This window comes from Rhopalosiphum maidis, chromosome 1 (assembly GCF_003676215.2).
Source record: "Rhopalosiphum maidis isolate BTI-1 chromosome 1, ASM367621v3, whole genome shotgun sequence".
NCBI lineage: Eukaryota > Metazoa > Arthropoda > Insecta > Hemiptera > Aphididae > Rhopalosiphum > Rhopalosiphum maidis.
In genome coordinates this window covers 68,032,595-68,104,683 of record NC_040877.1, presented here as the reverse complement: position 1 = coordinate 68,104,683, position 72,089 = coordinate 68,032,595, and the positions used below count along the sequence as shown (strand labels likewise).

Sequence of the window (72,089 nt, the reverse complement as noted above, 5' to 3'; positions counted from 1 at the left end):
ATGTTCAATTGTTTCTTTGTTGAAGGGATTAGAGATGATGAGTTTTATTTTATTTATACAAGCGTATAATATGCAAAAATATTATAAAAAAATGTATTTTTTGCCACACCTGTCTTGAAAGTTTAATTTGTAGAAAATAACCTTTTTTTACCTAGCGGGTTGAAAAGTCACTGTCAACCCGGATAAATTTTATACAAATTATCTATTCTAAGCCGATTAAAAATCAGGTAAATGACATCTACCAAAATTAAGAACCGTTATTAAATGTGTTATTATTAATAAGCTTTAAAATCGTTTTATAAATAATTAAATTGATCTAATTGATTTCTACCACTTATATCTTTTGTATTTTCGATGTTCTAATCATTTGTTTTAAAATATGATGTATACTCCAGATAAAAAGATATAAAAACTTTATATCTTAGGAGTATGTGTGAAATGTACATGATGGATATTTTAAGAATAATGTTTATATATTTTAAAATTCATTATTATCAATAATTTTTAAGCTATACGAAATAGTTCGATTATTTTTATCTGATTCCTAGCAAGCCAATAATAATATTCAATAAACTGGCCTTTATAATCACTAACACAGTAAATCACAAATATAATTTTGTGGATCCTATAAGTGTAACTCACACAGAGAATGCTAAGAAGATGTTGTAAAGTGTTAAATAAGGTAATAAAAAACGAAGAGGAACTAAGAGAAATTTTCTCGATTTTTATTTGGCAGTTTATGTGATGAGTAAATTAAACGGACGCGATCTGTTTAATATAATACGGTAGGATATATCAAAATTTTGGCCACCTGCATATTTCATCTATTTTATTTTAAAATACCTATGTATTTTTTGTATAATTTTTTTTTTACCTCTTACGATTTATTTATTGATATATAATTTATCTATTTTTATTTTGATCACCTACATTATCTATTTATTATTTTAATTTTAAATGTACAATTATTCATAAATACAATGTGATACATGCGGTGTATAAAATTTAATAATAAAATATTACAACGTCGAAAATACGAAAGATTTAAGTGGTGGGCGTCAACTAGGTTAGTATCAAACATATTTTATTAAATATAAATTTCATAAGTGAATACAATTTGTAATAAATGTTCAACTCTAAATACGTATATAATATATATTATAAATAATACTATAAATACTTTTTATTATAAAAATCTAACTTTAATAATATATTAAGACGGATTTCGAGGGAATATTTTTATCTTGATAAAAAACTGTAATTTGGAAGACAGGAAATAAACTAAGTCATTTTATTAGTTTCATAAACAGCAGTTATCATAATTTTAAATAATGTCTGAATTGAAATTCTTTTGATAATAACAAGTTAAATTATATATTTGACATTAATGTTGTTATTAAATATAAAAGCAGAGCTAAAGCTTACAGATTTAAAATAAAAATAGACAATTGTAAAAATATACTATATGTAAGCTATTCTGTTTAATTAAATTAAATTGAATATGATAAAAATTATGTATAAAACAAAATAATATTATTTAACTTGGGTATGCTTTGGATGATATGTTTGTATATTATGTTATGATGAAAGTCCCAATTAAAAATTACTTATTACAGTATCTATATAAATAAAAATTATTTACTTCATAATAATTCTAGTTATAAAATTAAAAGCAAACGTATTAATACAGGAGTTTAACAACCAAGCGTATCGCCTCTCCTTTTAATTTTTAATTTTTTTCTATTAAAAATTTAAAAATAGAATATGTAAAATTTGTTATCTTTTTTTATAAAAAACAAAATCAGTTAATATCTTCTTCTTTTTTAAACAATTATTTTAATTTTACAGAACATTTTATAGTATTATACAATAAAAAAAAAAAAACTTGAAAATCATGCCTCCCATTTAATGAACCTTTATTATATTATAAATATATTAGTTTAACTTTAATAATACTAAATAATTTAAAATAGAAACGAATTTAAAGTTTGTTTATTTTCATACTATGACAATGTTAAATGTTGTTAATCACGATATTTGAAAACATTAAATTTTATAATTTATTTAGATAAAAAAATTAAATTTTGTACGGTAAATTATGCATTAAATTTATTATTAAAGTTTAAGTTTTAGTTTAATTCATTAGTTATTATATACTATAAAGTAATAAATATTGTACGTCTGTATAATGTAAAAATAAGTCATAAACATTATTAAAATTGTTTAAAAATTAAAACTAGTACAAAAGTTTAGTTGTGTATTTCAATTAATTTAATGTTTCAATTTAAACTTTAAATAACTTATTTTATAAACGCAAAGTTGTTAAAAAGACTGTATGTTTTTCAGAAAACTTTCAGTAGGTAGGTAATAATAATTTAAATTAGATAACTGAGAGATTTCACAAATTATGTAATAATATGACGATTTATTAAAGTAATTTAAATTTCTGTCTTAATATTTTTATAATTTAATACTATTTTTAATCTTCATTTTACGTAATAGAATTTATCAATGCAATGTTTGATTTTTAATGATAATACATTATATATTTATTTAATAAAACAATACTTAAGAGATGTTATTTTGTATTATTAACACCAATATATATCACAGTAGGTGCGTAGGTCTATGTATCAAAAAAAAAAAAAAAATAAAAAAAAAATAAAATGGTTTTTATAATTTTGATGAGTGTATTGCTAACAAAATAAGTTTTAATAAATGTTTTCCACTATTAAATATTAACAAATTGTACAGTATGCGTATTATTTAAAATTAATCTAAACTAGTATTATTTTTAATCAAATGCAAAGGCTTACATATACTTCACTAATGTAGGCCACAAGTTACAATAGTATTCAAATTACTTACAATGTATGGAAATTAACCTTCCTCTCGTGTATGCGAATATATTTAGTATTAAATACTTAGAACGGCGACAAAGACCATACAGGTGGTAACATAAATCGTTGTAAACGTTCCTTTTTTACTTCTAAACAATGCTAAAAATGTAATTGCCAAAGTATATCCATTCAAATTAATCACCAAAGTAATTAGCGTTTCTGTTAATAGATTCGTATGGCATTTTGACTTACACAAAGCAGTTCCATATCGTGCGTTTAATTATTATTCAATTTACACTTCATTAGACAATACATTAAAAAAGAAAAAAAAAAGAACATTCTAATATAACAATAATAATTCGTTTATTGTGTGCGTTTTAATTATCTCACATGAGAGGGAGGGCAATGATATGTTGTCAGGTCGGTACCCTTTTGATTTTGATTGCGTATTGAGTTTATTCGTGAGAATGGACGGCGAGAAAAAAAACGCCCCTTTTATGTGTTTTTGGTCAAGGTTAATTCAATTATTGCAAGGTGATGAAATTTTAAGGGATATTATAACAATCAAATTAGATACGGTATTTTATATTTTCTTATTAAAAATATGATTTAACCTAAAAACAGAATAAGAAAAATTTAATACTAACTATCGAAATTGTCTAAAATTGTTGTATTATGGCTATTTCTAGTAATTAGTCTAAAGGATATAAAACTTTAACTATAATTTATAGACTTTTTTTATCAACATTAAAGGTTTCGTGATCTTAAGTAATAAACATGATTTATTGTTATTTTAAACCAATGCCCAATGCAATCAACAATTTTAAAAATGTTCTCAACCCTTCAGATATCAGCCTCCATGTTCAAAATTATATTTATAATCTTCAAAATATCAACTTCAAAATCAAATTATTCTAGGTCTTCAGTGACCATTTCAGCATCATAGGAAATGAACAAGCCGATTAATCAGCCAAAACTAGATTATTATCTACACAATCGTTACTTTCTACAATCGTCTCGCATAATTATCAATAAACCTAAATTAAAATCAATTGTACTCTACCGACGATAATCGTTTCAATCCACCAAACTGCATAATATATATTACTGACCTTTCCCTCTATAATTGCTCATGCTCAAAAAATTCAAAGTCATTATCACTAGACTAAGAATCGATTACCACAAAAATCTATCATAGTTTCTTAATAGTCATAGAACGCATTAGTATGCACGATGCATTAGTATGAGATTAATATAAAACATACCTATATTTTCCTATATTTTCATCGATTAATGACGTATTAATGCCCAAAACAGGGAAAATGATATATTTTTGTAATTACTGGCTTTATCAATTAATTTATATCCCAACTATATTTCTGCCTCATTCGAATTTATTATCGCTGCCAATTTACTCAAAAATATGACTATAATTCCCCATTCGTTGGGGAATGGGCCCAGCGTATTATCTAATATTCAAGTAATATTTTTTAATAATTTGTGCATCGTTACCGCTTAGATATCATACTTATTATATTGTAATTAAACTTTATTAATATCACCCTATGGCCAAGTTACGATGGGTATATTATTAAAAAAAAAAAAAAAAAATATTAATAATAATAAATAAACAAATCTTATCTTTGTTAAATCTATATATTCGTTGCTCTGTTTAAAATCCAGAATCAGTTTAATTGATTGCTTATTAATTATTCGCTATAAAAATAATTCAATTTACGTTTAATGTAACCTTTAAATTCTATTTTTAATACATTTTTGCGAATGACAAAATTTAGTTTCATCAATAAAATGTCAATAAAAGTGGTTTATGTCAATCATCTAACTATTCATGTATACTTTTATTCAAGAAACTTACGTCATGATAATATGGTAAATATCAAACATAATAATCAATAATAAATAAATGTTATTTATTGTGATATACAACTTATAATAGAAAACTTGTTTTTAAATTTAACAATTTATTGTACTAATTTACTATATGTGTGTACGTCATAACTGTGCAAGCATAATAATAATAAATTTATGTTTAATTCATAAAACGATTTAAAAAGCTATTGTCATGATAGTTGTATAATTTTACTATCATTATAAATTCAATTTCTATTTTTTTTTTATCACATAATATATATATATTTAAACAAATATATTCATAAGAACAACTTTTATAAAATTCACAAAAAACATTAATATTATCGTGAGATATTTCATGTTTCAATAAAAATAATTGATTTTACACTTTAATGCAAAAGCCTATGTTTTTATTAACGTATTTTGCTCAATGGAAAAACTGATAGTTGTTCTAATTGATTCAAAAGTATAAAGTTTATGCCTATTAGAAAATCAAAAATGTACTGACATTATATTAAATAACAATTAAACCAATTATTATATTAAGCAAAAATAGGATTAAAAACAATTAAAACTTAAATAAATGTAAGATGGGAAAATTAACTAAATTAATAATTAGCTATTAATTTATTCAAAATTATTTTGAAGTCTGTGAGATTTTTTTTAATTAACTTATTCGCTCGCTTTATACAAAATAATAATATTATGAGAAGATGTTTTCACACCTAACATTTTACTTTTATATTCGTATGTCATTCATGAAATATTTGAAGTCTTAAATTCTACTAAAGATGTACTGACCATTTGGTCTTTGTCAAAAAAATATTGTCATAATATTTAAATACTTAAGGTACTCAAAAAATAATAGCCAAATTTTACCAAGTACTTAAATTTTAAATTTAATGAAATTTAGCTGCAATTTAACGGATTTCATAGTAAACCAACGTAAACTTCAAATAATCTATCCATACCTGGTTATAATAAATTTTACCTATATAATATAGATATTCATATTAAATGTACGACAAAGTAAATATTATTTTAATGATTTGGAATAACAAGTGTTTTTAGTTTTCGATAATTAATACTTCTACTCCCTCGCTTAATAATAAACTAAACAGGAACAAATCACTCAAAATAGACTTGACTGAGAATATTTAAGTATTTTTGAAAATTTTAAACACAAAATGACACAATCGAATTGTTTTGTAAATAAAAATAAAAAATAAGCTATTGTTTAATAATATTAATTGGTAAAAACATAGATGCATGTTATTTTTAATTTAGTTTTCATTCATAGATGATCGATCACCTATACGACGAATGGAGTGTTTTTCTATAAATATCAACCTGCTGCATTGTATATTGTATAATAAACAGCTTTAATATTAAATAATAATAATAAAATTATGATTTAACGATAGGTATAAAGTAATATTAGTATTGTATTTCAATATATAAACAAGAGAAACAGATTTGACGATCGCGCTTCCTGGTTTCTATGCATATAATTTACGAGTTTGAAATGAAATATAATGTAATATTGCCACAACCAAATTTAATATAGGAATTCATATTTCATTGTACTTAAACGAGCTATAGTAAACAGTGCTTACCAACACATGATACATCCTGGCTGCGATTATGTACAGTATTCGTGTATATACGCGTGGAAATCGGTTACTAAATTATTAGGAAAGCTAACAACTTAAAATATCTAATTCTAAATACTTAAGTCTTAAATACCTAAATACTTTTAAAAAAAAATCTTTCACCTCACTTAAAATAACATTATTACAATTTCACTACGGATAATACTAAAATACATGTAAGAAATAATAAAATAATATTGTAAAAGATTAGGTAAATAATAATAATACAAAACTGTATTGATTAAAACAAAAGTACGCGGATAAAATCGTTACGAATAAAAAAAATAAAATAAAAAAATATTGTAATCATGAACATGACAAATTCAATATAAAGTATTCTTATACGACTTGGCTAAAAAAGAACATTTTCGTTAGTTGAACAAAATTTTTAATTTTTAAATCTAATAAAAATTTCATAATTCATAATTCATGCGATTATATAAAAATAATAAACATGGAATTTTAGTTAGCTGTAAATAAATCATAATTTGGGACTATTCACTATAGGTATAGTGGCCATTTGCCATTTCTATACTGATACATTGTTATTGCATTATATTAAATAATTCAGTTACCGTGAAAGGTAAGACAGCATGTGTTATTACAGCATTTTTATTTTGCAGTTTAAATATATAAACATATTTAACTTAGTAAATATTGACGATTGAAATTGAAATTTTTAATTAATTAAATACATATGTGATTAGAATTTCAATAAGCCGCCATTATAGATTACAATTACAATAATAATAATATATTGATATATTATTGTGATTACATGGTTGTAATATTTCGGTAAAAATGTATCGCAAAAAAGATTAAAACAGTGTTATTCCATAATTTTTTTGCATAGTCACTATAACGTTACGATTTTGCAAATCGAATGACACTCATCTACACACTGTTAATTTTAAATAAATTAAATGTTTTTTACCCTTCCAATGATTTTTGTGATCGGTTATGCTCATTTTCAAACATTTTTTTTTTTTGCTCATTTTTGTGATTTAACACGTTTTGAGAATTTTAACCGTCTTCAAATATACTGTACACGAAGAAAAATGTATTGTAAAATCAATTTTTTTCTATTATTTCCAGTTTAGAATTTAAAATAATGAAATTAAATTCGTATAAACTTGAAGTTGCCGTATGACTTAAGAATTTTATATTTTCTTGTAATTTAAAAATGATGTTACATTGGCAACATCTCAATAACAGTTTGAATCGCGTCCAGCTAACTGAGGAAAATGAAATATTATATTAGCATACTGGAAACAGTAATAAAAAACGTTACAATGCCATCATGACGATTATACAGTTCAATAGTTTATTATATATACTTATATTATACTACGAGTTGATACATTCAATATAAATAGACCTACGACTCTAAGGAATATTATTGTTTATCATGTAACACATAGATGTGGCAATTATTATAAAATGTGTTTTTTATTGGATAAACATACAGTTGCTAATAGCACGACCTCTGACTAAACTCGTGTGCAACGATCTTCTTCTATTTTTGTCGCTTGGTGTTAGTTAATCATTTAACACTTTTAATTTCTTAGAGTTTTGAGCGCTGACGTTATAAGACACTCGTCTACGCATTCTTAACGCAAAAAAATAATCCGGACGAGGATATACTGTTGAAATTGGAACCGGTTTTCCACACAGAGATTATCTAATCATCGGAAACAACGGTGCATATTATAGCGCGTGTGTTATCTGTAAACGATTCGGAAATCGAATCGTGCTCATCTTGAAACATACAATAACAAAATAAAACGCCGAATGGACGTCCTTTGAATGCCATGCGTTCGAGGTCGGATCTGATCTGAAACGATTATGTATCTCCGCTCGTTTAGTGTGTATTTGTGTGTGATGTGTGTGTGTGTGTGTGTTTATTTTATTTATCTGTATAGACACTATATTATGTACTATCATTTTGGAAGCTATTTCAAGGTTACACTATTTAAAAAGGGAAAAAAATTAAAATAATCTAATGAAATAGAAAATATCTAACCACACACCCAGATTACATCATAACTGGTCCAGATGGTCCGCGTGATGATTAAGTTTCGAGAAGATTTCCGATTTTTTACGGCACCGGCGCATGACCTCACTGTGTTTACACATAGTCGTCATCTTACACGGTCTCCATATCGTGATTGTTCCCCGTGCTCCATCTTCTGTGCTTAGTGTATAAGTGTGGCACTGACACTGTTTCTCATAATAAAGATTGTCGTCCATGGGTATATAGTCATACATGGGTCCATGGTAGAAATGGTCGTGATGTATCATAGGTTCTGTATACAATATATTATACATAAGTACACTTTTTTTTTTACTTAATCGTGCCAAAAAAAATTTTTTGGAGTCTGAAAAGCTATTATGATTGACCTGAACTTGAAAATATTTTTACGTTACGCTTGAAATATGTTATGCACTTAACAGTCTAAGTACGGTTTATGAACGAAAGAGTTATCATTATTTTTATTGTTATTGAAATTAGTTAACGTTTTGACTTAAATTAATTTGGATTTATCGAATTAATTGTTTTAAATATATTTTTTAATTTTGATGTTTTTTTTAATTATTTAATTACACAGGTATTTTTAAAGTTATTTCAAGATATTTTACAATACATCTAAAATATAGCTAAAATAAAGTTTAACATAACAGTTTAAGCCTTGAAGGATAATATGATGGTACATAATATATATTAAGCAAAGATTGTCAACTGCATACTATTGTTTATGTTCTATTAATTTGTAAAGTTTAAATTTAATTTTGAAAGTACAATTTAATTAGTCGAGTATAATGCAAATTATACACTTAATGTTTATATATTACTTTAGATCACACTGTTGATATTAAATTGTATTTTATTATTTCAATATTACTTTGTTTTGTTGATTTAATAATAATAATTATAACATATTAAGTGACATAATATAATATTTTGAAATGTTCTGAAACATATTATTTAGCCAAAAGGAATTCATATAAGAGCCAGAGTATGGTCGTTGTGCCGTCGTGTTTATAACCGAGAAGCAATTAAAAGTTTTTTTGGTTAATGGAACACACGTTATATTTATTTATGTCCTTATAACAATCAATAAGTTTACGCATTAATAAACTCTGCCTTATTGTATTTATCTGTGAACGGTTTTTACATATTTATTATTGAACAGGAAACTTTTGCACAAAGTACTTCAACACTTTTGTGTTTCAATCATTAAACATTATTCTAAATGAATCTCGCGCGTTTTATAATAATGTCTTATCGTGAAAACTGAATTATGTAACAACCGATAGAACGCTATGATCTTATTATAGTCCCACGCCAAGACTACATTATAATAATATCGTTATTTCAAAGAGCGAAAAACGAAATCAGGTATTACAAGCTGTTATTATTTTATTGGCACCTGCGTATTATAGCTGTATTGGTTTGATTTAATATTTTTACAGAAATAAAAAGGAGAATTATTTTCTGAAGTACGTTAAATGAATAACATTATAGTAATATTTAGTATTTAAATGATAAGGATATCAATATTTATGAAAATATTGATTTTTTCACACAATATTTAATTATTGGCTAAATAGAGTCAATATCTAGTTATCAATTATGGAATTATGGGAAATGTATAACCTTATTGAATTATTTATAAACCAGAAAAATGAAAGATCTTAAGATATTTCATATTATATTTTGTTAAAATATTATCTCTGTAACAGAAAGTTTGTAAAATATTATACAACCTAACACCTATAGTATTTAAATTATCATAAGCTGTATGCATAATCGTCATAAATATTTGAATAATAATAATACATTTATTCCGTACTTATCGATTTTTAGACGAAAACAATCTAATACTAATATATTATTATAGTTATTTTGGTAATCCAGTAAAATTTTTAAAAACAACTAAGTCAATAGGATGTAAGTGCAAATAAACAATATGTTTCAACTTGGCTGTTAAATTAATTATTTAGTGTTTTTAGTTGGTAAATTTTTTAATTTCTGATAGTTGCATTTGATACAAGTAAACCTAATATCTCATTCGTAATAAATTCAAAGTTTGTTAAGAAAATGTAAATCTTTTTACATTTTATTGTTGGTTTTTTTAATTACATACAAACGATGGAAATCTATAATCGTCTACTAGAAAGACCTGTTTGTGTTTGATTTAACCTACACAGTGCGTTTAATATATTTATTTTTAATTTGGTAATCAATAAACTTATTAAGAATCATTAATATTCAGCTAATTTTTGAAAACGTTAATTTGTTAAGCTATTATCATTCAGACAATGTAAAGTTCTAAATGTACTACGCAATTTTATTTTTGGCTAAATCAATAATGCTCAATTAATTATTAAAATGAATCGTTTTCCCATTTTGACACTTTAATAAACCTACATCATAATATATAATAGTAGGTACATTATAATTTAATTTTTAAAAGTCAATTATGTGTATAAATAGATTGATTTGGTATGGTCAGTAATTTATTGCGAATGATTGTTTCAATATTGCAACAGTTGCGATGTTATTAAAATCGAATGTTGTCGTGAAAATAAATTTCAGCTTGAATAGAAATGAAATGATACAAACTAAATAATATGCCATGTTCAATGTTCTACTTGAGAGAAAATTGCGTCCTGAGATATGAAATATACAGATGAGTTTGTAGAAATATTCATAATATGTTTATAACATTTCACTATTTTCGCTATCCTTCCAGTGCACTATAGAAGTCTATACTTGGAAACATTTTAAACCTTCTCTGTTTCTTTATTAGAACAATTTCATTGTGTGAATAAAGTATATTACTCGAAAATTTTCTGATTAATATAAATATTATTATTTGTATGCTAGGTCAATATTGTTTAGATTTATTTTATTTGTTTATTTAAAATAATAACTATTTGAATATTTTTAAATATAATGATTTGATAAAAACAACCTCTGTTTGTCTTGATATATTATTTTAAGAATATTTGTATTTGATATGTCTAGTTATGCAATTATGTAACAAACAGTTGTAAATATGGTAAAAAAAGTGAACTTACAAAAAGTACGACACAAAAGATATCGTTTGATTTGAATTTGTTTTTATTACCTACAAATATTTAATTACCTTATTTATTTTTCTAATACCTACATAATATTTAGAAATAATACTTGGCTAGTAAAAAAAAAAAAAATATTTAAAAATGAAAAAATGTTAAATGGAGAAAGAAATGTATTGATTTTATGATAATAAGTGTAGTAATTTTATTATTATTTATTTTAGCTCATTATGTTTTGGAGTAAACTACTTGTTTCAATATTATTGTCAACATTATGGAACAATTTTAGTAGAATATTTGATTTATAGAATGTAGGAAATTTGTTGTATTTTAATAAATAATTAAGAAAAAATATTAAAACCAGCGAAAATTCGAGAATATTTATATGAAACAATTTTTTTATATATTTTATTCAGTATACATATTTTTTTAAATCATAAAAATTAAATCTTTCATAATATTCTATGTGTTTACTAAATGTGTATTAAATATCCATATATATCAATAATGAGAGCCCATAAATTATTCGCTTAAAACTTGATTTGTATATATCAAAGTACTCTGAAAATATGTTTTACTTGGGAATAAGGAATTAAAAATGTATATTGATATTGAAAAAAAATAAACTTTTTGAAATAATAAGTATTGTTTGATAATATTATACGAACCACTCAGATGTTCAATACCTACATATAATGTATAAATAAAAATCTTATGCTATTTATAGTAGTTAGCTTTTTTTGTTTTTTTGCCTAATGAAGTTATTATCAGACGTATTTATCAATTAGTGTGTTTTCTGTTAAAACTAAATGTATTAAGTATTTTCAATTAAATAAAAATCCATGTTTAGAATATCAAATAAAAAGTGTTATGGAGACAAGGTTATGACTTTTAAGATGAATCAGTACTAAAACGTTTAAAAAGAAAGTCTTAAATTCACTGAATAGATGAATCATTAAGAGTAGACATAAGATATACTTGCCTAAAGCACTCGTGAGCCTTGGATTTGATTGATTTTAGAAATGTTAATAATTCATATCATATTTATTTTATAGTACGCCAACTAATATATGGCATAATAGATAATATGATATAATATGGTAGCTTTTTAATAAATTACATTTGTTCACTTAAAATTAAATATATATTATGGTTTATAAACTATGATTAGTTAACCTTTTAAAATCTAAAATATGCTTTGATTTAATTTATATTTGTTATTTGTAATATATAGATTAAGCATTATCAAGATAAATTTACTGGAATAGAACTGGAATAGACTGATTAAAATAAACAAATTTATTCAATTATATTTATACAATGATTGGTTGCTATAATATTGCAGACGAAAATTGAGTTCGTACAATGAAAAACTTGAAATGCCAATGTAGAAAATGTCTAAATGAGATTATGTGTAATATATTACAATATATGTTGTGGGTTATTTTGGAGACAATATTATATATACCTAATAATAATAATAATATATTCTAATAAAGAATACTATTGAAAAACGTTGACTTAACCTTTACAATTATGTTTTATATAACTACATACAATAAATTTAAAATTTAAATTATTATTTAATAATTATAGAAAATAAATAGGTATACTGGTTACATTGAAAATATAAAATATTTAAGATAAATATAAATGATTATTAAAGAAAACTTACTTATCCCTATTACCAAATTACCTTAGTATTTTTAAATGAGTGAGTGATATGTATGCGATTTAATCAATATTTACATTTTGAATATATTTTAATCACATCTGACATCATTACTATTTAAAATTATATTCAATTAAGCATATAATCGTTTTTCAAATATTATCATAATCCATAGTTTTTACATTTATTAAGCATAATAATAGTGCTTTAATTGTGGTTTTATATTTAGCTGTGTTATAAATTATTTTTAAGTGTATTTTAATTACCTAATCTTTATGAAATTTCATGTATAATATTGCATAGTCGAATAATTAATTTTATTCATTAATCATTAGTCACGTGAATAAAATTAATACACTCTTGAATGAGAAATAAAGAAGTCGGAAAAGGCCAAAATATTCATTAATATGTCTGCCTGTCTGTTTCTCATTATTGAACTCTTATAATCTTTATTATCTTTATAATAAGCAGAGGATTAATAAAAATTCGCAATATGTTATATAGTTTCATTTGATTAAAATTTTTAATTTTAATTTAAAATAAATTATTATAGATCTATAGTAAAAATCAAGTTTGGAATGATTTTGTTTCACCTTCAAAAACATTATCAATCATAACAACTATCAATACAATTTATCAACGATTGTCGATCTTACCGATTCATATGCGAATAGTGAAGGTATATAGTATATTATTTTAATGAGTATAATAATACAACAATAAAATAATGTTATAGTGAATGTGAAAGACAGACACAATAAGAAATACACTCAAACTGCTTACATAAAACTATATCCAAATGTTAAACTCTTATAGAGAAAGGTATATTATTTCGAGGGTATTTAAAAAGGTAGGCACTGTAATAGTTCACTGTTGAATCATACATTTTTATCGGGATATGGTTACTTGTGTAATATAGATATTGAACAGTAAATCTGCACGATATGTCATTTGGAGTACAATTTTATTAACAAACACACATCACACGGTATACTAACTTCCTTTACATTGTCCAAATAGATTACGACAATTTATTTTAACTGATAACACATAATTTTATGTTCAGTAACGATTCGAAGATTGATATGTATTTCGAAATTTAAATTGGAGATCAAAAAATATAGTATGGATGTATGGTTTTAAGATAAAATATTTGTCTTTCTTGTATTTCTTTTTTAAAAGTGTCATAAAGTTTCATATGACGATCGAAATGGGACACATGTGGTACTTTAAGTTTGTCAGAATTAAAAATTCACAATAACTTGTGTGTTGTAGCCTTGCAGGCAACTGACAAGCTATACAAAATATCGGTTGGTTAAATAATGCATTTTTATGTTTGAATATTTTTAAGGTGATTCAATTTAACTTTAAAATTAGCATATTATTCTATATCGCTGGGTTGGAAATTGTTTCCAAATAATCTATTCTTCAAAAAATATTATATTTATTTTACAAATACGACGACAAATGTATCATAGGTTTCATAAATTATTTATTATATAACAATTATTTTTACATAGGTATCTAAAATAATTTCTAATATTAAAACTGTAAACGTTAATAATTAAAAAATTGATATTTTCTAACAAAGTAGTATACAACTTTTTTTATTTTTATTATATTTCCTAAGTATTATAAAGATAACTAATTTTATTTATTCCAGAATCATTTCAATGAATATTATTGATAATAATTATTTACAAATCTAATATGATGCTACACGTTTCTGTATTTTAGCTAAGTAGTGGATTGTGTAACTGTACAATGTTATATGCTCAGTTCCAATGTCAAGTACGCTTGTATTGTATATTTTATTTAATTAAAAAAATATTTTCCTAATAATGTAAGTTTTTAAATTTAAGCAATAAATTTTATTGAAAAATTATAAATTGAATAAATAACCAAAACTTACAAAATACGTATAAAATATTTATTTGAAAAAAATAAATTATTTTCATAAAAATAATGAATACAATATAGATATATAGACTGTTAACTGAAATCAAAATAAAAAAGAGCTTGGTGGTGTACAAACAATTTAAAAAAATGTGGGAATTAATTAATATATTAAATTTAAAATCAACGATATCTGTCATAACATATTTTAAAGGAAACTTTACTATTTATTTATACAACCAATAATAATTATTGGAAATTTAGTATTAATATTAATAATTTTCCTATTGTTTAGACATAATAGCGTAAGTTGAATGAATTATTATCAAAAATATGAGATATAAGTTTTAATTATTCATTATGATATTATATGATATAATAGCATGGAACAATATGCAAAGTTTTTTGGTTAAAACTATAAAATAAATATAAATTAAAATATGTATAAATATTTTGATAATTCATTATTTGTAAAAAGTTAATAAAATTAAATAAATATAATAAAATGAAAAACTAATAATAAGACTATAAAAGACAAAAATTGAAAAACCCAAAAAATCTCAAATGAGTAGAAATATTTTGAAGTTTCTACCACAACGTATAGAAAATGCTAATTTAAACATTTCGGTGAAAATTCCAAAAACCTACGTCCTGTGATTATACTTATTTTTTAATTACAACAAAATAGATTACATCAAGAGTTGGTGTCACGTAAATAGGTATTTCGGGTTTTCCCGACTCTAAGAAGTACTGGGATGTTTTTACTTTTGACCTCCTAAAGTACCAACTCGATCCAATTAACCACATTCGAAATTAAGGATTTTATCTACCATGATAAGTTTAAAAGATTCGCTATTGTCTACATAAAAAAAAGAAAATGATGATAAGACCAATATATTCTATTTTCTGTTAAGAACAAAAAAAAATATACATATAAATACCATAAAATATCCAATTAAAAATAAATTTATAATTTAAACTTCAGAAAAAAAAATGTTTAAATTACTACATATCATTTGGTCACCGTAATAATACATCTTTAATTATTCAACTGTGCGAGGTAAAATTATGTATAATACTGCAGGACTTGTGGGTAGATTATTATTAGTTATTACAATATATAATATCATTATAAATTCTTAATCTATAATGCATTACATATTGCTAAATATGATCTTAGTACAATAGTGTCTAATGTATGATAATTAAAATTATATTAGTATTTTTTTTTTTCATAATTTAGATCAAATATATTTTTATTCTCGGTTACGATTGTCAATTAATTAAAAAGTCAAAATTATGAATTTCGACAATTTTTAGTTAAAAACTCTTATTATTTTTAATATTCAATTTATTAAAAATGTATTGCATTGTCCTGTCATTAGTTGTTAATGCTAAAATCAAAAATTGAGCATAATTCTACAAATGTTTTTTATAAGCGTCTGAAATTTAAATTATGACGAAATTGGATATTCATGCATAAAATAATTTCTCTTTAAACTTTTTTCTTATTTTATTATAATTTAAAAATAAATAACCGCATTCGAAATTTTCGCCAAAAGCTCTGTGTTCTTGTATTAAAAAAAAAAAAAAATTTAATTACAAAATAAAAAAATATATTTCCACGCAAATAAGAGTTAATACAAGGGACAACTGTCTTCAATAGAGTAATTATGTGAAACTTTTGGCTTAAAATCTAAAAGCATTTTATTGTCAATGCAATTAATTTTATAGTTTTACCATATTACTTGTTTGATTAAAAATTATAACTCATCAATAGACAAAAAATTCGATATTCTAACATAAGTTAATAATTTAAAATTGTGAAATCTACGATTCTTTTAAAAATTATTTGATTACTGATTAGATTGTAACGTGTAAAGTAGTTTTGTATTTTTAATTATTGAAGTTGATTTTTTTATCGAATTCTATGTAAGTGGTTCTAAGTGATTATTTATGGGATATGAATTTAATTACGAATATTAAATAATATAATAACGCATTTTACTCAACATAATAGTATACATTTATTACACAATTTCTGATTGGTCTAAATGTTCACGTGAGAAATATAACTTTTAAAATACTTTAATCGTGATCAAAATGGTGTTAACTATAAATTATTAAATCACATATTATTATTTTCATAGAATCCAAATCAATGTTTCAAATAATTATTGTTTTAATACATAATTATTTATAGTTAGTTATAAAATAGTAGTTTAATATTATTTTCATACATTTTTGATAGAACCTTCAACGTAAATTAGGTTAAAATTGATTTGGATATATTGTATTAGTATTTTTAATGACATAGTAATTATATCATATAAATAATGTTGACTTGTTGGTAGATAGATAAGCATAATTATAGCCTTTTTAGATCATAATTTACTATACCTAGGTACATAATAATATGAAGTATGGATTTAATATCATGAATTTTATATATTTTATAAAAAATAATACTTGTATAATTCATTATAAGTAAATTAAATCTAAAAAGGTATAAGGTATTTATCACTATACGAATTACATTGACTAATCTCATCTGCTTTAAATGTCAATGCCATACGAATTGTCTGTTTTAATCTATCTATTTATTACCAAGTGATTATCATATAACACTACACACGTTATATCCTAAATTGCTTTATTAATCAATAATATCATACATTAGGTACCTACTATATAATATATTATAAACCACACAGTTAGGTTTTATTTTTGTATGCACATACATTAATTTTATTGAGTTATTACTAATTTGTCATTTCAACACATGCTTTTATTAACAAAACCTTTTCATTTTCATTGAAAAAAAATTATTATTTCAAATTCAATAGTTAGGGATAAATGTACAAGCTGTTGTCCTACTGTCAATATAAAGAATAGAGAGAAGAATGATTAAAAAATGTTGTTACGAGTATCTCCGATTACAATAAAATTTATATTTACATATTAAATATATGTTGTTTACTATTGTTATTTGAATCCTAAAACATTATCCAGCTCTAAAACGTAAATACTCGTAAATAAATTGTTCATGAACTTCTCGATATGGAAATATATAGGACAATTCACAGTTCACTGATTTTTACTATTTAACTATTTACTTCTTTTTACTATTTTAACCTTATCTTGTGGTAGTGATATACGCTTTATTTTATTAAATTAGAATTACCCTCTTCTATTACAGTAAGCTATTAAGCAGATGATTTATTTAAAAATATTGATGTATTTAACTCAAGCTAATAGTTTTTGACTTATTAAAATATAGCTACTTGCTAAAAACACTATTCTTTAATTATTTTCATACAAATAATAATAAAATATAAAAAGTTTATTAATGATATATAATTTAGTCCTTACTATAAAAATATAAATTATAAAATGTCAATCAATACATATTTATTTACTATAAATTTACTATCATAACAATTAATAATATACAAAATAAAGTTATTTAATAATAATTACTCATTTGAAGTTTAATTTAGATATTTTAATACTTTGAATAGAGCCTTCTCATTATTAATATAAAACAATTAAAGTTCTCATTTGAAAAAAAGTAGTTGAAGTCGTCACTGGTTACGTTTAGTTTAGAACATCTAATTATTTGATAAATTTAATAATTTATACTTACAAATTTTAAATCAGAATTAGAATAAATAAATTATATAATAAATGTATTTATTTATTATTGAATAAAAAAAAAATAGAAAAAAATAAATATGTAATAAAGAAAAAAATGATGCATACCTATTGAATCACTCTGTATATTCTGGAAAAATGATTTTAAAATTAATTATTATATAGCACAAAAATTTTAAGTTATTTTCAAATAGTTGTTAATTTTGGAATGACATGTACATCAAGAATATATTTGATAAAAGTCTTAGGCTGAATAACGGGTAATGATGATTTATTGAGTTGAGTTGTAAATACATCAATTTGTATTATACTACGTTTATGACAACAATGCATTTAATTGACAAAAGTATCTAGTGTAGCACAATTCATTATACTTATAAGTAGTCAGTTTTAATCAATGAGTAATCACTCTTAAAGTTGTTACCTTACATTATATAGAAATTAGAAAGGTTTATTATTAAAATCTCGATTTCAAATATTGGTTGTTATTTTATGAATTATAAAAGAAATTAAATATAATATTCTCAAGAGTTGTAGTTGTAATAAATTGTATACACCTTTTATTATAGGTTTTAAAACATAATATACCTAACATTAATCTATTTGTCTACAAATAAATGCAATGAAAACTATCATAATTCACGGAATAATTTTTTATTTATTATTATTTTTTTTATGGAATAATAACAATTTATATATTATATATATTAGGTTTTACTATGAACGTCAAAATATCGTCGTAATTAACGTCGTAAATATTATACATGTTTAAAAAACTATAAATGTACCCAGGAGTGCCATCCTACAATTAAATATTAAAAATCTTATTTCTATGTATTTATTTAAAATGTAATTTTTAATTTGATCCCCACTATACACATTGTTATAACATTCAATAAAAAAAACAAGATCTCATTTTAATTTCAATTATTTTAAACGAGAATTAATTTATTTTCTGTAGGTTGTTAAGCAGAATTTTTTTTCCAAAAGGTTGATGCGTCTTTATTTTAAGTCGATCTTCGAATAATATTTAAACACTATTGCTATGTTTTTAAATAATTGTATAACATAAACTATATAAGATATATGAAATATTTATAGTGTGATACGTAAAAAATTGATTAATAAAATTTAATGGACTACTAGATAATAAGCATTATTTAGGAACCATTAGCACATTATTGATATTTTTTCAATGGTTGTTTATGTAATACGGCAATAGTCTTTCAAATAATTGTAGATGAGCAGAAATTTGTGAACTGGTATATTATCTGGTTTCGATTGGGCGATAATGAAAATAAATTATTATTATGAATATTAAAAAGTTTATTGTATAAGTATTTTAGTTTTAATTTATATTAATATAATGTTATGCAAGTTAAAAGTTGTTTAGTAAATCATAATATGTCGATTCTTTATAGTATGTGATTACTTTTTGAAGTCATAAATGTTCAAAAACGATAATTTGTAATTTACTTGAAAAATTAAATTAAAAACTAATTAAATTCTATTTGAAAACTAATTTTTAAATTTAACAGTATTTTCCGGAAAACTGAATATTAGCTACCATACAAATACAAAATTTTCCTGGTTTCGTTTTCCACCGGGGAGAAACACTTTTCCATTATCTTAAATTGTTTAAAATTCTCAAAATTTAGTTTATATTATGTTTTATTATTTATTTACTACTTCTTTTAGATAATATATTATTGTAAATTTTAACAAAATATGCAAACACCATTTAATGAAACAGACAGAATCTACAATTATTCACCTTTATGATTAACATAATGTTTATTATTAGCGTTGCTAATTTGAGTCATCCTATAATTTAACTACAAACCAGTGTTAATTATATAACCTACACTTAAATATTATTCATTGAATTCGTACGAAACGAACATTCACATTAACATCGTTACAACTATCATAAATAATTATTATGGTATTTTTAATTAATAATATTTATTTTAATGCGAAATAAGCAGTGATTTTTGTGTCTTTTTTGAATATTTTTATGTTTATATTTGTGATAATGAATTGTATGATGACAGTTCTAGTAAACAAAAATTACTCAACAAACGTTTTCAGTAGAATCGAAAAAATTAAAAAATAAAAACGAATATTAAATTAGTATACATTGTCACCGTTATACATTTATATTTTATGTGATTATACTATCACAATATTATGCATCTATGTAAGTGTAAAATATAACATATTGTATGCTAAATAATGTAATTTAATTAATTATTAAATTTAACGTACAACGGTGTTACCTAATTAGTTTAATATCAATGCCTATTGTTATGAAACATTTTTAAACTATCGTGCTATTATTATCCTAATTGAATTTATAATACCAGTTCAAATTAATAATTTAGTACCTGAAACTTTGATTTTTCTAATAAAATATTGTGATTTATGCTAGTAAAATATCAATATTGTCATATATATATATTTGAATAGTAATATCAGACAAATGTTTGAAATGAGCTTAAAATATCGGAGTTAATAAAAAATTAATCCCTATTAGGAACATTGTGTATACAAATCATTTATTATTTATTGTTTGTTTTTTATATTTACATATAAATGTATGTACAATATATACAAAAAATAATAAAAGATTATAGTAGCTTACTATATAATTATGTTCTTCTGTACAAGTAGTAAAAATGATTCACATATTAAAATAATTTAATTTTAATTTTACATATTACCTCAATGCTATAAAATAGTGTTGGGCTTATTCAAAGTTTAAGATTATCACTAAAATAATTTCAATTAAATAGTTCTAAACAAACTTTTTTCCAAAGACATTATCTATCCTTAATTTATTATTAAAAGCATATAATTTATAGTTAAAATCTAAATTATGACTATATTATATGCTGATTTTATTAAATTATCATTCAACAATTTTATAATTTTAGTATCAAATTATAACCATGACTATACTTCAATATGCACCTATCATTTATCACTGTTAATACGGTACTACTTAACACGGTAACTATCGATCCGTTATTAACTGTTGTAGTAAGAAATTAATATTTTAAAAATAATAAGTATACAACTAACTTGAAATCTTGAATATATACAACCCGAGTAAAAAAACATGATACAATTATAGTCAAAATTAAAAATTATAATTTATTGACCAATGTCCAAAGTAATTGGTTTTGTAAGTTAAAAATATAAACCATATTATGTGTACATGTTTTATACATTTTTATTAAATGTTTATTTGTATTAGGAATTTTGTGCTCTATGAAAAAAAGCAGCTCTGTTTCAAAATATTATTTATATAATTAATTCATTATTCAATAGTTCACGAAAAATTTAAAATATGAATTCCTTAAACACAGAGTAGTTTAGAGATATCTATTATGTTTATGCTAATCTATTGTTGGCTAATTTTATAATGTGTAATCGTGACCATAAGTCATTAAAAATGGCATAATATATTCAGGGGGAACGATAATAAAAGATGATAGCTATTATAATAATAATATTGTGAGATAAATTAATGATGTTTTTCTTTGCATTTTTATGTATTTAATTTAATTATTATACTTAAATATTATTTAAAATTTCAAATTGTAAAAATATTAAATATTCTAGTGTAAAATATAAAATAGAATAATATTAGGTTATACATCAATTTTAAGATAAGTATTGGAATGTAATTTATTTTTTAGCTAGAATGATTTTTTTTAAATAAGTTTAAATTTCTTAATTAATTGATTGTAAGTTTATAAATAATAAATTCAATAATTTATTATTACAGCAGGAATGCTTTATAATTTTTTTTTATTTTTATGGTGCTAAATATTGATTTTCAAATATTTTGTAAAAAATAAAAAATAATAATAACGATAGTCAAGTGTCTGTAGATTAGGTGTCTAGTGCATCATTATTGTAAGTAAGTTAAATATAAATTCAATAATATATCATTATACCTAAACAAAAAAAAAAAAATATAGTTTTATAATAAGTGTTTTATATATATATATATATATATATATAGTTATATATAGCTATTAAAGTAATATAATATGTTATAAGTATTTAATTATTATAATAATAATACCTATAACAGTTTGTCAACCTAAATAACTACAACATTTAATAACATTTTTCTGTAAAACAAAATCGCATATTTATATTATTGAGTATTTTGTCACTATAAGAATAACTTACAGAAAATCTTGTATTTAATTTTTAAGCCTTAATTATGAAAATTGTGTAAATTTTAAACTATAAAATATGTTATATTTCGCAACTATAACAAAAACTAATATACCGACTATTATAAGAACAAATCATCTGCAATCATTTGTTAAATTTTCAAAAGTTTTTTTTGAGCATAAAAATATAAGATATTGTATAGAAAAAAAACTAAATTAATTCAAAATTTTAAAATGTCTACTTTTAATAAAATATTTTGAAAATCACGTTGTTTATAGATTAATTTAATTTAAGAAATTATATAAGCAACATTAAAACTTAAATTTTGTTGATTTTTAGATTTCAAATCATAACAATATCATAAACATTGATTAAGGATAAATTTTATCTGTAATCTCCAATTTCCCCAAAACTTTAAATTAAATCTTCTATGGATAATATTTATGGAATGAATTATGCCCATTACCCATAGTATTTTTTTTTTCATAATTTTTGTAACCAAAATGTATATCGAACCTTGCATTAAATTTCAGATTATTTTTAAAGCACTGGAAATTATAACTATTGTTTTATTCTCCGTCCTCCTCCTACAAAAAAAATTATCAACTAGATCAAATTTAAAACTAAAAACTATCATAAACACCTTTTTTACTGCTTCAAAGTACGACGACAGACATACACAAAAAACCACATATCAATGTGATCTGTCAATTTTGTATCGCTCCGCTCAGAATCTAAAATCGATAATAAAATATGGTCCATAGACTCTATGACATTGAGTCTATAGAGACTATATTTTTATTGTTATTCTTACAGCCAAGAATACACTCCACTATAGTTTATAGGTCGTTAAAATAAAACAATATGATTGATTAAAAATATTTAGTACATATAATATATTAAAAAAAAAAAAAAAAAAAAAAAAAAAATTGAATACAACTCGTATTTACAGTATTTTGACATAAAATAAAGCATTTTATTATGAAATAATTGTGTGGTGTTCTAATTTTATGTTTTAAAAATACGTCATTAAATCTTAAAATGAAAGCGCCATTTTCAATTCTACAATTAAGGAGTGGAAGAAAATTTTCTATATGAAGATTATTAACGACGCGATGTCTGTTTACAATTAAACTTCTGTTCTATGTAAGCTTGTTAATGATTACACATCAATTGATAATGTACCAATACATTATTAAACTTCTTGTGAAGTACCTAGTGTAAGCATTAAATTTAGATATCTTACAGTTATTAAGACCGATTGTATAATTTTGTTATCCATATAAGAAGTATTTATTCGTCATCATTATATTTTGAAGGGGCGTATTTTTCTTCAAAGAAAATGATTTTGTTTTATGATTTTTTGTGATTTATAAGTAATTAAAAAACCACAGAAGTCGCTCTGGTGTGTAGTAGGTGTCGAGGTTACTTCGTCATTGAGCGGGTAACTTTAATGGATGTGTTCAATTTAAACTCAATGATAAATCATTGTGTACGAAAAACGATTCACTAAGTGGAGACGGCCTGTCGCCTATACATATATTTCTAAGGATATTTTATTTAATATTAGTATTGCTATTAATAATTTATTAGTCATACGGTAGGTTGGAATAATATTTGTAAATAATAATTACATATACTAAATAATAATTATTATAGTATTGTTTTATATAATATTACTAGCTAATATTAACTAATAAGGCAATGCAGTTGAAATATGTGGATAGGTTCATTTTAAATACCTTAAAACTTAGTATTTGTATTTAGAAAAATTTTACAATATGCACAAATTATTAGTAATAAGCGATAATAAATATACACTTACAGAGGTTAGTTTGTAAAGGCGAGGGAAGAATCATCTAGTGATGGTACTTCGATAGCTTAAAACAAATCTAATTATTTTGAAATGTAACATCATGTTTAATAAATATTGTCATACATAATAGTAAAAAGTTTCAGATTTAAAAAATAATATTTTTTAAATTGGAACAAAACATTTTAAATATTTATTCTTTATTTAAATACCCACTTCCATAAAAATGTAAACAAAAAATGATTTAAAAAAAATAAACGTGGTATTTACTATACGAACAACTTATGAAGAATCTTTATTTTTAAATTGGCAAACTGATAAAAATCAATAAAAATAACTAGTTCTTATTTGTTATTTATACTTATATATTTTCTTTATAATAGTTTATACTAAATTACCTTTTTTTATTTGAAATTTTCAAATTTAGTAGATAAAAAGGGACATGATAGGTACATGTACTCGAGATAAAACTATATTTGAAATTTAAATAGAATAACAGAATAGTCTTCAATTTTTTATTTATATATATTATGGCTACAACAACTAAGGTGTTTATCCTACATTTTTTATGTACCTACAATTTATTCAACATAAACAAATAATATTAATTATTCACAATTTAAGAGTGATTATATATTGTTTACAATGTTACAGTTAATTAGTCTTATTTAAACTATGAAGACGTTACATATGTATATAGTAATTATGAAAAACATTGTAATAATAATAAAAAATAATATTTGAATAATTTAACAATGAAGTAACAACTTTAGTAAGATGGGATTTATGGGTTCTAACTCACTGGGAATATTATATAGATTCGAATTCAGCATATATGAATAAAAAAAATACTATTGTCTCAGTTATTAGTAAAATTATTAAAAAAAAAGACAAATGTTATTTAAGACTTACGATTAATTACAATAGGTTGTTTTGTTCACGCGCACATATTTTAGATTTAGGTACATCAATGATAAAACATCAAATTTAAATAGGCTATAATATTTCTGTATAGACACAATAAGTAATTCATAAATGATAAAGTAAATAAATTGATTTTGTTTATTTAAATTAATAAAACGAGTTAATTTCTATATTCGATATATAATTAATTAAAGTTTATAGAACTTTTTGACCAATACTCTTGGCTCAAAACAACATTGTTGGGTTTTCGTAAATAGTTTAAAACAATTAACTGTTTCTTCTACTGAAGTATCTATGTATAAGAGCTTAGATAATATATACCTATTGACTATCATGATATTTTAGAGAAACTCAGCACATCTTTAATTATCAATTACTAATTATTATGGTCCACTGCCACGATTAGAAATTAATTTTATTTAAAGTAATGAGAATTGCTAGTCATTTTGAAGGCAAAGTACAAATATATCTTTTGTTTAATTTTTTTATGGTATATTATTTTAATACATATTATAATTTTGTGATATTATAATATTACAAATTAACTAAATTACCAAGTTACTTATAAAAATATTTATATTAGATTCTGAACGAAGTGAGTAATATATTGATTTAACAATGATATATGTTTTTTTTTTTTTTTATTATTATTTTTGTTTCTGTCATAACGTTTTGGGGTAGAAATAATGTTTTGATTTTTGACTTCAGCCTCTCTTTGAAAAGTAAAATTCATCTAGTTGGTACTTTTGGGGGGGGGGGTCAAAAGTGATTTTCAAAAGCGTTAGGAAAAACCCTAAAAAAGTAACTGAAAAACGGGAATTTTTATGTATAATCAGTTTTTGACAAAATCGAGTTTTTTATTTTACTGTAACTCAAAAACGAACCATTGTAAATACTTGAAATTTTTACCAAATGTTTATATTAGCGTTATCTATTTACGATAAAATTTTTAAAATATTTTGACTTTTTTAAAGTTATTTATAGACAATTGAAATTTTCGATTTTTCTATGTTTTATTTTTGAAATGCCTACAAAAAAAATATTTGACAATTCAAAAATCTTTAAAATTTAATATAAAGTTTATTTTAAGTTGTTATTATTGTAGTAAAAAAAATTCAAAAATTGTTTGTCACGATGTTTGTTTATAAGCATTTAAAGTTCAAATGTTTACGAAATATATATTAAAATCGCGAAAATGTGCAAGGAATTTTGAAGTTGAAAATTCGTAAAATATTTGTGATTCATACCTAAAGTTAAAAAACCCAATACAAAGTTATTCATAAATTTTCCTTCAAGTATTTGTAAAAAAAAAATCTAGCGTCAATATAAAAAAACTTTTATGAGCGTATGAAATTTAATTTTTTACGAAATCACGTAAAATAACGATATATTACAACTTAAATATATGTAATAATATAATATATCCTACTAATTATCCTAGACTGATAAATCATCTCCGTTCAGAATCGTTTTTCGTATACTTGACATTGCATTCACACATCCATTATAGTGACCTACTCTTCATATCTACTATACAGCAGAGCGATACTCACTTGTCCACCCTTGTTGTTAAGTAAAAAAATATTTGTTTATTTATATTTAAATTTAAAAAATTGTTAAAGCCATTGAAATTACTGTGAAAATATATCTAGATTCCGTAAAAATAATATTATAACAATTATTCGATGCGTACACAATCACCGCCACGTTCTGTTTCACGAAATAGATGAAATATTAAATGTACATATTATATTGTGTATTATATAATCATATTTATCATACATATGTTTGATATACAAGTATAGAGTTTCGCTAAAAATATAAATACAATAATAATAAACTGATCTCCCTGTTTCATCAATACAATTTTAATCATACTTTATAATATACACAAACATATACCTCTAAATTTCCAAAATAACAGAAATAACCACAAAACTGTATTTCAAAATTTTGAAACTTCCTTCAAAACCACAGTAATCCCTTCTTTCATGACCTCTTAACAATCTTTATTCGCCTTATCCCTCCCACTGTACCCAAAAAGCTCAAGAGACAATAGTCTCAAGACCTAATAATAAACACTATATAAGCACGTCATAATTCCACACTAAAATGCTGTCATTGAATGGTTCTTCCTTCTCGTCTTAAATCTTCTTAATGTAAATAAATAAATGTTTTTATTTATACGTATTAAACCATATTTATTAATATTTTAGAATTTTTGAAATTAAAAAAAAAAAAAATTATAGTGAATTATATCAAAACTATAGTAAGTAGATATTATGACATTTAATTTATGTAAAATGTTTTATGAATATCACACAAATTATAAACAAAAACATAATTTTGGATTTGAATCAAAGTTAATGTTTTATATTAAATCTCTTGTTGTATACATTACAACAAACAAAATGCAATAAAATAACACACATTTTTATTTTTCAAAGATGTCTATTATTAAATAAAAAAAACATTTTTTACAAAAAATTATTACCATATGCGTGATAACAATTAAAAAGTTTAATAAGCTATGGTCCAGGTCAGTTTCAATGTTGAATAAAAGAGAAAATAAATTAACTGAGTTTTGATCTAGAGCCAAACAATAAAAAATGTATTGTAAGTCATATATATTTGATAACTAGCGGTGAATACAAATGGGGAGGAATTCAAACCTAAGTGGTACACTATGATATGCACTGTGCAGTTAAGTCTGAGCTTAAGATTTGCAATAAAATACCATTATAAACTTAACCTTAATTGAACATACAGCTTAGGAAATAAACAATATCATTTTAATTAAATCTTATTGTTAAAAAAAAAATAAAAGTTATTTGATAAAAATAAGTATATAACCTATTGCTATGTCAACTCTATTCTTAGGATTTCTTGAAACTCAGCAAATACTCCAATACTCTATTACGAGTATATTGCATTTTCAATGGCAAATATAACTTTAGTAGAAAATAAAGTCATTTAAACTGTATAGTTATAGTGATATTCCAGCAATGAGTCAAAATAACTTTTGCTACCTATTATAATATTTATAATCAATAATCTGAAATCTTATGATATTTTATTATCGACAATAATCGTCCTAAATTTCAAATAGACGAATATACACTATTTTGTCTATGTTTTACTCTGAATTGCGTAATAATTTTCATCGCACTATTGGAACTTTACTAAAGAAAAAAATAGCTTTTGACTGTGTATAAACTCGAAAGTCTTCAGACTAATTCTTCTTAGACTAATCGAAAACAGTTCTAATGTCGATAAATGTCACAGTCAACGAATTCTCAGAACATTTATAAAATAATTGTTCGGAAAACGATTGTATTATTTATTTAGTTTTACTGTGATACGTCATGTGGCTTTTATAATATTAATGTATATTTATCTAATTTTTATGTCATTATTGTTGTAGTGCTGTTGGCTACATTCTGCTTTTAAAAAGTTTGCCAAATTCTAAAACATATAATTGATTATGGTCTATAATACTCTATCAAATATCAATGTAACCATTGTGTTAGTTATCTACAAACATTCTATATAATGTGAATAAAAGTGTTATCGTACAGTTGTTTTTAGATACAGTGCAGATTCATAGATTTGTTGTCACAAAGATTTTCAATCATCATAATACCACTAAAATCAATGAATTGTTAAAATAGTAAAATTTGTTTTTATAAATGGCATTGTAATTGACTATGAATCTAATTATTTTTTTTTTTTTTTAATATCAGATAACTAAACATATCTGAAATGCTGTCCAATCTATAAAGTTGAACTGACTAATAACCAAAGAATTTCCAAAACAACCTTAAAATATTTTATTTAAAATGTTAGTAAGAAGAAAAAAAAACGTGCACAAAAAATGAGCGTATTAAAACCATACATCGTCGACCTCGTCTAAGACTATATATATTATACATATATTATTATTATGTCATGATATTATATTGATATGGTGTAACACAATGACTGTGTAATAAAGGTTCGCGACAACGGCACATAAATGACGATTTGCCCGGCGGAAAAAAATTGTCACACAAAACAAAACTGGTTATTGACGCACAATAATAATAATAATAATAATAATAATAATATTGTCGTGTATGGCCGAGTAGATGCATTTAGATAGAATTTATCGGAATATTTTATGGAGCTCAATATGATCGCCGAAATACAACGCGATGATGACGACCAGCGGAATTCTAAAAGTCTCACAATATGATATTCTATACGCAAAACCTTTTATCATAACGACTGCCATTAGCCGCCGAATTTCTGTTGTGGTGAAATGCAGTATGTGGTCTTTTCGTCCTTCTTGATAACTGTGCGATGTACGCTTTTATTGGATACATATATTGTTGCATTTAGATTTATATAAAATATATTTTTGAAATAATCATTATTCGATCGGAAAAATTTGAAATATTTTCACGCATGACTGAAACTCAGAAAACATTTTTCGCTTAGTTTAAAACACAATAATTTCAGCCCACGATCGATGGTCACGGCGTTATAAAAGATCGGAAGTATCACAGCAGTTTAAAATTGTATTCAAACATTGTAATATTGTAATGTAAAAAAATTAAGTAACTATATTAACTTCGACGCGATTAATTAAACGACAATAATAAGAAAAACAATTTTATTCGAGTACCATTGGGCTTGACGCCGGCACAGTGGTCTTATAAATTGTAATCCCTGTCAAGCAATGCATACACACTGTGGTATTATAATGTGTTTTTGACTCGGCTGCGGTGTTGTCCAAGCAGTGATAAACGGTACAACTGTACAGGTGTAATGAGAAACCATTCCTCGTACGTACGTAACAACCTATGTGTCAAATGTCCGCGCTGGCTCGAGAATATATTACAATTTCGAATTACGAAACTCATTTCGAAAAACAACAATTCTATCATAACGCACGGAGATGTATCGAAGAGGTCACAACCCACGGTTCTTATAATATTGTATGATTCTACGTTTACGGAGAAAAAAAAATGAATTTTAAAAGTCAAAACGATATTATCTAATAGATTATGCGAATGTACGAGAAATAATAGAATGGCAGCAATAACTTAAATTATTATTCGATTGATCAGATTTTTTCTGTACCGTTAGACGAGTAGTAAATTTAGTATATATTATGCAGCAAATTCAATTTATTTCAATACTAATAAAAATAATTATAAATGTATTTATTCATTTATTTGATTACATAATAAAAATAAAATGTTATTTGTGAAGACACAGTAAAATATTTTATTGTTTCATTTTTTTATATACGGCCACGGACCATTTTTAAATTAAAAATAAAAGTATATAATTTAAAAAGATAAAATTGGTCGTAATACCATCATTTTTTATACCATTTTTAAAATATATTTATAAACTAATATTTATATTGGTTTTATATTTATATTATTCACGTATAATAGAAGATAAATCTTTTTTTTATTATTATTTAAATTGTTTTCTATGAATTGTGAAACTAAATTACATTATTATGTGGATGATCGTTGAAACTACAACTACCTACATTTTTAAAGCTGTACCTTAAATATTAGTGTTGTTTACTATTGAAGACTAATTTTTACAGATATTAACTCACTAATAATTATTATTATACGTTACGATAATATTAGTTCTGGTATATAGTTTTTACAAATACATCAATGCGTCTTTTCTAAATGTACCAAGTAAATAATAGGTAATGTTACAGTTCAAATTTTATTTCAATACAATCCCTTTTTATATTATAGTATATTACTATATTTAGAATAGTATTTACGACTTTTTTAAAAATTTAATTTAAATTTTGAGATTGAATAAAAAATAAAATATTCTTGATTACGTAATTGTATTAGTATCGCGAATAAAAGTATATTATAATATACAATACATAATAATACATTTACATAATTTCTTTTAGTTCCCCTTTTTTTCGTTCAATTGTGTAAATAAATCATGTTTTATATCTAACTGAAGTATTTTCATATCATTAAACAATTTGTTATTATTATTTTTGTAATATATAAAAGTAATATTATATTATCTGTATGAATTACGTTTATAATAATAATAACTAATAATAATAATAATAATACATAATACAGTAATTCTTATTAACATAAGTGATAATATTATAATAATATATAAATATTACTAAATTTAAATCTGACAAAGACTTGGTTAGATCACAGTTCTGAATTCTAAACTATGATTAATAATATACTAAAATAGAAACTTAATTGTCTCGATTCACGATTGCAAATTAATAATATTGATATTTGGTTTTAGATCATGGATTATACCACACGTCTTTAAATTATAACAATTTTCAATTGTTAACAAAATATTAACATTATTATTGAATTAATTATCCGTTACTCGTTAGGCACTTATATTTAATATTTGTTGCGGTGTTGAATACTTAATATAGCATATAAATATATTATTTATCTAAGTAGAAATAAATGCGAATGCACATAATTTGTATAGGGTATATTTTTCAATATAACAATTAATAAGTTAAATATTATTATGCGTATATTTTCATACGTATAATGTCATGAGTTATATTGTATTGGCGTGATTATTATACTTGATACGAAATTATATATATTAATGTTGTATAATTATCTAATTAATTTTGAACTTGTTAATAAGTTGAATACATTATATATCATTAGTTATAGTTTTTTATATTATATTACATCTACTCGTATTTTTTTTTCTTTTACTATTTTGATATTTCACTTGATCATGTCTTATGAATACTGAAAAAAAATACTTCAACGTTTTTAATTTTAAGACTTGGAACAAATACATTTAAAGAATAATAAAAAGTAGATACTATAGAACATCAAATTAATTATGTCAAATGTTGTTAATTGTTAATTTGAATATTTAATTTGTATAAAATGTTTTTTTCAGAATATATCATAAGTTAGTATGCAAGACGTGCAATACCTATATTATGCTGAAACAATATTCTATATTATGTATATAAAACCAATATCGATTATACTTTATTTTCTTTTAAATAGCTTGGCGTTATGTTTTTTCATTAAGCATTGTTACTGTAGTTGTTTCGCTGTATATAATTTTTCATATTCAATTTTAAATCAATAATAAATCATTCAATTTAAAAAACGATTTTGAGCTGACCTTGGTAAAAACTTTGTTTGTTGACATTTTTTTCAACGATTAACTAAATAACTTCTACGTTTTGAAGAACAATTGTAAAAATCAAAAAATGAATTCAATTTTCAATCCGTATAAGGCACTAGTTGATAATATAATATTATAGAGGAATATGATAAACTCGTATATCAAAGCTATAGCTATTGTGAAATAACGAAAGAAATTTTTTTTTGGTTTTATAGTAAAGCGTGTTATCATTATATTTGAATTTAAACATGTATAAAATATCGAAATATAATAATTGATAATTAAATAGTAGATAATAGTAAGTAATACATTTTTACTTATATGGTAATTATTAATTAGTAATCTGTGTATTGTATGTACAAGTTATACGAAATAGACAATTTAGATAACATATAGAATAGGTAAGCTTATTGACTATGTTTAATCACCTGTTGTATCTCATATTTTATATTAAGTTCATACTTGTTTTTGTCCTATGTTTTTATAAAACGTAAATAGAATATGTTATAAGTTATAATATACGTATCCTGTTGTGTCCATCGTCAGACGTCGCGTGTCGTTGGTCTCTGTCACGACTTCCATTGCCATGCTTACCAATTAATACCATTGTTGATTTTAAACGCATATTGTTAAATGACATGCTTTAGTCAACACTTCTGAAGACATAATCATTGTATAAAAATTGTTTTATTGATATTAAATTAGTTTAATATTCTATTTATATATTTTAATACATCTATCATTTGTTACGTGATAATATAAACATGCGTATTTACCGTTACTCATTAGCAATGTCAACGACTTAAAAGTAATAGGTATATTTTATTAGGCAATATTACACATTAGTTATATTTCATTTTAAATTCATGAATTCAGTTTACCCACGTAACTAATATGTTTATAGATTGTGTATCTACCTGTTCCATGTACTATTATAGTACTGCTGTAGCAGTAGTTGGTACACTATGCGATCGCCGATAAGTACTGTACAGTGTACATTTCATTTATAGCCAAGGGCCATAAATCGGTAATGAAGCAAAATATATATTTTTATTATTATTAAATAAATTTAAAATTTGTTATAAGAATATATTTTTAGTTTTTACAATAAGTGAATTTAATAACTTATAGCACGAACTGTTTGAAGGCTTGAATGGGTAAACCATTTATTAATATTATTACATTCGAGGTTATAATAATAATTTAGATCATAACTTGAAACATACTAAAATATAATAATAATTATAGTATTATTTTTAATAGAAATAGGTATTAAACAAACTGTTACAGGTGTTTTAAACTTCAATAGAAAACTATAAATAAATACAAACATACAGTAACTGAATAATAACGTCTAGAAATGTCATTTTTAAGCGTATAATAAAAATCTTAGGAATAAAGGAAACATAATATTACGTAGGTAATATATATATATATATATATTTTAAATCATGAAATATCACAAATCATCAATGGTTTGATAATTTAATACATTTTTAGATGATGTTGAACATCGTAAAAATGATCTCAAGTTATAAAAATGCTTGTGTCTAACCTTATAATACCATATATGCAATGTTGTATAAGCGTATAGCTGATTCATACATTTCTTTGAATAACTCTTTAAATTTAACAATATTACGTTTAGTTATACATGTTTAAGCAGAATAGTAAAGCAAGTACAAGTATGAAACATTTTTTTTAGTGACAAGGATAAATCCGTTTTTTAAATTAGCACATCATGTGTTGTTTCTACATAAATTTTGTATTGAGCAAATCTGAGGAATCAAAACATATTTTTAATTTATCGCAGAGCTAAAAATCAAGGAACAAAAATTAAATTGATAAACATCTTAGTATAGATATTAATTAATAATATTATTTCAAATGATGATACTGTATAAAAGTTTCTATCATATTGAATTCATGAATCTCGATTGAAATCTAGAATCCAACCGTGGTTTCAATTTCGTCCGCCCTTGAATAAATACTCAACACAAAATTACTATAGAGGTCGTCAAAAACTAAAGTTTTGTTCACATAGACGGTAAACATTTTTAATATCAATGTTACCTTTGAAATAAAAAATAAATAAAGAAAAGTCTTTGTTTCCGTCTAAAATATATGAAAACAAATAAGTTATTATTTTCTTCATTTTTCATTATCATATGATTATTTCAGCGTGACCACACAAAAAACAATTATTTAACCATTGAAACTATTACGTTGTTGCAACTATTTAGCACTACTATTTATATTACTTAAGCAATGGACACAAAGATAGTACCAAATACAAATATAAGTATAAATTATTAACATTGACTTATTGGATAAGTGAACAATCACTCTTATGGTGACTAATAAATACATTAAAAATAAAAAATTATATTAAACGATACTAAGAAATTCCTAACAACGAAATAGTAAATGTTACTCCATATTATAGAATTCCTAAATATATACTATATTATGTCAATATATTAAATATGGCTTGGTTTGTGTAAACTAGTCATAAGTCAGTTATAAATTGTTGATTCCAAATAGTTAGTTCAAGATCACGTTTTGTATTTTAAATTAAAATATACTAATATGAAGTATATGATATATTATTGTCTAAAATATTTTTTAATTCTAATTTAACATATGCAGTGTAATTAAATTTTTTTATCATGGCTGAGTCGGTTCATTGTTTTTTCAATGATTATTTTTATCGTCTTCCATATTTTTTAATAAGTTCAATAAGTTTTATTTATTCCAAAATCGATCTGGATAGTAATTTTTCAATCAACTTATAGTGATTATACTTGTATCAGACATGAAGAAAAACTACTGAACCGTAAATAAAATTCGATGATATACAGCTAAAACCGTTTTCAGAATTAAAATATAGTTTATTATTGTTTTTAGATCTGCAATAATTTATCACTATTTTGTTTCGATATGAGAGAGTGTTCTGGTGGTCAACACCTGTAACTTATGTGGCTTTATATCTATAAGACTGTATACTATATAAAATATGTATAATACATAATAAATTATGCCGCTAAAATAAATTATGTAATGATGAAGATAACATGTCTGAGATGTCTCCAAAAATAATCACAATATAATTTATAGCTTTGATTTCCGCGACTGTTCATCTAATGATTACTGATTAAATAGTAAACATTAAATCACATTTTTGGTACTGAACCAAAGGTTATTCCTTTCAAATTTTAGAATATTACATAAAAATAAAAAATATACATACAAACACAAAAATGATAATTTATTAACATATTAACAGTAAAAAAAAAAAAACATATTATTTAACTATATTTTATTTTGACACCATTGATTAAAATATTATATTCAATAAGAAAATATTCAGATACGTTACGTCGGCAACTAATCTTTTACTGTATTTGCTTGCAACAACAGATAAAGTAAAAAAAAAAATTTCTTTAAAAATATGAATGAGTCTTTATAATATTATTCTTATACTTCGTTTTAAAATTAATAAATCAAAAATTTAGTGTATGAGATAATATATGTAGAGGTATTCTCATTCTATTTTATAACAATAGTGATTTTACGTATTCTACTTTTTGGCGTTAAATCCACTGTGATGGAAAAACGGAGTGAGTGTTTTATTTTTTACCGTAAGCCAGTCTGTGGAGGCGGTGTCAGTAAATGTCTGCGTAGCGTGCTTCAAGTGACAAAATATGTGAAATATCTTGTACGCGTTGTACCTATTCCATTGAAGTATAGTATAGTATCCCAATGACATTTCACTCTGATGAATTTGCGAGTTTAATTTCTGGCAATTATAAATTATATATTAGTTAATGTTTGTAATTGTGTAATTATATGTGCATAAAAGTTGTATACGTATATATTGTATATATATAATTTTTTATTATAATTTATTCTAGATGCATTCTATTCCAACAAGTTATTAAAATACAATGCACGACACAATTCAGTTAACATAGGTATCTACTGCGTGTGTATTTTATAAGTTACGAACGTATAGTCATATTTAATGTAGTTATTTTTTACGTGTTCTAAACGCATAGGTATTTTCACATGCTCAGTGAATTAACATGCAAAACTCAATTAAATATTGTTGTTAAACTCAATTAATATGATCAATTATACTACTTTAGTATTCAATTTATATTTTCATAAACATAATACTTGCGTTTTGTAAATGATTATTAATAATTCCTCTTCAAACGTATTGTATTATTTTGTTAAAGCAGTCATTCTAAAAGCAAGTACTCATTTTATAAAATAATAGTAATTATTTTAATTTTTTATAGTGCATTCCAGAATATAAAATTATGTTGATAACATATATATATATAACAACATTTTACGTACTTAAAGAAAAAAGTCACGGATTGTATTTGACATGAATAATGTACATTTTTCGGTCAAAAATCAGCATGCAAAGAGTTTTGCTATATTTACGGTTAGTTACATTTTTATTTTTATTTTTATAAAGCCCTAAGAATCTTAATAATCGTTTAAAATAAATTGAAATATATTTACTCATAGATCAACATTTTACTACTATTAGGCGTATTGAAATTTGAATCTATTTAACGATATCATATAATTAATTTATTAAGGTGGTTCGTAGCACATAATTAAATGTAGAAAAATCACGCAATCAATGTTTCAATCACGCCTTATATATGAATATGTAATTAGAAACGCACTCGAATTTGAAATCGAATAATAAGATTCGTATAAAATACATACGGCACCTAACTGAATTAAGAAATGAAGCAATAACTATTTAAAGTAGCTGTTTATCATTATTAATAATTGACGATAAAAATGTAATATTTGTATCTCATAAGCTAAAATAAATAATTACAATTTTAAAAATTTAATATAATAATTAAAATTGCATAATTATGTTTGTAGTATTAATTTATTATCTTTAGTTTTAGTAAAACACAAACATACAGTTATAACAGTAAGCTTTTGTAGTTATTGTTGACAGACATTGTGTAATCAAAAAACTATATTAAGTTGTACAAAGATATTTTTTATTTGTTTACTGCCCATTTTTTCTAAAAAAATAGTATTTACTCTAAAAGTTTAAATTATCCTGTAAATTAGAAATCGTATGCAAATTTAAACAATTTTAAATTAATCTGTAGTTTTTAAGACAATAATCTAAGTACAGTAAAAAATTGTAAAAATCAACGTAAATTGTGTAAGAAAACTTGAATAGTAATAAAGGTAAGGATTAAATTATATGATAATATTTTAAATTGCAGTACCTCTATATTAAAATCTTGACGATTGCATCGTATATTTGTTTAAGAGTATTAAAAATTTCAATTTTAGTGAAATTAATTAATTAATATTTTATAGTTATTAAGATGTTTTTTATTGTTATATTTAAAATTACTTGATAGGACTTGAAATGATATTTGGTGTTAAAATATATTTCAAATTAAATTTCTTTACTTCATTATAGAAATAATAAATAACTAAAACAGAAAATAATATTATTTATAGATTTTTATGAACGCTTACATTTTGTTGGATAAATAATTCGCTACTATTGTTATTCGAATGTAACTATTAATATTACGACAATGATCATCGCAAATATTGCTCTCCAAGTCTGATATATTATAACATTTATAACAAAATGTTATATAAAATCAGTTCAACGTTTATTACGCAGAAACAAGTACCTAATAGTATTTAAAGTACCTATAAATACAATTTTTTTTTATTATTCTGCCTATGCCTTTATAAATCATTTTTATCGGGAACAATTGAAAGATGTATTTTGGCACACACAAACGAATAGTTTAGCGGTGAGTTCATATATTTTGTTACAGACGATTTATATAATTTCAAATATTATGTTTAATTATATAGTATACTTATATATACACACGCATAGAACTATAATAATAACGATTACATTTTACACGACAACTGATAACCGTGTGTGACTACGTGAGTACTGATATAATATAACGTAGTTAGGTCGCTCTATTGGTATATTTATATCTTACATTAAATGTGTTGCACGGTGCGTGTGTGCATATATAATACTATAATAATCGCATTCAACTGCATCTGGGATTTCCAGTTTCCATCGATCGTGTAAAAAAATAATCCGTGTCCGGGGTCAAACGCGGCATCCGCTGGACCTTGACCGCTGGACCCCCGGCTACACGTAATACGGTTTTTATCGTATGATTTTTTTTCGTTTCGCTCATACCACCGCCGCCGTCATCTTCTTTTTGGCTGCGGCGCGGCGTTAAAGTCTCCCTGTGCAGACCGGTCCGGCTTTCGCTATATATAAGACCGAAACACCAACGGTTCGTACTCTTTACGCCGGAACGAACCAGTCCGCAAACAACGCACCCGCGATTGTTATCGCACACACACTGAGGTACACGTTCACTCTCGTCTGCCGCGTCGTCTCGCACATAACATTACAATAAAACATACACATTCACGCGAACGCAATATAGCTCCGGCCGTTCGGGTTCCAGCAGGATAACCCATACGAGCACTCGGACGCCATGCGCCTGCAACGGTACGGCAAGATGTCTTTGAAACCGCGTAAAAACGTGAGTACCCATACTATACCATGTAATATTATTACAATACTTATGATTAGGAGATTTAAAAAATAAATAATACAATATTACGATATCCCGAAAAAGTTTGTTTTTTTGATGGGTGCCAATAATTATTATTAGAACATAAAAATATTTTTTTGTTGTTTAAGATAGTTGATAATATGTTAATAGTAAAAAAGTATAAGCCTTTTTTTTAGGTCTAAATTAATATTTTTAATAATTTAACGATTGATAATTTTGTACTTTTTTTACCTAACTATTTGTTTTTGTAATTATACTCAATTTTACAACTAAACATAAAATGTTATTACAATACGAGGCTAAAAAATATTAAGTAGTTATAGCCTATAGGTACTTAATATGATATTATTGTGTACCTAGTTTTCATAGCTATCTTAATTTTACAGTAAATTATAATTAAAAATAGCTTCTTACGATTAAAACGATATATTTACATAATACAAGTTTATTCATTTGAATATTATAAAATAAATACATATAAGTGTATATATATTATATATATTTTAACCAAAAGTAATTTACTAAAATATAAGAAAATACTAAAATTTGTTAATATTCCTCAGGTGTTAAAAAAACATACATTTTACTTTAGTTTGAATATTTAATAAAAGTTTTAACAAATTTAAAAACATCTAATCAGTTGATATAAGATTCATATAAAAAATAGATAATCTTTAGTACCTCAAATTATAATATTTTTGAATAAAGTATATTATATTTAATTGAATATAGTGTTAAAACACTTTTATTTTATAACGATTATCATTTATCAACCATTGATATACTAATTTATTAAAATGTTACACTTACTAATATTTTTAAATTATTTAAGTACAGAATAATATTCTATAACCATTAAATATCTAGTTTAATAACTTATTCATGGAAAGTATAAAAAAAATATGCCAACTCCACTTTACTAAACTAAAAGTAACCATAACTTAAAGCTTATCAATTATTTCGTTAGTATTTTACATTATTTCTACATACATAAAATTATCATAATAAAAAAATGAATAATATTTAAATATTAACAGTTTGTTTAATTATTTTGTATATTATTAGCTAATAGAAATTAGTGCAAGTACACAGAATTTTATTAATATTAAACAATGGAAAAATGAAAATAGTAAATAATAAATATGTATTTTTTTTTTTATAAATATTTTTAATTAGTGCAGCATAACTAATGATAGGTTTCATACATGAGAGCATAATTTAGGTATTTTAGAATTTACACAAACAGACTGAACAATACTTAGATAAAGTTGTTTTTTTTTCATGCAATTTAAGATAGCCTATTTCGGCCATAAGTAAATTGATAACTATAAAAATATGGTCACGTAAATTCATGGCTAGTTAAAATGACTCTGGTCAACAGAATAGTTTTACGATCGAATTAACCAGCTTATTTCGCGAAATACGAACTGCTATAATTCGGCATATTTATATTATATTTTACATAATGATTAAAAACTAAAAGATGTCTATCTTAAAACTTAAAAAAAAAATTAATTCAAGTGTTGTTTGTTTTAAAGTATTATTTCGCACATGAGAAAAATTAACCACAAAATAATGAAGGTACCTAATACTATTAAATTTACTTTAAATGTTTAAACTTTAAAAATGTTAATTTTAGTAGGTAATAATATGTACATACGTTGTATTTTGTATATTATTAATCATAGTTAATTTTTAACTAATTAGTATATTATATTTTAATTAACGGCGTTATTATTATTCTTTAATTTCATATTATTTTGTATTTACGTTATTAATTGTTCTTAAAATGTACAACTTACATTAGACTTATATTTAAAAAAAAAACACCTATGAAATTATTTAAACAGCACATACATATTAACAAATTATGATTTATCTTCTAACAGATAATGCCTAAAATCAGATTTGATAATTTTAGTTCTCTTAATCAAATACATATATAATTCTTCGATTAAATGTTAAATTTATTAACAAATACTTAAATTATATCAAATGTAATATGTATAGTAAAATTACTATAAATGACTATGATACTATGATACATTTTAACATCATAATCTATAATTTATCAAAGAACAAATTCATCAATAGATATTGATGTAATAGTATATTTACTATGGAATATATTTGAATTATACGCTAATGTATTCATTATTTTTCACACAAAACTATAAGGATTAAAGTTGTTTTTAAAAAACTCGTTTATATAATATTAACAAGGGTATCTATCGGCTTATAAAGAATATTATTTATCGTCAACGTTTATAATGTATTCAATAATGACATGATAGTAATAAATTATTGAATCGTAATTAGAAGATGCGAACGAATGTAACATTGATCTAGGTCGTAATCAAGGTGTGACATCTATGTAACCTTCTTACACTATCTTTCCTTATAATTTTGATGATGATATACATGAATTGCACAATAGCTATTTTTATTGTTTTAATATTTACTTATCTGCATATCTCCTTTATTATATTAAAATTCGGTATTTATACATTTTTAAGGATTTCGATGATTTTTTTTTATTTTAAAAATAAAAATAATATGTTCTAGGCTTCATCATTAACTGTTAAATTAAGATTTTATTTTGCTGTTTACCAAAATTTGTAATTTATACCATTGTTATCACAATGTATACAAATTATTACATACAATTGGCATACGTTCAATCTACCAAGCATTAAAATTTAGTTAATGTGAATTCATGTATTCATAAAATTCACATAGAAATAGAAATAGCTTCTTTTAAAAAGATTTTGAAACTTTTAATTTTTTATTCGATCTTACAATAATATAAAGTATAATAAATTATGTAAAAACTGCAAACAAATTCTTAGTTTTTTAAAACTAAAATTTAAAATAAATTAATACCATGAAATCATTATGGCATTTCTTGACTGGTTTGGTCACTATTTTTCTAATCATATATTTTATATTAAAATGTTAAATAAATAATGGATTGTATAATAAACTTCGGAAATATAAACATGCTTTATGCATCTAAAATTGTTTGTATTCAAATAAATAGAAAATACAATCGCATATATTATTATTTGTTCTTGTAAAGATATAAAATAAAAATTACTAAAGCATAAAGTCACTATTTTTTTGAATAATATATTATTATATTTAATTCTAAAAGGTTTGAACATGTTTATAAAATTTCTAATTAAAATAAAATTAATTAGTTTTAAACATAGTTATTAGTTATTAAATGAGTAAAATAATGCCTATTAATTTTTTTTAAACTGTTACCGTTGATATATGTTAAAAATATAAGAAGTTAATTTTAATTCACATTAATAAAATAAATTCATATCTTAGTACCTCTATTATTGTTTATGGTGTTGAGTATTGATATATATTATTTTTACTTTATTTTTCTTAATTCAGCAATTTATTCTGAACACGTTTCTTGTTTTAGATTTATCAGTCTATTAAAAAAGAAAAAAATCTTTTTTGATAATAATTTGTATTGAAACAAAACCAAAAAGTATTAAATAAACTGAGTTCAGAGTTATTGAATAAAATATTTTGACGATACCAACAATTCACATCTCTAATACCATTACCCTTTCAAAGTAGAATGTTTGTGACCAACTTTTAAGTTAAACTTAATTATTATGATAAGGAATTTATAGAGCATGATTAATTGTCACGTAGGTACCCTACAGCTATATGTTGCACAACATTGTTTTAAGCTACACAATCGCGTGAATAACATTTTTATAATGATAATTTGTTGAATTGTTTGTTCGTGGATATCGAATACCACCGACATGCTAATAATGACAAAGTTTATTAATCGTGAATCAGATAAATCTTGTACGTTATATACTTATATTTATCTGTCTGCCGTTCGTAAATAACATTTGACATTGTGCCATAACACATTTAAGATTAATACCTTAAGCCACGACAACATAATTTATTTTTATATGATATGATATGTATACCTACAATCGATACATATAGCGTGCAGACGTGCAGTGTTTCTTAAAGTGTAAAACTAATACATTTTAATCAATATTTTTGGGTATACTTCATTAATGTTTCAATGCGAAACATTACGGTCATTGTGTCATTTTTGGTTTACTCGGTGTCATCAGTTTAATCAATTTTTACCAAGTCAAATATAAATAATATGTCAATACGCTTTTGAAACGTTTTGTTATAATTTACGATATATTATGTTCTACAGTATTTTTCCCACAGTGTATCGTCCGGAATAGGAAATAAATTTATTATAACGTTCAAAATCAATTTATTGAAAACGTTCTGCCATCTCCCCGTAGGCTATAGATGCTATAGTATACAAATCTGCTTATTATTTATTGATTATTTAAAGGCCGTTATTCTGAAGCTGGTTAATACTAGACGTGGTATAGTCAAGTGGTTAAACGTACCGTTCAAATACCAATCGATAACGCACTGTTGGATGGACTCTTTATGCGACATTATTACAAACAGTTTACCAGTTTACCTGCACCTGCCAAATATTGATTTAACAGATAATGATATGTTTGTGTGAATAACATAATATATTATGTTATTATGTGTGAACACGGCGAAAACGGAAACTCATTAATGAGTAATAATCCCCTAATAGCATCTAGCATTTGTTCAAATCACAGACCGTCATTATATTAAATATAATTAAATAAAAATGAGTTCATTAAATTAAAAATGCTACCTAAAATAATAGTCGACTAACGATTTGTAACGTCATGGAAAGTCCGATTGATGAATAAGTTTATAAGGAATGTGAAGTACATAAATCATATAAACATTTTTATTTTTAACGGAAGTCAAAAATTTGATTTAATTAACATCCTATTGATTTGTGTGGGTGGGAGGTTGCAAAAATTCTACTTTTCGTAATTTCAGTCCTTCACGTGGGTGATTTTAACATGTCGATGTCAAAATACATTTATAAATTTAATGACATGTAGATTATAATTTTTACTAGGAAATTTTTTTTTTATGTTCTATACAATTCTAAAAAATGATACAACAAGTTATTACGCAAAAATTGTAATTAGATTTTACCAAAAGTTAAAATTCACTCGGAACAGTAAATTTTCCACGTGGGTTATAGATTTATTTTTTTCAATTTCTGATTTTAAACGGTTATAATTTATTCGAATTTTGTATAAATAATTTTTTTAGTTGGTTGTTACAAATATTAAATAATACTAAATACAAAATACTATAAATTCTATAAATTATATCATCATTTGTTCTAATGAAAAATGTTTGCGAATGTAGGTTTTTTCAACAGCAAATGTTTGGAAACAGATAAGCACACATTTGTAGACACGAGATAAAATGCTTGCAAAATACAATAAGCTCTCTATTATTGATGCTATAGTATAATATGTTGTAAAACTATGAAAAAGAAAAAAATAACATTTAAATCAATAAAATATAACTTTATAGATTTATAAAAATCCTTAGGATTTTCATTATCTATTATTATTATTATTATAGTTAATATATTTGTATGGTTTGAATAATAAAATATTAATTGAGTATATAAAAATTAAAAAATCTGCACCATATATTTATCTTCATTTTTAATTAAATGTGATTTTGTTATTTATACTTCGAACTACTTTTACTTAAACTACTTAAACACGCTACGGCCATTACTCATTTCTTACAATTAATTCTTTCTAATAATTTTAATCGTATATAATATATATGTTATAGAATGTTTTGTCAAATTTTAATTTTAACACGTACATTTATTTATTTATAACTTTATAATTATTGAGTATAGTAATGTATTATATTGTATTATGTTTCGCGTTGAATCTAAAGAGAAGATTTATCTCATAATATCTTATATAATATTAAAGTAATTGGTACAAAAATAATTTTGATTGGCAACATGTTAAAGCTTAATGGATGTGTAGGTATATATTTTATAATATTAAAACAACGATTTTATAATAGGATAACATTGTACATCAGATTTCATTAAAACATTTCCGCGTGTATGTTATTTAAATTACGTTTTGTTATAGGAATATCTATTCATTCGTATTTACCATATTAAAGTGTAGTTTTAATCTAATGGGGTAAATTATTAATATAGTTCTAGCGTATAATATAGATTGTGATTACGTTTTAATTTATACCCTAGAAAGTCATTCGGTCAAGGGTATAAAGAGATAGAACACACTATCACTGGCCTAAAAAAAAATCATATACGTGTTTTATTTGTTATTCGAACACAATTAATATATTTCACATTTACGGGGCAATTTACTGACTCTCCCTGACTTTTTGGGATGAATCATTTTTTTTAAAACTGTTTTAGCAATACGTTCACGACTATCCTGTTTTATGTAGTAATGCGATTTATCAACCAGTTAAACAAATATATCTGACGGATGACAGCTTTAATAAGAACCCGGCTTTTGTCAAAATTACAATTCTGCTGTCTGGAAATATAAATTGCAGATTACATAATGAAATAACTTACAAACGTTTATTGGTGAAAATAAGGCTTTAGATATACCATTAAACGATTGAAAATGTAATTGTATATGGATTTTTGCAAAAAAGAAATGCACACAACTGATGATATTTCATTGCCATGGGCTTTTGTGAAACGTTTGTTATGAAATTGGATAGATATAATGTTGATAAATTGATGTTTCGTTTTGTTGTTTAAAAAAAATCTATATAATATAATATATACACACATATATATATATATATATATTATATGTATAAAGCTGGTTTAGACACGACCAGTCATTTTCTGATTGAAGTGTACAATTTATAGCAATATATAATGTTTTCTAAGTTTGTCAAAGTATTTTAAAGAAAATCAATATTGTAGACGATGGAACTAATGGCTTCTCCAAAATCCACTTTAATCTAACGTATATATACTACCTGGAAATCTGCTCTTAAGTATCGTTTTTTTTCCATGCTGGTTAAACGTGATTTTCGAAACGACCTATCATCGTGTCACACGTGTCGTGTGATTTTAACCGTATAATATGTGTACACTTTGAAAAATACCAGTCTTATAATTTATAAAACTTGGCAACCGTTCAAGAGAGATGCGTGGGATAGGGTACACGTCTGTTCTCGTGATTTTTATGTATGTTTCCACGTCGGATAATCGTTAATAACGACTGTTATTTTACTTACGTCTCGACGGACTTTAGTTTAAAACAATGCGTTTTCGATTTTATTTCCCTTCGGGACGGAACGGATTGCAACACATTCCACATAGCTGTGCGTCAATATGGAAAGTATAAGTAGCCAATGTGACGCATAAACCTGACAGATACGGCGGGTGGTCTTTCTATTGTTTTTTTCGGTCACTGTGTCGTTTCATAACGCCGTACGAGTACATTATAATATTATTAGCAATGCTAATGCTATATGTCTAAGTGCCTTGGGTTTGTTTCTAAACAATTAATACACGCCTACAGACACGTAAACTACAAGGAGTAAATGTATTTATTTCGCAAAATGGATTTTTTTTATAAACTACAACCATTTCTTTGGGGTGGCCATTAGTTTTTATAAATTTATACTTATCATGAGACTACGTTTTTGAAATAGATTTTTAGTGTATTGATGAATGTTTGAAAACAATAGACGGAAGCTGTGACTCTCGTGTATCGTTGATTTCGATAGCTTGCTTGGACTCACAATGATTTTATATTTGATAAAAACAACAATACACAAGGAACAAAACTAAATTTAATAGATAAAAAAATAAGCTATTTATTGAGTCAAACCTTTTAATTGATTATCTATTTATTTATATAAAAAGGAAAATAAAGTTTTTAAAAAAGCTGGAAAAAATGTTCCAACCGTCAACATCTAGTGAAATGTATGTACTTTTTTAAATAATCAGTATTAAATTTAATTAAATTCAAGTGACGATCTAGTCTATACGAATGTCTTGGTTCCTGAAATAAATAGTCACAATTATGAGTATTTGAAAGTAAAAATAATAATTTAAAAGATTAAAAGATTTTAATAGTATTTTGCGCGATATGTTATTACATAATACCTATAATATGTATGTGTCATATTAATAATATTTATTTTATTTATTTGAATATTTTACTAATAAAACAATTACAACTTTTGGTCTTTAATATAGTTCCTTATAGGTTTAACATTCCTTTAAGTGGTTTTCGTGATGATTGATGGCCAATAATATTACAAACCGTTATAACAATATGATCGTTATAATCGTCAGAAATGTTACTCGAACAACGTTTCTCAGTAGCGTATATGGTCGTATAACATCACTATCACTCGGGTTGTTACAGCACTATTATACGACAACAATAATTATAATTAATTCTGATGTCTCCAAAGCCGGTCGTAGCGCCTCCGTGGCGAATTCAATTCGTCGGAAATATTCCGCAGCACCCACACGGTACGCGCACGCACTCATATACAGACGTACACACGAACGCCGAACGCATATTATACCATATTATGCATAACAAGAAAACAGCTCCTACTCCTTTGACGTTCGGTACATCGTCGACCGGCCGACAAGGTTAGTTGCCCCGTGGATGCTGCCGTCGCCGTTGTATACTATACGAATGTTGTACACATCACATTAATGTACTATTATATATGCGGACAATATTTACGGCTGTAAAATGCGATATATCCATGCGCGTACCACAATAATGACGAATAATAGCCAATGCAACACGAAACGTTATGAGCGTGACGGCCGATACCGTTTTAGTCGTACATTGAACGACGCGGTCCTCCCTCATAATTGGGATTTACCATTATTTTCGATACGTACAACTCCCCACGCAGGATAACGACAATCGTGACTTGTGTTGCACAACACTATATATGCTATTTGTTTGTTTCTTTATTTATCATTTTCATTTTTCCCATTTAGATCATTGTCACTGCATGTGTGGGAATTGTTAGCTAGCGATTTTAATTTCACGGTCGGACATCATTCCGTGTCGATAGATGATGGTGACCATATATGCACGAATTAATGGGAAATGTCAGTATGGTTAAATAACGAAAACGTAATTCGAAACACTACAATTTCATAATAATATTATCAAAATAATAATACGAGTGTTGAACCAAACTGTGCATCTTTGTTACCGGGTTTTCTTTAACTGCACTTCCTACATTTATAATCTCGAAAGCCTCAAAAGGTATAATAATCAGTATAAACTATTTTTGTTCGGCTGACTAATCTATTTTTCTTTATTGACTTCAGAAATAGACATAGGTAACACGATATACGAGTCAAACGTGTCAGGTATACGATATATTTGTAAGTTGTAATTAACAGCTATTTACTATTGTTGTTATGATTTTGATAGTCCGTGAGATTGCAAATTCGTGACAGGCATTTTTGTCTCCCCTCTTCGCGAACAATTACGTAATTTTGGTTTTAACAGTTTTGTGACACCTTGAATTCATATATATATGTATATCAAATAAACTGAAAAGCTTTTAAGTTAGAAGATTAATAATTTTCATTCATATCGTTTCAATATGAATTATAATATATTTTTTTTAAAGTACTTTATGTTTTAAATTATAGATATACAAATTTAATTTGAATTAATTATTTTATTTGTCATAAATTACATCAAATTAAATTTTTTACTGAATCATTAGATCAACTGCAATATAAAAAAATGAATATATTATAATATATATATTATTATAATAGAACGATGAATATGTTGATTTTATAATGATTAGTGTATTCTAATTTAATTTAATTTTTTATTCGAAGGCTCCTATAGGAAAAGTTATAATATTTCAATCATAAATTTAAGGGTAGTGTCTAGTAGAAAATCAGGTTTAATTGATACTATTTTGGTCTAATTGGTCAAAAGTAAAAAAATTCTACGTACTTTATTTTTTTAATAGTCGGGAAAAACGAAAAAAGAAATATAGAAAAGGAAATTATTTACGCAACACCGATGTTTGAACAAAATCTATATTGTTATTTTGTTGTAATTCAAATAATATATATTAATAACAATAATATATACGATGGTTTGGCAATCATCTGTGAGACCGTGTGTCAGACACAGGCTCCGATCAGAATCGTTTTTCATATGCAATGATTTATCATTGGATTCAAATTTTACATAATAAATTGCTGTATTTTTTTTTATAGTAGTTAAAACTTTAAATTGGAAATCGATCGTAAACATCATGACTTAAATAAATATTTATTTAAATTTTTATCTGAGAATGATTTTTCGTCATATATTTTAATTTAAACAAACATTCCAAGACATCATACTTATTTTTATTATCCTAAATTTATCACCATACTAAATACTAATTAGTTTAAATAAATACATTTTTCAAAGATCATTATGTGCAATTAAGCAACATTAACTTTCCAAATAGTATTGATCGCGTCCATCCATCGTGACGAATTAACAATTTATCATTTAAATCGATATTAGGAAAGTCTAAATCATCCTCTTGACGTTTTCGTAAATTGTATTGGAAATAAAAATAAAAATAAAAATAGCATTTCTATTATTGTTTAATATTCAACATAGTTTAAGCAATAAAGAATTTAATAATAATTTTAAATGACAGCTATATGTTATAATAGTAAGATTTTAATAACGTAAAGACATGTCACGAGTTTAAATATATTATGTAAGGCTTCATTTGAACAAAAAAGAAACGTATACCCGATAGGTTAGATTTTGTTTTTGTAAGAAAAAGGGAAACATATTAAAATATCATTGTAAAGTATAGTGAAATGTTTTAAATAAAAAAATTGCGATTCTCAAACTATAGCTTTGAAACTTTTTAAGCTTAACCGTACATTTTATAGTGGATTATTTTAGCTGTTGAAAAGTGTACGTGTATTTAAAACAAATACCTTGTATAATATTTAAAAGTTTTATGGCAGAATCAGTGAAAAAATTGTTTATAAATATGGATAAATGTTGCACAAATAAGCTTGATAAAGTCGTGAAGATATCGTTTGGAAAAAATTCGAAAATCACAGGCCCCACAGACAGCACTTTTAGTGCGCGTATATCATTACAATATATTATTATTATTATTATACATTTGAATTCGCATTCGTTTCCGGAGTACGAAATGACATTATAAACGTGTCAAACTGCATACAGTGTGTAACAACATTTCACGTAGATCACGACAGCGATTAATTATTATCATTGAGATAGACGAAAACAAAAACAAAAATAAGACAAAATAAAATGCTGGATGCTGCTTGTGTCGTATTATATCTCCAGCACGTCTGCGGATCTATTGTCGGAGTTCGCGCCTTCGTCCATTGTTGTATGTATTATTTCACATGTGTGGGCAAATATTATGTAATCCGTACGGGTACGCACTCACACACGTATGCATTATAATATTATACACGGTGCTACGGTGTTCCGGGGAACGGTGTCTTTTCGGTACCGCCGGGAAGCAATGCGCGTAAATACCGTAGGTCGAACTTGACATAAAGCTTCGAACCTACCCCGGGGCCAGTGAAAGTAATTTACCGATGTTTGCTATTTTCACAGACATCAATCATTTTACATCAATATTTAACAATATTTGTCTCATTAAAACGAACTGTGTATTGTACATATTATGTTTGTATAGACGCGCGTATATGTGCATAGTATTATCATTATTATTGTGTTCAGAATCATTTCGACCGCAAAGACCTGAAAGCGATATATTATTATAATAGTCGCCGCACCCACACTTTCTGTTCGGGTACGTTTTACACCTACGGAACTGAAATACACACACAATTTTATTATGCACGAATAATACGGTTAACTGCAAAGCAATAATAATTCCAAACGAAAACTGTACTTTTACATAATATCATATTATCATTGCGATCATACGACGTGTATGTGTTATACTGTATAGTAGTTGAAATGTACGACGCGCGGTGTTTGCAGAGACTCGGAACGCTCGTGTACGTTTACCGTGTGCATTATGTTTTTACAAGCACCTAATAGTACTTGTGGCCGCACAGTCGTTTAACACGCGCATGCCGTGTGGCGTCTGTTCGGCGACGAGGATCGAAGATGCATTTTTATTCGCCCGAACGTGTATATTATAAACCGAAGTGTAGGTACGCGCGTTTGAAGACGCCCTGAACGTCGTTGAAATACACTTACGAAAACGTTTATTTACCTGCACAACACGACGATATTATCATATAATATTATTATTTTTATACCGAGCGAGCGGCTACACATAAATACGTTTCCAATAATACAACGTCATAATACGGTGGTGAGCGTGTTGTTTACGCGCGTCTACCGAGCGTAGGCACTTATAATCTTCATTGAATATTCTGCAGTATTTTGCCGGTTTATGGACCGCTCTTACCGCGCGTGGGCACATCTCCCCCGCGCAACAGCCTCCGTACACCCGGCAGATTCGATTGTTATTCCGTTTATTATTATTATTACGTTTTTTTTTTCTGTTCGAGACGTATTAACCGTCCGCGACGGCGCGCTAGAGGAATGTCGAATAACGAAACTTTCACTCATACACATAATATTATATCAGACAATAAGATGCACGGACGTGCGCACATCGCGGCGGTCGACCTTCGAGCGCATGTGTGTACGAATATTTACATCGGTTTTGAGGGCGCGGATACTCGTAGAAGAAGTAAAACGCAGGCTTCGGGCTAAGTAGACCTAGAAAAAAAAAATTATATGTATACACTATGTATAACGTGAGCGAACGCGAACGTTATTATTATTATTATTATTATTATTCAACACCGTCGTCGGTGTCGTCGAAAGTGTTTGCCCACGCGCGGTCGCCCGGACCCGTATACCGGTCTTCGTATAATGTATACCTATATATATATATATAAATATTATATTAAACGTACGAGAAGGTTTTGGGCGGTCACGTTGAACTTTCAACCGTTTAGGTCATACACATGTGCGCAAAAGTGAACGCGTGGAATTCCGACGGCACACACACACGCGCGCGCGCGCGCCAGCCCGTCCGTACGACATCGTATTATCATTATGATTTATAATAATATCGGAATCGCGTGGCCCGGAGACGGTAGATCACCGACGGCAGTTTATTGCGGCGGCGTAACGCGGACAACGGCGATATGCTGATGATGATGATGATGATGATAATAATTTCTGGTCAGACCAGTCTCCGACGCCAGGCGGTGTATAAAAATAATATTATAATATTATAATAATATAATATATGTAAAGGACTGACGGATAAGGACGTTCACGTAACCAGGTATACGCGGACGCGGTAGATAATACGACGGTGGCGGCGGCGGCGGCGGCTGCGATGATGATACCTGACGGCCTTCACCTTAAAAGCGACGGCGCCTGTGTACCATTTATATACACGCCGCCGTAATAAAACGCTTATAATATTATTTTAATGATAATAATAGTATAATGCGATCGTGTCGATTGTAACAATAAATAATAATGAACGGAGGCAGTCCTACTACACTATCGAAGGACCGCGGCTGAAGTGCTGCTTCTTCATGTGTCCCGTACGTTACAACACTGCGCTGTGCATAATACGAGTATATTACATTATGGTACTTAGACTTGCATACTATTATTATATATTGTACTCGACACCGAATAATTATATAATTGTATCGATCGGGCGAATCCGTCCGTCAGTCACGCGTTGGCCTTTGGACAGTCCCCGCACACGACGTTATGCCGGCTGTATCCTACCTGTTGTGTACCGCGGAATAGCACCTCTACCGAATATAATAATATTAAATAATATATAATATTACTCATTATTATAGCCCCACTCGCACTAATCCGCGTGATTACAATTCAACATATCTATATAGGTGCCTGCTTGCCGTTATTATCACTCGCGCACTGCGATGATGGCCAATACATGATCGAACGTGTTGTAATAATAATGAGCATATAATAGATACAATAGAGTGTTGCTAAACAATGGCTCATGTTGGTCAAATACATAATATATACTGTAAACAATGCGCATATCACCCAATGGCATGCGTTCGATGAGAATATGAAATATAATATCGCGTAAATCCGTGTTGTACCTTTTCGCTACCTATACCTGTGCACGGGTGCATTAAAGTACAATTATCAACGGATGATGGTCCATCATCGTTCGTACATAACGTTACAAACGACAATAAATCGTAGTCTTAACTCCACAGCTTATGTTATAATTTAATGGCATTAAAAAAAAAAAAAAAAAAAAAACAACGTTGTCTTACTTTGAACATTGACGAATAATCTTTTTTATCTAAGGGTCGATAGCACGTGATATAAACCGTATCGAATATGATTTGCGAAGTAAGTAAATTGCGTCTCCCAAAAAAGGTCATAATCCTGTACGATACGCAAATTTCAGTCCGAGTAATTTTGTAACGTACGTGAATTGCGTCATGGGGTATTTTGTATATTTTATATTAAAGATTGGAAATCCGCACAAACTGAACTAGGTATTTCAGTAAAATAATACCCATATCGCTGTAGGGCGTGTACGATTGTTTTGAAATTGTTGATTTAAGCTACGTTCCTAGTTTGCAAAATTATACAAACGCATATTCAAAATGTTTGTTGTATCCGTTCTGTTTTGTTTATAGTTGTACAGTTGTACGCTGAACGTATTAATATAATATTAAATTACAATAATATTATCATGACTAGGGACTATTTAGGTACCCGACTTTAATAGTATATTAGAATGGACTGTTTTTAAGCCTACGCGCGTAAAGAACTAATTCAACAGAGCCGGTCGAGCCGGATCACATTTATTATATCTCAGCTGAATTTATTAACATCAAAAAAAAATGCACCGTTATACCAACCGACAATAACCACAGTAAGCTATTGTTTTTATCATGAATACGTTTGTAAGTTATATTAGGACCTTAACTATTAGCAGACCACGCGTCCACGTACTTGTATTAATTTTGATATATGTTTATTTTCCGCTATACTCGTCTGTTGCCGGACTACAGTCACGTGCGCGTTTGACACGTACGGTGTCCAACTGCACAACAAACTTATAATGTACGTAATCTGGTTGATTTGGGTTTTCAATCCTGTAAAAATGCGTGTTCCGTCTTCCCGGGTGGCACGCGTAAGAGGATTCGAGGATAGAACTCGGCAAGGGTACAGACACGGAATCCCACCACCTCCCCCCACCCGCAACCGTTACCCGAGTGTTTTAGAATTGGCAATTCCCACGGGTCCGGTATTATTATTACGTACTATAATATATGGCGGTCGATTTATTTTGTGGAGCGAGTAGACAGTGACTGATATTCTAAGATCTCTACTGTTTTGCTTAGACTACGTCCTACCCCATACTCCGTTGCGTTTCGTTTCGTTCGTACCAGAGTACCATGATATCAATATTATATTATATTATATTATTGTGCTACCTAGCTCATCTTTGCGATTGAAAAACGATTCGTATTCCTGCCGCGCGAGGATAGGACAAAGTAATGATTTATTTTTTTTTTACTACCGTTTACCGCATTACATAGGTAGGAAATCGTAAAATAGTATGACATTCAATGAGAGAAAAATGTTGTCATCTCGTGATTATATGCGTGATAATATGCTTTATCTAAGGCAATCAGGTTTTTTTTTATTGACATTGAATAATTCTATACGTGTTAGTATTTTTTTAGGACTTATTGTATAGGTAAACTTGTACCTAAATATTATTCAACTGACGCAATAAGTGTCAATAATACTTTTAGACCGAAGCATTAAAGCCAACGAAATGTGTAAACTTTAAACTACAATATTATAGGTAGTTTTGGAAAATAATTGTTAAGTTCATTTTGCACCTGTTTTGAATAATCGTACGAAAATGTCCGTGTTTAGCCATCATAAATTCATAACTCGTGTTGATTAGGTATACAAACTGTCACTACTCACCTAATCGTGTAATACAAAAAGAATCGTTCCGCTTTCAAGTTTTATACGATAGGTCATGGATTGATACAGTTAAACATTTTATCTATTCACATCGTAATGTATTTTATTCTTTTAATGTTACAACGTCTATTTAATACCACGTTTTATTATAATATGATGTACACTTGTGTACATCGTGGTAATAGGGAAATCACCTATGTTGTTATCAGCGTATTATGGTTAATATTTAATGTTTTATTATTCGCATATAAAAATGTTATTGTTTATTTATTTTAGGGAATTAAAGCATGTCTAACTTTTAAAAAACGAGAAAAGCTAATTTATTTTTATGGAACCGTGTGGTGCAGACAAAAATAATTATAACATCTGTATTTTATTCAACTACAATTGTAATTTTATTGTAAATATAAACTCAAGTACATATTATGATATCACCTCGTATAATCATTGGCGAAACTTAAAAAGAAGCGATTATGGGCTAACAATATGTTCGATTGATTTTACAAAATATTTAATAAATCAATAAAACATGGCATTTTTAAGATTAACTTTTTAAATCATTTGAACATTTTAGAAACAAATTAAAGGCTGTCCAGTTAATAATAATATACAGTATTTTTAATATTCTGTTTTATTTTAATTAAAAAATTATAAAATATTATATTGGTGTTTGACTATACTCGTATATATTTTATAGTTAATGATTTATTTATTAACATAATATAATTTATGATATTTACATATCTTTTATATTATAAAACTATTAGTAGCTACCCATTATTGATGGAAAATGCGTGTAAGTTTTGCTTACATTTACGAAGCCTATGCAATATATTCGATGAACAGATTCGGTTTAAGTTGTTGTACTACCTAATAAATATAAAACTCGTCGACCTCAGTGTTACATTAAAATTAAAGATGAGATCAGGAAAAAGCAATTTCTCCAAAATTAGTCTTACGGCTTACCAAAAAAATATAAGCTTATTTATGACTTATACGATGAATGTCATTAATATATAATTGGCAGTTCAAGGACAGCAGGTTACAGGTAATAGATATAGATGTATTAGCTGGATTGTTTCTATCTTTAAAGATCTTTATAGTTTTTTTTTTTTAATTATTACATAAAATGTATATTTTAAGTTTTTAGCATAAATTCTTTAGGGCAAAATATGTCATGTACGAGTATAATATTAACGACCTTTGATAAACATTCATACAAATATAATCTAGTATCCGATTATTGGTCATAATTATATTATATTACCCAATGAACACAGTTGGTATATTTAAAATCATTTTATGGAACTAAATAGTATCTTAAAAGTAATTTAAGGGAAAATAAGTATAAAAATGTAATTCACTAATAGTGTAGTTTTTATACTAAATTTTGATTATTTAGAAAGTCCGTATTAACTGTACTTCATTTAGTGTAAATATTATATCGGTGTATTTTTTAAGAATATTATATATGAAATGGCAAAATATAAAATAAATTAATCTATTGAGCTACTGTAATGTTTTTAAATTGATTGGTTTTGGTTCAAGTTATTGCCCAACTAATTATTTTATTTTTGGTTTATAGCTTTATAGTATTTATAAAATTATTATTAACTAACCTTAAAGCTAATGAAATATAATGTGATAAATACACTTCTTCTATTAGATAACGATATAGATTATTTGTATTAATTTATGGTCGAGTAATATTTTTAAATCAAATACATATATTATATTGTTTTCTACCAGTATTATATGTAACTACTACACCACTAATTGTAGTTGTAATTTTTAATTGATTTATAAAGTAGAACGTGTTACAAAGACGTAGTTACCCATGTGTGTATTCTCGGTGTTACTAACGCATATGTGCACGGCATTGCAAATTATACATTCAGAAGAATATATTTGACTCTATTATTTTTTATATTATTATAATGAAATTACTTATTATTAAATTTAAAGGATACAATATTAGTAGGATTCCACATAGATGTTTAATTTTTTTTTTTTTTTTGAAACAAGTAATCTGCATTTTATAATTATAAATATATGTAAGTACAGCATCGATCTTAAAGTAAATAGCTCTATAAACAATGCCGTACAATAACCTAAACCTTTATATTTTTAAAGTAGTTTTCAATTTAAATTATTAAGCGAATACAATATTATACTTATTGTTCATACATATTATGTGTTATTATACATTCTATGATATTAATTTGCAAAAAATATAATGAAAAAACATCTATTTTGTATTACATCTGTTGTTTAACTAAATATTACCTTATTATTAGTATTAGGTTTTTGACAAATACCTATACAAAACTTGGTGTTATCCAAACACTATTATATTTTAATACGCATATTCCTACAATATGTAATAGCATACTGAGCGCACCTACATGATGGTTCAATAAAATATAGGTAGGTAATTTACCATGTGAATGCACTAGTCTGAGTTGAATTTCTAAGTGGTGATTATGAGTGCTCTAGCTCGTGTGCTGAATTCGACCAGTTGGTTCTCACAGTGAATAAATGTAGGACACAAATGCCAACACGATTATAATTTTTGAAATTCCATTTTGTGTTAAAGAATAACAACGGTTACATTTTATTGGAATCGGTACAAAAAAAAAAAAACAGTTTATCGTTCATTGGCAAAATTGCAAGGATAATAAAATAAATATATTATTTAGGTATAAGCGCCGAGTAAAATCAAAACATTCGTGTTGGTAAACGTAGTTGAATTCTTAGAAGAATATATTCTTATATAGGTATACAATACAAAATTAAAATATAATAAAGGTTAAATTATGATTTGAATAGTGTAGTCAAGTATTAAATTTAATGTTTTAGAAAGACAAAAATCTGCATATAATAAATCCAACATTTATGTATTAAATTAAAATCACTGACTTAGTAGACAATTCAGTTATCTATTTGTCAGAAGATTGGAAGACTTTATTTAAATACGCTCACATATCGAATGTCGAAAGTCTATGATCCGTGTCACTTTAATATTACTATTTAATTTTAAGATTATAATAAATGCATATAAAAAAAAAAAAATATATATATATTAAATATTGTTATATTATTATCAATTTTTTGTACGTACTTTTCTAATAAAAATATAATTAATTGATTAATTATTAATTTGTCACTAGCAATTTAGTTTACAGAATTGTCCAATTTCTATTTAAATTGTATAAAGAAATAATCAAAATTAATTTTCAATTTATCTTATGGTAGTAATAATGTAAATATAAAGTTAAATTTTGCAATATAATATCTTGAACGAATCTAAGATTTCAAATATTGCTTACGTGATGTTTAAAAATTTCTTACGTGTTAAAAACATTTATAATTAAATATGTCCTACTTTAAATACATCATGCAATAATCAGAATTCTAATTTATTTAAAACGTGAAAATTTAAGAAATTATTAAATAATCGAATTAAACATTAATTTGAATAGAAACGAAATACATATATTTAATCAATATTTTTTTAAGATTTCATTAAATAAAACTATAATAAAAAATGTATTTTATTTTAGATGTATTTAATACTGTTGTTTTCAATCGTGGGGATTCAGTTTGCTTATTCTCAGCAAACCAACCCAAATGATTTGGAAGTGGTACTTAATATTGAAGATAGCAATAAAACTCAATATCATGAGCAAAATTTTGATACCAGTATGTATTCCATAATCATTAATTACTATTATTATAATATATTTTATATCAAATTTGTTTCCATTTTATAGTGGCCTATATATTCGGCTACGAAGTAGGTCCAAATGGTCAATTCCACCATGAAAATAAAGGTCCGGACGGATTCACATATGGTTGTTACGGATATGTAGATCCGGAAGGAAAATTACAAGCAACTCATTATATATCTGATGGCTGGGGATACAGAGTAGTCACACCGGGTGAATCTGTAGAAATTTTCCATCATAAGCATGATCCTGCTGATGAAAATCAAGCTAATGAAAGTTCTGAAGGAGGTTCTGAACATGAACATCATGGACACCATGGAGTGGTAACAGCATGGGGTGATCTTTATTTCCCAAAAGGATGTGGAGGAGGAAGACCAATTCAAGGAACTGGTCAATTAGGTGGATCAGGTTCTTCAGGATACCCCAGTTTTGTTGGAGTTGGTCAACCAGGACCAGCAGGTGCACCAGGTACCTATGCAATTATAATTAAACCAATTAATAATTATTGTAATTTAACTAAAAAATTGAAAAAATTGATAATTACATAAATATATTTCAATAATAAAACTAGAATAAAAATACTTGACATTTTTTTTTTCAATTTTGATTAATTAATTAGATAAAAATAATAATTAATAATTTTTCTAGATTCAAAACCATTCATTTACTAACATATATATTTATTTTTATTTATAACTCATATAACACTTAAACATAAAATTAGGAATAAATATATTTTTAATAATAACTTAATTGTTATATCAGTAAAATAATAAAAATAAATAAATGTAATTAATATAAATTCTCATATAGGATCTTCCGGAGCTCCAGGATCACCAGGATCTGCTGGTACTCCAGGATACCCAGGTTCTTTTGGATATCCCGGTAAACCAGGATCACCTGGATCACCAGGTTCACCAGGATCTCCTGGTTCTCCAGGCTCACCAGGATCTCCTGGTTCTCCAGGTTCTCCTGGTTCTTTGGGATATCCTGCATCAAACGGATCTCCGGGTTCACCAGGATCCCCGGGTTCATTTGGTAAACCAGGATATCCAGGATCACCAGGATCACCAGGATCCCCAGGATCACCTGGATCCCCAGGATCACCAGGGTCACTTGGCTACCCAGGATCAGGATCTCCGGGCTCACCAGGAGCTCCAGGCTCACCAGGATCCCCAGGATACCCCGGATCACTTGGCTACCCAGGATCAGGGTCTCCAGGCTCACCAGGATCTCCAGGCTCACCAGGAGCTCCGGGCTCTCCAGGATCACCGGGATCACCAGGATATCCAGGATCACTTGGTTACCCAGCATCAGGATCCCCAGGCTCACCAGGAGCTCCGGGCTCACCAGGATCCCCTGGATATCCAGGGTCACTTGGTTATCCAGGATCAGGATCTCCAGGATCACCAGGATCCCTGGGTTCATTTGGTAAACCAGGATATCCTGGCTCACCAGGATCTCCGGGCTCACCAGGAGCTCCAGGCTCACCAGGATCCCCAGGATACCCAGGAACACTTGGCTACCCAGGATCAGGATCTCCAGGCTCACCAGGAACTCCGGGCTTACCGGGATCACTAGGATACCCAGGTCCTCTTGGCTACCCAGGATCAGGATCTCCAGGCTCACCAGGATCTCCGGGCTTACCAGGAGCTCCGGGCTCACCAGGATCACCGGGATCACCAGGATATCCAGGATCAATTGGCTACCCAGCATCAGGATCCCCAGGCTCACCAGGAGCTCCGGGCTCACCAGGATCTCCTGGATATCCAGGATCACTTGGTTATCCAGGATCAGGATCTCCAGGCTCACCAGGATCTCCTGGCTCACCAGGAGCTCCGGGATCACCAGGATATCCTGGTTCTTTGGGTTCAGGTAGTTCATTAGGTTCTCCGGGAACCCCTGGTTCATTTGGTAAACCAGGATATCCAGGCACACCAGGATCTCCAGGAGCACCGGGATCACCAGGATCTCCAGGTTCACCTGGTTCTTTGGGATATCCTGGATCAAGTAAACCAGGATATCCAGGTTCACCAGGAGCTCCGGGCTCTCCAGGATCCCCAGGATCACCAGGATCTCAAGGATCACTTGGCTACCCAGGATCAGGATCACCAGGATCATTTGGTTACCCAGGCTCACAAGGATCCCCAGGAACTCCAGGAGCTCCGGGATCACCTGGATCCCCAGGTTCTTCTGGATCATTAGGTTACCCAAGTGGTTATCCAGTATTATCAGGAACTCCAGGATCACCAGGAAAACCTGGATCTCCAGGATTACCAGGAACTCCTGGATTACCAGGTAATACTTTTGATAGGTTAAATTTAAGTTAGGTCACTCCTATGAAAATTGGTGTGTGATTTAGATATTTAGCTTTTTATCTCATTAGTAAACGGTAGTATTTAATATTTTAGATTTAGAGAAAATAATTACAGTACTTTACACAACCTCATTGTCAACTTAATAAAATATTAATTAATTTAATATATAATAATCATGTCCATATAGGTATTGTTGTATACAATTTTTTTTTATCGATTAATTATATTTATATTTCTTCATTAAGATCTACATTAATTATTTAAACATCTCAAGTATTTTTTATAATTGTTTTTCTTTTAAAATAATTTATATTCTATACGAATAGTGTTATATCAAATGTTTATTAAAACATAAAATGATAGAAAAACTATTAAAAATGGCTTAAATATTTATAAATTTAAATTATTTTTAGGTAAACCAGGTTCAGGGTTACCGACAAGTCCATCTACAGTTTATCCAAGTTATCCAGGTATATATAATGTCATAGTATTTGAATATATATTATTATTTTATATTTAATATTAATATTAAATTTAAATTAATGTAAAATCATTGCCCAGGTTATTATGATTAATAGCATATTTTATTTTTAAAATCTTTAAGGCTGTTGAAAGCGAACTATTTCTAAGGGGTTGTATTTAGGCAATATTCGATATGCATTGTGAGTTATGTGTAGTTGTGTTTGTTGTAATTGATCATTAGTGTGCGTGCGTTCCTCGAACGCTTTATGTAATTAAAAATAAACTACGGCTAAGATTCTTGGAAATCCATATCGTATATACGCGCACGTCGCTAAATTTTGCGATAAAAAAAGTTTTTACATAAAAATCCCAAAAAGAGGAAGACAAATTCACCCAATATCAAAAGTCCGATTTTAATTTTAAAAACATATTTAAATTCCTTAATTTCTTTTCTAGGTTATGTAGGAAATTAATTTTCGATTTATTGCATTGCTTAATTACTATATAGTAACAAATGAATTATATTTATATACAATTTTTTTTCAGAATTCACCTTACTTAAGTGGTACTAAAAATAAAAAACCGAAAATCCATTTTCTATATAACTTGGAAAAGAGAATAAGGAATTCAAATATGTTTTTAAAATTAAAATCGGACTTTTGGTACTGGGTGAATTTTTCTTTCGCTTATTGATCTAAACGCACGAAAAAATGAAAAAACGACCTGCTTTCAACAGCCTTAAATATGTATAACAAAAAAAACATATTTCACTTGGAATACACATTATGAATAATATGAACTATGGTATTCTATAATATATAATTTTGACAACTTCAATTTTTATATAGTCACAACAATTTTATCTCATTATACTAAAATTGAATATTTGTGTATGATAAGTAAATTGCATAGAATTCAATATTCAAAAGAACTAGAAAATAACGCTGTTTTATTATTTATAAAAATATTATATATTCTATATTATTATTAATTAAGCTGAAAATGTGTGTTTTTATAATATTTATAGGTTCTCCAGGTTCTCCAGGATTACCAGGAACTCCAGGATTACCAGGTGAATATTAAATTAAAGTTTTACATAACATATTTAGAAAACTAATTTTGTCATTTAGAGAAATTATTTCAGCAAATAGATTACAAATGTAAATAAATACTAAATTAATTATATTTTCAACTTATATTTTATAGGTAAACCGGGATCTTCAGGTTATCCATCATATCAACAACCATTACCTTACCCTCCTTCATCTTATCCTAGTACATCAGGTAAATATATAAATAAATAATTAATTTAATATACATATTTTAACTCTATATGCTTAAAGTGTTAACATATTTGTTATACTTGTTTACGTATTATGTTTCTTCAAATTCTTAAACAATAGTAATTAAAATTTTTAATATTATGTTTATTATTTTTAAATAATCTAAAACAACAAATTGTATTAAGTTATATAATATAATTTTTTTAAATTTTACTTAGGCTCGTCAGGTTTACCAGGAACTCCAGGAATTCCAGGTTTGTACTTTATTAATAACTAACGTAACTATTTTATTATTAATTTAACTATTGTAAATAAAAAATAATTATAGTAAATAGGCTTATAATTATTTGATGTTTGTTAATTATTAAATATCATTCAACTATGGTAAATGAAACAAATTATTAATTTATATATAGGAGCTCCAGGATTGCCAGGTTCGCCAGGTTTGCCAGGATCATCCTCAAATAACAAACCATCTTCATACCCAAGTGTTTCAGGTAATTATACTATAATTTCTATAGTCTGATTTAATGAATAGATAGGTATCTAATTAAAACTAACTATTTCTCAAATTTAATTTTAGGATCACCAGGATTACCAGGTTCTCCAGGATTGCCAGGTATAAATTGAATATATTTTAACAAAAAAAAAAAAAAAACAACTAACTCATATTTAAAGATGAATAAATAACGAGTATATTAGAATTCAATTTAGAAAATATTAAATAAAATGTTTAATTATTTATACAGGAACACCAGGCTTTCCCGGTTCTTACCAAAAACCAACAACATACCCAGGAACAGTATATCCTAGTGGGCCAGGTAATTTAATAGGTTTTATTAAATTAAAACAATTTAATCTTGAAAATGTATCTTTATATTTTTACCAGGATCCCCGGGATCCCCAGGATCACCAGGCACTCCAGGTTACCCAGGATCACCAGGTATAAATAACCATTTTTATTAGTTATTTTTTTTATAGTGTGTGTGATAAAACATACTAAAATATATATGCTAATTCATTAATGAGTTTGTTTGATTATAATAACATATACTGTGATTTAATTCAAAGTTCAATAACTTTTTATGTATATATATAATTTACTAGTTTTTAATTATGTTGGCCAACTAGGAACCCCAGGATTACCAGGTTCTTCATACATCAAACCTTCATACCCTGTAGCCCCAGGTAATAAGCAACATAAAAATAATTAGATATCCAATAAATTTATCTAATTATATACAATAATATTATACTAATTTCAGTATCTACTGGATCACCAGGATCTCCGGGTTCTCCAGGTTCCCCAGGTCTACCAGGTAAATACAATATATTATCTCTAAATAATATAACATAATAAATTATTTAGTGTAGCGCACTTATTACTAAATGTCAAATTTTTTTTTAAAACTTAGAGTTGGAAGTTAAGTTATAATTTTTAAGTGTTTTAGAGTTCTTAAAATGTAAAATTTAAATAATGTAGATTATACAATTATATACATATAATAAATAACTTTCATTATATATTCAACTAATGACCAAATTATTAAATTATGTTTAAGATATTCATAAATATCATTCTTTAAAAAAATGTAGGCTGCAATATTTTATTATTATCTAGATTAAAATAATTTATTTTATGATTAGGTATTTAGGTACATAATAACATGCTTTTGATATAAATTTTTAATTAATAACAATAATAACCAAACTACAAGATAACTTTAAATTAAATAAAAAATTTCTAATTTTAATTAATTATATTAAAGGAAAACCAGGATCTTACGTTCCACAATCTACATATCCAGGATCATCTTATCCAGGTACCCCAGGTATAAAATAATAATTATTATTTCTTTTGTAAAATTTCAAAATTATTTTCATATAAAATATTTTGTCTTTATTTATAAATAATGTAATAATATATTAATTTAATGTAATCCATTTTTCTTTTTTTCACTAGGTCAACCAGGAACTCCGGGATTACCAGGATTACCAGGTATGTGTTAATTTGAAATAAATTAAATTTATTATTGATGCAAAATTATATTTATTTTAAACAAAATGTTTATAGATTTTTAATATTTTTTTTTTTTCATAAAAATTAAAAAGGTAAACCAGGAGCATCAGTCTTACCAAGTACACCATCGTATGAAAAACCACAACCGACTTATCAAAAACCAAATGCAGGATACCCCGGAAGTCCAGGTAAATTGATATATAATGTAATAGAATACAATTTTTACTTTTTATAAAAATATCGTAATAATTTATTTATATTTGTATTCTAAAATAAAATATTATATTTTCAGGTCAACCAGGTACTCCAGGTTTACCAGGAACTCCAGGATTACCAGGCACAATTTCATATCCAAAACCAACACCACCGTCAACATATCCCATAGGACCAGGTAATGCAATAATATACGCAAATAAAAGTAGATTGCCTTAAATGGCTTAAATAAACATGTTTCTTTCTAATCAAAATTGTAATACTTCTATTAGAGTATAATACAACCTCTTGCTTAAACACACTTATATGTATACTGTATATTTATATTATATAGGTATATAATAATATATCAGTTATAAATAAATAAATATAAATATAGTTTTAACAAACATTTAAATATACCTTTTTAAAAGTATATTATTATACTTTCAAATTGTACATACAAATTATAACCTTTTTATAACTAACTATAATCAAACTAATACTTGTATTATTATTTTTTTTTTTTATTGACCACGTACAACTTCAACTCATAAATGCAATAGTTTCAACATTTTTATTTTTTATAAAACCTATAATTACATAAAGTTATTTTTTTAAATATATATGTAAAATTAAGTTGATTCCTTACTTTGAATTTATTATTAAATTTGTTTTTCTTGTACACCATATTTGAAGAAAATAATGAAGTTGTTCAATATTTCTGGGTTTCGAGTGAATGTTATACTTTAGTTATTTATTTTCTTGAAATAGTTGGCCTGTGAAGATTTTTTTGACTGTTATTGTTATTTTATATGGATTGATATTTGTGATAATATGTCAATTATTATAAATTTATAATATATAATACCACATTGATGTAAAATCCGTATAATATCTATATTTACACTTATGTTGTATCCATAAATTTTATATTTATTATTTATTTAGTTTTCTAATTCCATTAGGTATAGTTTTTTTAATTATAATTTCCAAATAAATCAATATAAATTAATAACATACAATTAATTTTACTAAAAGTAAAATGTTTAATATTACAATCAGATAATTTAAATATATTAAATAGATATGACTGCTAAACTATAAGTGTAACGTTCTTATGTTTTAATTAGCATAAATATAAACTAGAAATTTATGATTAAATAGTATATGTGTTTTTAGATTTATTTATAATTATTTATGGCTTAGATAAAAAACTATCAAATCAAATTAACACATAATGTAATACAATTTATTCAAAACAAATAAGAAGTGTTTATGTAATCATTAACATAAACATGATATAATGTTAACATAAATAAATATTATATTAATATAATATAATATTATTATCATCTAATTTATTTATTTACTTCTTAAAAAACATTTTACAGGTAAACCAGGATCCCCGGGATCTCCAGGACTTCCAGGTAATTTTATTAAAAATAATATTATATAATGGAAAAGAATATCTTAATATGAACGTTAAAAAAAATTGAATATAGAAACGAATTTTATAAATTTCTTCAATCACAATATTAATTGTATAAAAGCATGTTAAATAAGTACCTACTATTCAAAACAACGGCTATACTAAATCTAGTAAATCATATTTCATGGTTTGCTACATATTAGTGAACAATTACAAATAACAGTTTAATTATATCAAATATAATTTTTATTCTATTTAACCTTTTTTTTATATTTAAACGAATTTATTAATTGTATAGGTCAACCAGGAACACCAGGTTTACCCGGGTCTATATACCAACCCTCATATCAAAAACCGACTTCAAATAACCAATATGGAAATCCCTCCCCATATCCAGGATCTTCTTATCCCGGAAGTCAAGGTTAATAGTATAAACTTAAATAAATAACTTTAAAATTATACGTAAATATAGGAAAAATGAATTTTAATTTAATATTTTGTTTAAAAATAATAATAAAATAATATTTATTTTAGGACTACCCGGAACACCAGGATTACCAGGTAAATATTATTCATTATATTAAAGAAATAACTATTTTACGTTTTACACAAATAATATTATTAGAATGTATAGGTTTAGTAATAATAGAATTGTTAAAGTAAAAATATATTTTTTTTTAAATTAAGGTCAACCAGGTACACCTGGAACACCAGGCTCAGCTTATCCAGGTTCTACATTGAATCAAAAACCCAATTATCAATCTGTTAAACCAAGCTCGCAGGGTTATCCAGGTTCTGCATACCCAGGAAGTCCAGGTATAAATATTTGAATATGTAGTTATAATCAACAACAACCAATAGAAATAATAAAATCGAAAAAATTAAATAACTTTTAAATTGTTTTGTGTTCTAGGACAACCAGGCACTCCAGGATTGCCAGGTAAATAGCATTATATACTTCCTATACCATAATAATAATAATAATAATAATAATAAAAAAAACACTGAAATCAAATGCGTTAAATTAAAAAAAAACTGTTTATAACTTCAAAACTACTTTATGAAACTTAATTTTATAGTAACGGTTTCTGGACAGCCCATCGTTAAAATTGACTATTCGTAAAAAAAGACAAATATAAAAGAGTGTTATTGGTCAAATCTATAATTCATTAAAAATTTAATTTATCAAATAATACACATTTTTTGTTTTTTTTTTTTTTTGAAATCCTACTTTTATTTTACGCATTAAATTAATTATGATTAAAGGTATTCTTTTATCTTCAAATTGTCATCTTAAATATATGTGCACATAGTCATGGTCATGTTATACATGAATACCGATATACAACACTATTTTTTACTTAGTATGAAATATTTTTGACGAACTGTACTCAGTTCTAGAATAGTATAATAACATAATATATATATACTTTAATTATTGGTTTCAAAATGTATTTTGTATTACATACATTTAAATCACTAAGTAAAAGTAATTAAATTATTTATTTCAGAAATTTGTATTTGAATTTGTTTTTATAGAAGAAAAAATATGTTTTTTTAATTATTTATTATGAAGTTCAGTTTTAAGCACCTTCATATTCATATATTATTTTATCCGTAGATCACACAATTATTTATTTAGTATTAATATTATTTTTTAAATATAATTTTAGGTCAACCAGGAACCCCAGGTATACCATCTTATCAAAAACCAAATCCGCCAACAACATATCCAGTTCAGCCCACATATCCTTCACAACCATCTTACTCTGGTTATCCTGGAAGCCCAGGTAAATAAAATTAAAAACAAATTTGTTGAAATATTATCCTAAATATGTATATATCTGAAATGAAATGACTCTATTATGTCAAATAACTGTTCAAGGCAATTTCAAAATTTTTAATTGTATTTAAGCTATGTAATTATTCATAATTTTGATTTTCCCTTAGGTCAACCAGGAAAGCCAGGTATCCCTGGTACTCCAGGTACTCCCGGAATTCCCGCAGGACCATCTTACCAAAAACCTACACCTCCTGCTGGATACCCAGGATCTCCTGGAACACCAGGTATATTTAAATATAATTTTTAATATTTTAAATACTTAAAAAAACTTTAGTTGCTTATGTCTATTTATTACTATAGTTATTGGTAACTGATATATATATATATTTTTATTTAAAAGTAGTTCAAATTATAAAACATTTGATTTATTAGTAACTAATAATTATCCATCTATAATATATCAAATATGAATATGAATATAAATGTATATAACATTTTTAATATTTATTCTTACTCTAATCATGCTTACTCTAACTTTTGTTTGATTCGAGTATCTTACTGATTTTGATACAAGTAAGCTTACGTCTTATATTTATTATAGGACAACCAGGAACTCCTGGGCTCCCAGGAAAACCAGGCCAATCGTTTGGACAAAATCCTCAAGGGTTGGTTGACTATGGAAAACCTAATCTATCATCAGGATATCCCGGATTTACAGGTAAAATATTATAACAAAGTTATTTTTAGCATTTTAGTTATTTAGGATTCCTATAAAAACACATTTTATAGTTTTTTTAGTATAATAAAATTAGGTAAATTAATCAATTTAAAATTTTGACGTTGACGAACATTTAAAAATATGCTTTTTGGTATTAAGTATCAAACATTTTACTGTGATTGACAAAATATCTAATTCATAGTTTTGATCATTGATATATTTTGTTGAACTCTTAGTAATGTAATATTTGTAATTTATTTTTTTGTGTAATGTAATTGTAATCTTGATTCAGGGCAACCAGGCCTTCCAGGTCAACCAGGAACTCCAGGAACCCCAGGAACCCCAGGAATTCCAGGTTCTTATCCCACCTCACCAAAACCCAGTCCATCTCCCATAAATCCAAGCAGTGGAAGTGTATCAGGTGAATATTTAAAAAAAACTTAACCTTTTTAAATTTACAATGAATCAATATATTTTTTTAAGGTTTACCATCCAATGGTTATCCATCATTAGTTGAAGAAACTCAAACAGGTTATCCAAATAAGCCTAGTTCTCAACCATCATACCCGGGTCAAAATTATGTTTATCCTGCAAGCTATCCTCAAAAACCTAATGTTCCTGATTATGGTGCACAGCAACAAAACGTGTACCCTGAGTATTTAGGTTCAGGATATCCAGTACCCCCTCCTCCTAATGCACCATTCCCTAATTATCCACAATCTACTGTACCATCTGGTTACTCTGGTTATTATCAATTGTATCCAGGTCAAAATCAAGTATACTCTGGTCAACCAGATTTTAATGTATACCCATCTGTAGCTGGTGAACAATATCCTTTAAACGCATATGGCTATCCAGAACAACAGTTTACATACCCAGTAACAGAAAATAAAGGTAAAAAACCTCAAGTAACAACACCTGTCTCTACTCAAACATCTGGTTATAAGAGTAAGTCTAGTCAAACTTTTCCAGAATATACAAGTAAACCTAGTTTGATAGATATACGCATAAATGTTCCAAATGAACCTAATTCTAACGATGGCCAAAAAGCTGTAATTTTAGGTAAAAATGAATTAATAGGACCTTCATCAGGATCATCTGGACATTCCAGCTCACTTACTCCACAATACGTAGATAGCCCTACAAAGGCACCCAAATTACCATATCAATTTGGTCAAGAATCAAATCAGGTTATCTTATCATCGAGCAAACCAGAAACTAGCACTTCATTATATAGTGTATCTAGTAAAACACCATCGATTCCTGAAAATATTAATTCAGTGGAATCAACTAGTACCATATCCTATGAAGAACAATTTAGTACTCTTTCACCAGATTCTTCGACACCTGTCAATATAATTCCTTATCCTTTGCCAATTGTACCAAACCCAGGATCTTGTCCATGCTATTTTGTTCCACCTACAAATAATTCTACTAATCAACCACAACAACAACAACAACAACAGCCAACATTTGACTTAAATAATCTCCCGGAGGGTGCTGTTATTGGATTCGTGCCGGTAGTATTTTATCCGTCATGTGGCGCAGGAAGTGCAGCATCAAAAGAAGTGGTATCATCAAAGTTAAATCCTGTTTTCCCATCGGCTTATCAAGTACCATACAAGTGTTCATATTGTGAACAAGCTGAATCACAAACTGCAATCATTCGAGGAAGTTTTGATCAAGTAGTAAAACAAAGTCAATTAAACCCATCCGTTGTAATTAAAAGTCCAAGTAGAAAGAATTTCCCAAATGCCCCAATTTATGACCAACCAGAATTTGGAAGAAAGATAAAAGTTGTAAGAAGGAAAACTAAAGATGAATAATATTGAAAATAATCAACACAAATACTTTAAAGACTAAAAAAATAAATAAAATATCAACGGAATAAATTTAACATTCAAATTTTTTTTATATATATTTGAACATACAATTACATATATGACTTTCCATATTGTACTAAAAAAATCAATTGGCAATCATATTCTGTTTAACAAATTAATACCCCAAACGCTCAGATAATTTTATTTTTAGTTTAAGCTAATCTAATTGAATATATCCAAATTATTAGGTTATTTTTTTTATCTAAATTGTTTTTTTTTTAAAATTAACGTTAAATAGATAAAAATATATACAATATATAATTAAATAATTGACATTAAAAGTCATTTTATGCGTATAATCTATTTTATTATACAACAATTGTAATTGTATCAATCTGATTTCGATGAATTTATTTGTATTACGTTTATTAGTTTATACTATTTGTTAATTATAACCCGTCCAGAAGTTACCAAACGTTTACTGTCAATTTATAGATACTTTTGTAAGCCTAATTAAATATATTTTTACGAAAATATTGTATATATTTATAAGATGGTAACTCCTGGATAGACGTTGATTGACAATTTTATTTTACTTAATAAATAGTTGTTTTATATACTGTAACTAAATGTCAATTAAAAAATAAATAAAGTATAATTTGAATTGTAAAATTATGTGTATATTTTTTTATTAGATTTATTAATGGATTAAATAATGGCCTTTTTAATAACAAAATATCGAAGAAAACTTTTTTTTGTTATTAAACTAGGTATAACTAATAATAAAATAAATATTCTCTTTTAAGTTATTTTAAGAAAATATTATATTAGGATAGATATTTGTTTAAATATTTATTATGACACAAGATGAGTATTTATTTTTATATATTAGTTCCAAGTACCGTTAAATATTATGATTTATAATTTAAGTATGTGTTTCCAAAAGTATTTT

General features: G+C 25.9%; 1 protein-coding gene across 2 annotated transcripts; it reads left to right on the top strand.

Annotated features, from left to right (window-relative positions):
• The first annotated feature begins 39,124 nt into the window (after positions 1–39,124).
• On the top strand, positions 39,125–71,803 carry LOC113550254 (collagen alpha-1(III) chain-like). Of its 2 annotated transcripts, XM_026951985.1 has the most exons (28): positions 39,125–39,380; positions 58,942–59,080; positions 59,152–59,574; positions 59,920–61,404; positions 61,838–61,894; positions 62,914–62,958; positions 63,093–63,170; positions 63,388–63,423; positions 63,586–63,666; positions 63,753–63,788; positions 63,919–63,990; positions 64,059–64,112; positions 64,301–64,357; positions 64,435–64,488; positions 64,939–65,001; positions 65,133–65,168; positions 65,282–65,377; positions 65,482–65,580; positions 66,776–66,811; positions 67,112–67,234; positions 67,348–67,374; positions 67,501–67,629; positions 67,727–67,753; positions 68,487–68,603; positions 68,764–68,880; positions 69,198–69,314; positions 69,607–69,735; positions 69,798–71,803. In XM_026951985.1, the coding sequence occupies exons 1-28, from the start codon at positions 39,333–39,335 to the stop codon at positions 71,138–71,140; spliced, it is 5,124 nt and encodes a 1,707-aa protein (XP_026807786.1). In that variant the 5' UTR covers positions 39,125–39,332; the 3' UTR covers positions 71,141–71,803. The 2 variants fall into 2 exon arrangements, with proteins under 2 accessions (XP_026807786.1, XP_026807787.1); XM_026951986.1 differs by lacking the exon at positions 63,753–63,788 and having other exon boundaries at positions 63,586–63,603.
• Positions 71,804–72,089: the final 286 nt, after the last annotated feature.

Excerpts from the sequence above, each read along its gene's own strand:
- LOC113550254 (XM_026951985.1), top strand. The coding sequence starts at position 39,333 with ATGCGCCTGCAACGGTACGGCAAGATGTCTTTGAAACCGCGTAAAAAC. Across the intron at positions 63,667-63,752 it reads TTCATACCCAAGTGTTTCAG|GATCACCAGGATTACCAGGT; the intron begins GTAATTATACTA and ends ATTTAATTTTAG. Across the intron at positions 64,358-64,434 it reads TTCATACCCTGTAGCCCCAG|TATCTACTGGATCACCAGGA; the intron begins GTAATAAGCAAC and ends TACTAATTTCAG.